Source organism: Urtica dioica, chromosome 10 (genome assembly GCF_054948205.1).
Source record: "Urtica dioica subsp. dioica isolate 48M chromosome 10, U.dioica_male_clone48M_v1_H2, whole genome shotgun sequence".
NCBI lineage: Eukaryota > Viridiplantae > Streptophyta > Magnoliopsida > Rosales > Urticaceae > Urtica > Urtica dioica.
The window spans coordinates 6,992,751-7,063,590 of record NC_142765.1 but is presented as its reverse complement, the minus strand read 5'-3'; the positions used below and the strand labels follow the sequence as shown (position 1 = coordinate 7,063,590).

At 40.4% G+C, this 70,840-nt stretch overlaps 6 protein-coding genes across 11 annotated transcripts in view; 2 read left to right on the top strand and 4 right to left on the bottom strand.

Annotated features, from left to right (window-relative positions):
• The first annotated feature begins 19,283 nt into the window (after positions 1-19,283).
• On the top strand, positions 19,284-20,598 carry LOC149383328 (uncharacterized). Its single transcript, XM_089628963.1, has one exon. It carries the CDS (start codon positions 19,409-19,411, stop codon positions 20,237-20,239), a length of 831 nt encoding a protein of 276 aa, XP_089485089.1. The 5' UTR covers positions 19,284-19,408; the 3' UTR covers positions 20,240-20,598.
• Positions 20,599-26,870: 6,272 nt separating this feature from the next.
• Positions 26,871-28,769, bottom strand: LOC149383327 (uncharacterized). The gene is made up of 4 exons (XM_089627750.1): positions 28,669-28,769; positions 28,013-28,606; positions 27,410-27,764; positions 26,871-27,269 (listed from the first exon to the last, which is right to left on the bottom strand). The coding sequence occupies exons 1-4, from the start codon at positions 28,767-28,769 to the stop codon at positions 26,871-26,873; spliced, it is 1,449 nt and encodes a 482-aa protein (XP_089483876.1).
• A 6,070-nt stretch (positions 28,770-34,839) lies between these two features.
• On the top strand, positions 34,840-38,633 carry LOC149383326 (cyclin-dependent kinase G-1-like). Of its 6 annotated transcripts, none has more exons than XM_089628444.1 (9): positions 34,840-34,969; positions 35,323-36,610; positions 36,708-36,843; positions 36,952-37,040; positions 37,150-37,261; positions 37,377-37,480; positions 37,574-38,169; positions 38,250-38,312; positions 38,394-38,633. In XM_089628444.1, exons 2-7 carry the CDS (start codon positions 35,631-35,633, stop codon positions 37,668-37,670), a joined length of 1,518 nt encoding a protein of 505 aa, XP_089484570.1. In that variant the 5' UTR covers positions 34,840-34,969; positions 35,323-35,630; the 3' UTR covers positions 37,671-38,169; positions 38,250-38,312; positions 38,394-38,633. The 6 variants fall into 6 exon arrangements, with proteins under 6 accessions (XP_089484570.1, XP_089484571.1, XP_089484567.1 ...); XM_089628445.1 differs by lacking the exon at positions 34,840-34,969 and adding an exon at positions 35,005-35,023; XM_089628441.1 differs by lacking the exon at positions 34,840-34,969 and having other exon boundaries at positions 35,181-36,610; positions 37,574-37,953; positions 38,106-38,169.
• A 2,023-nt stretch (positions 38,634-40,656) lies between these two features.
• On the bottom strand, positions 40,657-43,561 carry LOC149383325 (uncharacterized). Its single transcript, XM_089628252.1, has 4 exons — positions 43,070-43,561; positions 41,696-42,115; positions 40,938-41,220; positions 40,657-40,853 (listed from the first exon to the last, which is right to left on the bottom strand). The coding sequence occupies exons 1-4, from the start codon at positions 43,472-43,474 to the stop codon at positions 40,711-40,713; spliced, it is 1,251 nt and encodes a 416-aa protein (XP_089484378.1). The 5' UTR covers positions 43,475-43,561; the 3' UTR covers positions 40,657-40,710.
• A 3,466-nt stretch (positions 43,562-47,027) lies between these two features.
• LOC149383324 (uncharacterized) lies at positions 47,028-48,047 on the bottom strand. The gene has a single exon (XM_089627749.1). It carries the CDS (start codon positions 48,045-48,047, stop codon positions 47,028-47,030), a length of 1,020 nt encoding a protein of 339 aa, XP_089483875.1.
• An 18,797-nt stretch (positions 48,048-66,844) lies between these two features.
• LOC149383323 (AMP-dependent synthetase and ligase family protein) overlaps positions 66,845-70,840 on the bottom strand; it is a 5,201-nt gene continuing 1,205 nt past the window's right edge. Inside the window, exons 1-6 of the mRNA XM_089629018.1 lie at positions 70,790-70,840; positions 69,127-69,316; positions 67,540-67,685; positions 67,378-67,445; positions 67,161-67,263; positions 66,845-67,091 (exon numbers count right to left, since the gene is read on the bottom strand). The exon at positions 70,790-70,840 is cut by the window's right edge and continues 1,205 nt beyond it. Coding sequence (XP_089485144.1) covers positions 66,966-67,091; positions 67,161-67,263; positions 67,378-67,445; positions 67,540-67,685; positions 69,127-69,316; positions 70,790-70,840 — 684 coding nt within the window. The 3' untranslated portion in view covers positions 66,845-66,965. The remainder of the gene's footprint in view (positions 67,092-67,160; positions 67,264-67,377; positions 67,446-67,539; positions 67,686-69,126; positions 69,317-70,789) is intronic.

Below are 70,840 nucleotides of genomic sequence, written 5' to 3'. Positions count from 1 at the left end.
GCTCCAAGATGAAGAAGGGGACAAGCTCGCAAAGGAGAGAATTCAAGTAAGCCGAGAAACACCAATGAAGAACATTATTTGGGCTGAATTGAATTAGTCGGACTATTCCTATTTTTATATTTTCATTTTATGTTATTTGGGCCAAGACATGTTATTTAAAAGCCCGTATGTGTTTGTATTGGGATGGTCCTTTGTTTTATGTTTATTAGTGCTTAAATAAGGCTAAATGGGCTTATTAGGTTATGGGGCCCATGGAACTGCGAATTTGCCTTTGTAAACTCTATAAATTAAGCCTTTAGGCTGAATGGAAGACACACAATTTGGATTTTTGAGTTAAACACTTTCTGTGAGGATATCATTCTCTCTTTGGTTCGTTTAGAACTATTCGAGTCTCTTACAAAGCGGTGCGTGTAGGAGTTCGAGACCGACTCATCAGACGGCCATTCGCATCCGTCCATGGCGTCATTCGATCCACCTTCGTTCCTAATTTGTAGATGATCCATCGCTGTGCTATTGGGGTGGTCTCGGAGCTTAGTCGGCCGAGGTTCATATCAAGTGGTATCAGAGCTGTGCTCTACGTTTAGGTTTGCTTATCCAATTTTCTATTTTTTTAATTTTATTTGTATTCCTTTTTTTTTGTTGAAGTACATTTTTGAGAAAAAAAAATCGAAAAAAAAGAAAAAAAAAAAGAGACAGATAAAAAAAAGGGGGTCTGAACAAAAAAAAAAAAGAAAAAGAATCCAAAAAAAAAAAGATGGATTTTGATGAGTTTTTGAGTGTGTCAAAGGATATAATTTCGAAAGAAACAAAAAAAATTATGAAGAGATTGGATCAAATTGAAGAAAATCAACAATCCAAAAGTGTTGCTGAACAGAAAAGGGTAGAGGCTCTTGACAAGAAATGGGATGTTTTGACAGAAAAATTTTGTATCTGGTTTGAACACCAGACCTTCCAACAAAAGAAGAAGAAACATGCCCAACATCTCGAAGTTGTTGAAGAAAAGGAAATTCTTGCGGGAGACGAGTTAGTGACTACGCTAATCGAGGAGTCTATTCCCATAAAATTAGAAGTCCCGAATTTGGGAGTTCCTTATTTTGAGGATAACAAGAATATGGAGGACGAAGTAATTTCGTTTCAAACGAAGAAGGTCAAGATTTTCTCTCCCATCTGTGAATTCAACAACGTACAAGATTTGAGGACAAATCTTCTTCAAGAGAGAGAGAATGATGTGATCCCACGTGCAAAGGAACAAAGGCCCTTCATCGAGCCTATTCCTAATTCAAGAGTACGAGACTTCAACAAAGAGTTTCATGGTTTGAACAAAGCTGAATGGAAGAAATATAAAGCTAGAGCCAAAAGCGACACAAGAAGAAAACCCAACCACGAGGCCAAAGGTGGCGCAAATAAAGGAAAGCTTATTCACGTCATTTTAAGCAGTTTGAGTTATTTATTTGTTATTTTCGTAGTTAAAAGTAATAGATGAAGTTAGAGTCTTTTTAAAGTGTTTTTAGGCTTTAGTTATGCTTAATGAATCCCATGTGTGTTAGGTATTAAGTTAGGCTTTTAATTTTAATGTTATCAGGCCTAAATAATGTTTTGTAGGCCGATTTAAACTAGGGCAACAATGTACTCCGAATTTGCGTTGTATTTTCCTATTTAAAGGAGGTTTCAAGCTAAATGAAAGAATCCAGATTTTTATAAAAAAATATGAGAGTCTTCTCTTGAGTTCTTATGAACTTTTATCGAACTTATCAAGACTAGTCTTGTGGCGTTCAAACCCGACTCATCAGACGGTCTTTCGCAACCGTTCGTGGCGTCATTCGATCCACCCTCGTTCCTCATTCGTAGAACGATCCGCCGATGTGCTATTGGGGTATTGGGTCTCGGAGCTTAGTCGGCCGAGGTTCGTATCACATGGGGACCTCCCTCCTTAATGTCATCACCGACATTGAATGTGTAATTAGGATGGGCGTGTTGCTTTCTGGCATGAGGTGTAACGTCGTGGGGATTGATCCTGCGAGGGTTGCCCCCAGCATTTGCAGGCCTTACCCAAGTATTAGAGGGCGGTTTCTTTTCAGCCGCGCGTTGCCTCTCGTAGGAAGCGAATTCCTCTTCGGCTTTTGCATAATTCGCGACTTTGTGAATTGCATCCTCTAATGTGAGGGGACGGTTAACAGTCATCTCTAGTTTCAGCTTTGAGTCGTGCCTTAATCCGTTCCTTAGAGAGGTTATGGCAGATTTGTGTTATACGTTAGAGATTTTCGAGAGTACGTCCTTGTAACGGATCATGAAATCCTTCAAGGATTCGTTCTCCCTCTGTTGGATTCCCCATAAGTCTGGTATGGTCAGATCATCCTCCACGAACATCGAATAGTGTTTCAGGAATGCAGCCGATAGTTTGTCAAAACTATCGATGGAGTTCGGCTCGACTTTGGAGAACCACTCTAAAGCGGACCCAGACAAGCTTTCAGCGAATAGTTGGCAGTATCCTGCCTCCAATTCTCTCTCTGCGAGCATAACCCGTCCCATTGTGACTCTGAAGGACAAGATAAAAGCTTTCGGACTTGAAGTGCCACTATACCGCGGAAGGCGAACCTTTCCGGTATCTCCCAGTTGCACTTCAGTGATATTTCTGGCGAAAGGAGTCCTCATTGTTTCTTCAACGAGATGATCTATCTCGGGGGCCGAGCTGGTTGCAGAGTGAAATTCTGAGCGAACAACTCTCAGTTCGGCCGTTATTGATTCCCGCTCGGTCATGCTTGGTTCGCCCCCGTGAAAGAGGCGAGGTCCCGTATGTGCAAGAGTGACCGCGGTCGCACCTACCAGGCTATGATGGGTCTGATTCATCCCGCCAAAACGATGTGGGATGAACGTTTGATAGGTCGCCTAAGGGCGAGGTCTCGCATTAGTCGGGAAGGACCCGGAGGGGTCGATCGTGACTTCTGCCGCGACTTCGCTAGCAGCCCCCCCAAGCTGAAAGCTTGTGCCGGGAGACTGGTCTGTTCCTTGGGCGACCTGTATCCCAGAGAAATCCAGACGGACTCCGGGAGGGAGAGCCCAGCTCGTTTGCGCAACCGAGGCTACTTGACGAGCAGATTCTGAAGTGGTCATATCTCCGGATCCCACCTGAGGGTCCGGGGTGTTTTGAGGAGTCGAGAGAGTATTCAACCGGTCATTAAGAGCACGGTTGGTCTCAGCTTGCTCGTCTATTTTTTTGGTCAGCATATCCAGGATTGCCCTGATCCCCGGAGGGATCTCCTCTCCGGATTCGTAATGAGTCGGAGTGGAAGACATGATAATTTTTTTTATACGAACTGCTTCTTTCGAGATTGGTCTTCCTGAGTCTTCCCACAGACGGCGCCAAATTGTTGATGTCAATTTTTAGATCGATCAACAATAAAAAAAATAAAAGAATGCTAAGATATTATATTTTAGATGAGTTTCGAAAGACGCCGTATAAGAACCAGTATAAAAATAAAAACTATAATAATAGAAGAATATTAATTAATTATATTGATCGTGAAATGAATTACAAATGGGACGAGGTGACGAACTCAATAAGACGAGCTCAAGACAACGATTACACGAATAAGAAATATAGGGATTGAGAGCTGTGTTCCTAAGTTTGTCTATGCGAAAATCGTCGTCTCATCTTATATTTATAGGCGAGATGGAACTTCCTTGCTAAAGACACGCGTCCATCAATCCATACTCCTCGTCAGGGAAGTCGTCTCAGATCCGGTTTTCACGGCGTGGTCTACTCTTTGACTGACCGATTCTTCTGATCAGGAAGATGTGGTCGAACTGGAAAACGTGATTGGACTTGGGCCGATCTGACGAGATCGTAATAGGCCCATAATTGATTCCGTGGGCCGGTCTTCAAGTGGATATTGGGCTTTGGTCGGGCCAAAGCCCATCCGAGATAATTATTTAAATAACTGAATTTTAATACCCCCACAAAAACCAAGTCTCCATTTCAATCTCTCATCCCGAGCTCATTTTAATTTCGTTTCCAAAATAAAAACGAGATCCAATTTTCGCTTGTGGATCAGCCTCTGCAAGCGGCCTATCGCCTGAGGACTACATAACCATCGGACGTTCCAGCATATGGTTTTCATGAATTTTGGTCGGCCCGCCTTTGTCTGGCCTCTGATATCTCAGAGTCTGACAAAAAGACCTTATCTTCACGTGGGTCATTTCTCGGAATTTCCATGATTGTTCCCGCAGCCTCCCAATCGAAACCGAAGATGAAGGGTAATACTCAGTGAGCTATGGTGATGGGTTGCTCCGAGACATCGTCAGGATGGTGTACACAGTCCTCCCGACGGCAGTTTGCTCTGTTCGTCAGAGTGGGGGGCTCGCACTGGCTAGGTCGATTTCCATTGTCGTGAGGTTCTCCAGTAGGAATCGCCAATTTAGCTTCTATCGCACAAAGAAGGTTCGTTGCATAGCCAATTCGGCATGAAAACCTTTCTCCAGACTTTGGAGGCCCTTTAACATTGGGTCCCAAAGAGGAGAGAGAAGCCTTATCCATAGTATTGGGCTTTAAACAATTCCAACGCCTAACTAGATTAGGGTAATTCGGTGGGACCAAGGCCACATCATCATGCCCAGGGATAAGCATAGCAGCGACCCCGTTGCTCAAAGAGGAAGTCAAAGAGGAAGGGTCAGAGAAGTCTTTCTTGTTTCTCCTCTTGTCATGGATGGAAGAAGGCACTGCGCCTCTTCTCGATGCCAAAACCTCTTTTTCCGGGATTGCAGACCTCGAATGGCTCGGTTCTTTTTGTAGGCTCTCTGACACGTTGACCCCGTCACGCTCCTTTTCCTTGGAGGTTTCCACCGGAGCGTGGTCTACACCTCCCTCTTCTGGTGACACTCTCGTACACAAGATCACGTCCAGATCACCATCCGAAAAACAGCTCTCCACCTTTGAATTCGCGCTGATCCATTCCCCGAACATTGGGACCGAGTCGAAGCCCACTTTGAAATAAGGGCATCCTTATCTCTAGTGTACTCAGCCACACCATGGCCAAGGAGACCACACCGAAAGCACATCGATCCTATGTTTTCGTATTTTTCTTGAATGCAGGTTGATCGAAGATTCTCTCTATCAAGGAATAAACCATAAGAGAAAGCTCATGGACCTAGTGAAAATATTTCAGCAAATAGCTAGCTTTTAAAGAATACTCTAAAAATACCACATTTTAATATTATGATTATAACGAATGGAAAATACCACATACACACTCTGTGTTTTAGTGAAATGTCGAGTTTAACATATGGTTTTCAAAAATGTCGAGTTCATACCTTCTATTTAACTAAAATGACGAAATTATACCATGAAATGGATAACAGTGTCAGACATCTCCCTTTCATTGATATTAACTCTTATATAAGAAAAATCGACTCAAATCCAAACAAGTACCATGACTTCGGATTTCCAATTTTGAAATAAAAATAGCCTTAAATTGAAATTAAATAATAAAATTTATATCTCTCAAGAGATTACTTCATTCATGTTCGAATTGCAACTCTGAATCCTAGGTTCTTTGTTCGAATTTGTGATTTGAATGACTATCAACTGTCAATTATTTTTACCCCTTTGTCTCTTTCTGTGTTCTTCATAATTAATAGACTGTTGTTTATTTTTTAATTTTTAAATAAATTACATATATGAATAAAGATAATTGGTGTTTATATATAAATATTATAGTCAACATCAATGAAAATGCAATAAAAATTCAATAAAAGCAAGATTCTTGGCACTGTTTTCTATTTCAGGGTATAATTTTGTCATTTTAGTTAAACAGAGAGTATGAACTCGACATTTTTGAAAATGAAAAGTTAAACTCGATATTTTACTAAAATACAAAGTATATATATGTCATTTTCCCTATAACTAATCACTCATTAATAATGACTGATGCCATAAAAGAAAAACTCATTCATATTTTGTTCTTACTGTGCTCCAAAGTCACAGACTGAGAGAGAGACGAGAACACAATGCACGAGTTTTTCCAAACCTATAAGAACCCATTATTACAATCCACTCTCTCCATTTCTCTCTCATCGTTCTTCCTCAAAAACCCCATCTTCTTCCTCTACGTGTTGTTGTAATAAAAAAAAAAAAGAAGAAAAACAGATAAAATTGTGCGGACTTGTAATTTTTATAATTTCATACTCATTTTTACTTGTGGAATCACTTTTCAAGCAAGACGTAGAACATATTTTGTCCGAACTTGGGTAAAACTCATCATCTCATTCTGTTTACATTCTTGTCAATTGAACTGTCTGGATTATGACCACACACACATACACACATACACACACACACACACACATATATATATATATATATATATATATATATATATATATGTTAGCCACGTATAAATACATAGCTCAAAAAAAGAACATATATACACGCTATACGTATATATAGCAATCACACACCCATGACCCATCCGTTATTAGTTCACATATTTAATGAGATATTTATAGTTATTCACTACTACAAATATAGGCATCGGGTGTGACGAAAGTCGCAGCCGATGCCCAAAATGTCGCACCTGAAAGTTCTTCGGGTGCGACTGTAGGTGCGACATTGTCGCACCCAAAAGTCCGCCGCTAAAGGCTTCGGGTGCGACATGTCGCACCTAAAAGTGTCACATATGAGGTGCGACACTTTTTGATGCGACATGTCGCACCTATTTAACTTCAGAAAATCTAAAAAAATGAGTATTAGGTGCGACATGTCGCACCTAATACATTATTTTAATTAAAAAAATAAACGGCCGGCGAAGGAAGAGGGGGAGGAGGGGCGGCGAGGGTTGAGGCTCGGCGAGGGAGAAGGCGTTGTGACGGGGCAGACACGGCCGTTGCGGTCTTGGGCGGCGGAGGTGCTCGACGGAGGTGCTCGGCGGAGGTGCTGAGGTCGTCGACCGACAGATCGGAGAAAGAGAGTGAGTTAGCTAAAGAGAAATAGAGTGAGAAAGAGAGTGAGAGAACTTACTTAGGCTCGGCGGCGAGGAGGATGGGCGGCGGGGAGAAGGATGGGCGGGGAGGAGGATGGGCGGCGGGGAGAAGGATGGGCGGCGAGGAGGAAGGGAGCACAAATGCGAGGAGGAGGGGATCCGGCGCGGAGGAGAGGCGACGAGAGAGAGAGAGAGAGAGAGAGAGAGAGAGAGAGAATGAGATAAGCATGACGAAGAAGAAGAATGAGCGGTATTTTATAATTTTAACCTAATACTTTTAGGTGCGACATGTCGCACCTAATGCTCATATTGGGTGCGACATGTCGCACCTAAAGCTCATATTGGATGCGACATGTCGCACCCGATACAACTTAAAATGAGCGAAATTTTTTGTTTTTTGGAAAGGTATCCGGTGCGACATGTCGCACCCGATGCTCATTTAGGTGCGACATGTCGCACCGGATAACATTCCGCATCAGAAAATGAAATTTGTAGTAGTGATTGGTCTTATCATTTATGATCTAACGACGCGTATATAGAGTACAAAACAGACAACCAATGAGTTAAGTGATATATCTAAAATTCTTCACACACACATATATATATATATATATATATATATATATATATATATATATATATTATTGGCATGAAAATTAATATGTATAAAATATTGAAAAAATATATTTGGCCACCAAACTGAAACAAGACTTTCCCGCCAAAAGGGTTGTGGAAATGACATAATTCCATATATCATGCAATCTTTTTTATTCTTTTATTTAACATGATTTCATGCAACTTTAAAGCAGACCCTACGCGCACACACACGAAACCTTGAAATTTATGTCTTCAAATCGAATCGTACCATAGAAACGAACGACCACGATCGTCCCAAATGTATGATTATGCTAAGAAGCTTGTAAAGGGACACTAATAATGGTCAACATTAATCCGGGAATGTGTTCTTTAACCGAAATTATTGGACAGCTTGTCTCTTCATTAGGGCTTCGAATATATATTCCTCAAATTGTATGCATGTATGTACCAATAGGTTTAATTAGTAGTTCAACTTTTTCAGTTCTCCCTTAGATATCACACAAGTACTAGCCCATGTGCAAGTAACACTACGTGGCCTTGAGTTGAGTTATAAATGAAGTTTGTTTATTTATTTTTTTAATTTTTTTTTTACCAAAAGAGTGGTGCAATATATATAATATGAATATGATGTGACACTTGGAATATATATATATATATATATATATATTTATATATACTGTTGGAATATATATTATTGCACTAGCCGTACGTAAATATATAGTTGTACAATATGTGCATATATAGAAATGAAAGCTTTAATTAGGTCTAAGGTATCATCACGCAAACCATGATGAAGTTGAGTGGATATGAACACACTAACGAGTAGCAAATCATCGTGAAGATTTGTGGGATTTTTATACGAATATATTTGTATTTTATTTAATATATTTAGACGGACAAAATATATATAATGAACTCATTTCATGAGCTTGGAAAAGAAATAAACATTGATGAATAGTGTCTGTATATCAATCGTTGAGAATCAATTAATAGCACATCCAAAGAGAATAGAACCGATATGCTTTTTAAATAATTTGCGTCACGTAGTCTAAGAGTTTCTACTTTCTAGAGATATTTATTCAATTATTAAATTACAATTTTCTGCTATATATATATATATATATATATATATATATATATATATTAGTATAGTACGTAGCTCACTGCTGTTTTGAACTTTTTATTTGCATACACTATTGTACGTATATATCTATATATATACGAAGCATTTACATAATATATAATGGATCCTATATAAATATCTACGAGTAAATTAATAAATCTAAACGCTTAATTATGCACAAAACGACAATTGGATATGATATATATCTTTTATATATTTTTATTGATATATACTGGTTTTCTAGAAGCAAATATATTACGCCTAAATATCTACAATGTTATTGTCGTGTGACTCATATATTCTCTCGCAAATTAATGAACCTAACTCCTAGGAAGTATTAAACTATAATATATTTTTTTACAAAGTCATCATGATCTATTTTGTACTGATCCTTTTGTCTTTGTGTTCATTCAACCTATTTCATTACGCAAGACTTTCTTGTATTGCATTTTGGCAAAAATATAGAACCACCTTAATTAAGGTCCTCAATTTTATTTGCTGTCAAATGATTTTGTGATCAAATTATATGAATATGAAATGATATATTTAAACAAATAGCTATTTCCAATTTAAAGGTTCAGTTAAGATATTAGTTACTTGGATAAACTGTTATTTGGAGCAAGCATGTTAAAATTTTCATGTAGAAAATACTCTTAAAAGTATCGATATTACATTCAGATAAAATCTTATATTATAATATAAATACCATTGATTTGGGTTTGACACAGATGATGGCAACAACTACATCTACACCTAAACCTATATAATATATATATATATATATATATATATATATATATATATATATATACCAGCAAATATTATCTAAATATCTAAGTTCAAAGTAAATAATAATATTATCTAAGTGATTCATTATTATTAAAAAGTATAACGCAATCTAGCAAGTGCCAACAATGATGAGTTCTTGCTATAACAGGTAAAACCACCTTATAAGTAAAAAAAGAAGAAGGTAAAACCACCTTATAAAGAAATTCTGGAACCATAAAATAATGCAATGGAATACCTATGAGACTCTATGAGGCAACTGGGTTTTTTCTCTAAATATTTTAATCATTCCACATTCCTATACAAAAAATAATTGGGACGCGAAAAATCCAATTCTCCACTTGACTCGCCAGAATTCAACAAAAAGCAGCTCGTGTATTGATTTTATTGGGCAGCATATCAGTGAAAGCTGACTGAAACTGACCTCCATCTCAACGGACCTAACTTTTTAAATAAGTGAACAAAAAAAATTAACATTTTTTAAAGATTACCGATCATTATTCTTTTGGAATATTAAATGTGTCTTGAGTCCCTTTAGTTTCAATTCAAAGCCTCACAATTCTTGTGAATTTACTAGGCACCGCGTTCCACGGTCAGAGAGTCCTACTTTAACCATGAAAAAAATATTACTTTATACATAAGGGTGTGTTTGTTAAATTGTTAGTCGTCTTAATAAATTTATAAAAATTAAAAAAATATTAGATAGTAATAATTTTTTGTCCATGTATCTACATTTATTACATGAGAAAATAATTTTAGCAATATATCTAAATTATTACTTATAACTATATATCAATGTCAATGTATGATGATTCAAACATCCCCGCGATTATTTATTAATTCATGATCTATAAACAATCTTAAAAATCAATTTAATGGTGATCACATACTATAGAGCATTAAACATAGTTGGTCGCCATCAACAGTCGAACAAAGCTAGGAAAAATGATATTTTATTACTGGACTATTGACTAGGGGTGGCAATTTCGTGTTCGTATCGTAATCGTGTCGTGTTAATCGTGTTTTTAAAAAAAATCGTTAGAACCAAATCCGACCATTTATTAATCGTGTTTGAAATCTAGATCCAAATCCGACCATTTATTTTATCACAGATCCATATCCATTTAAATTAAACCATTTAATAATCGTGTTAAATGGGTTATTTAATCGTGTTTTAATCGTTTTTAAACATTTAACCTTAATTATCCAATACACAAAAATAAAATAAAAATATGTGATTAATTTTAGCCAATGCAAAAACTTGAAATACATAATGTAGTTATCTAAATCTACTGATCTCAATCTAACAGAAGAAAATATATTACACCCTCAGTTTTGAAAAGAGGAGCGAAATTTTATAAAGTCTCAATTGCAAACATTTACAGCAAACTAACACACGTGAACATTTCATCATGCAGGTGGATATTAACTTCATATGCGTACGACTTTTCCTTTTTAGTCTTTCTAATCAACTTGGACTCATAACTAACAAAATGGACACTCTGTAGCAGAGCATGAAGTTGTTTTACTGGTTGGATGACTGGATCTAACACAATAGGAAAATATCGAAGAAGTAAAAAAATACCTAACTCATTATAATAACATTAATATACTAGACATTGATATTGCAACTCAATTTCTCTATTTGGCTTAATTTGATACTGGACGCCGTCAACAACGTCTTTGAAGGACGGGGCGGAAGAGACCGCGTCGCAGGTGTAGTATTGTAGTGGCTCAAATACTCAGATCGACACCCTATATTTTCCCTCAAAAATACATAAGCAAAAATTCTACAACTTACCACAGCTCTGCTCTGCTTTGGCCTACCACTTCCATCTCCTTCAAGACCTGTTCAAAGGGGAAAAAAAAATTAAGACTAAAAGAATTGTTCGAAACACTGATCAGCTAAGCTAAGCTCATTTTGAACATTTTGTGAGCTTGCTGTATGAAACTATGTCATAAACAAAACATTGTATGTTCTACTTCTACATATTCAAATTATTGTTTATCTGAAGATTTTGTATCTAACTTGCATAATATTAAAATCTATAATCTACATATTCACGAGTGGGGCTTCTTCTGAGAAGATGGATCGTCGAACTGAATCCTTGGCCCTTTTATGTTCCCAAATTTAACGAACAAAAAGGATTAAGACTCTCACCACTCTTGGTGCTGTCTTCGCAGAAAGTTTGCCCTTTTATGTTCGATGGCTTCGGTTCAAGCTTTGTTCTTATTGTGCAGAAAAATCACAGAATATATGGCATGAACAAAGCAGTCATTCATGACTCAAATCTCATCATCAAATTCAAATAGTCATCCATGAATAGAATACGCTAAAAAAAAACAAATAGAGCAGAACAATTTCGAAAAAAAAACCCAAATAACAAACCCTAACCTCTCGAAATCTTTTAACCCACAAAGAGAGGCCGCAGCGAATTTGCATCACAAAATGGCATGGAAGGCGTATTAAAGAATGGCAGAGAGAACGGCGGTCGTCGAGCACTGAGAAGGTGTCCATGATCAGGCATTCCATGTCGCCTCCGATGAACGTCGTTCGATTGATCGTGCTTCATTTCGTGAAGACCAAGCCCGGGACGTGCCTCGCCGCGAGTTTCCTGTCCCGATGGATAGAGCCGATAAGACCCGACGCGAAGATCTTCAACCTCGTGCTCGGCGGCTACGTGAGGTTCGGGCTCGGGTTCAGAGGCGAGAGGGTCGCGGAGTCGATGGTCCGGGCCGGCGTTGTAGCTCATGCGAACTCGGTCGCCGTCGTCGCGGGGATCCACGAGATAGTGGAGACAGACTGAGAGAAAGAGAGAGAAAGGGTCGGTGAGAGTTAGAGAGATAAAGTGCGAGAGAGGTGGAGAGGTATGAGTTAGAGATAGATAAGAGATCTGACTTTTATTTTTCTTTAAGAAGAGCTATAAAATTTAGTCAGAGTAAAATTTGAGTTCTTCAAAACTTCAAACGAAATTTTTAGAGGTAAAATTTCCCTCTTTCTAGAATTAGTGAAAATTTGACCCAATTTGACCCAAAAATTTGATGAGTCTATTTAAAAGTTGAAAATTACATGGACAATTTTTGTTACAAATGAATAGTCTTTTATTATCAAATGATTAACGTATTCAAAATTAAAAAATAAACGTAAGTTGCCTTTCTTGTTACTAATTTTTTTAAATATAATTAATCCTTAATTATGATATTTAATATCATCAATAAAAGCCAGTTGTTAATTTCTTTTCAATTAACTATAAAACATTAAATTGTTATTAAGAATGAGAAACGTGGGTTATGAAAAGTATTAATCAACATTGGGCTACACAATAATTGAGTACCTTTATATATATAAATGCCAAAACTAATTGAGTAGATTGATATATATGTGATTCTTATTAATTATGAAGGCAATTGGTTATGGCTCCTTGAATTAGATTAAATTGAATATCGTTCTTTAAAATTGAATAAAATTAATTATCTTTCTAAAGTTATATAACATTTGATGCAATATGGATTGAATTGAAATCCAATAAAATTGAATATGATACGTTATTATGAGATGATAGCTATTGTGATTGTGAATTGAATAGTTCGATATTAATTGGATTGAATTGAAATAAAACAAATTTGAATATGATACGTTATTATGAGAATATAGTTATTGTGATTGTCAATTTTAAATTACGATTTTTCAATATGAATTGAAATTCAATAAAATTGAATATGATACATTATTATGAAACTATAGTTATTGTGATTGTGAATCGTGATTGTTCGATATGAATTGAATTAAAATTGAAAAAAAAATTGAATTTAATACGTTTATAGTTATTAATTTTATGTTTATAATTATAATTTTATGTTTATAGTTATAAATTTACCATTTTACATATATGATATTAATCGTGTTTAAATGGATCGTAATCGTTCTGTTACTCGTAATCGTGTTAATTGGATCATATTCGTGCGGGTCGTAATCGTGTTTCGTGTCGACCATTTAATAATCGTGTTAATCGGCTTTTTATCGTGTTACCGTAATCGTGTCGTTTTTAACCATTATTTAATCGTGTTAGCGTGTTCGATCCAATTAAGAACCGATCCATTTATTGAGATCCAAATCCGCCTTAAATCGTGTCGTAACCGTTTCGTGTTTCGTGTCCGGACCAAATTGCCACCCCTACTATTGACTAACCACTATAAATAATTTTATACGTATGTTTCTTTTGTTCTTATTCGTATTTTTTTTCACTCATTGATATTATCTTTTATAAATTTGTTTTAAATATTAGTGTTATTGATTTTTTTTTTATGTAAGTGTTTTGTTGAAAGACTCGTTGATATTAAATATTATAAACAACTTGTAACAATTATAATATTGTGGTTTGGAATATTTGAAAGCTCTTTGAATTTTCAAGAGATAATATTGAAGTTATTCGATTAAAATAGCTTTGCTAACAGATAATTTTGGAGAAGATGAGTCACACAGAGATATGGGGATCGAGAGAGATAAAGCTCTTCTCGTCTGTTTTCATTGATTGATTCAGTATTACAGAGTTTGGTATATATAAATACATTCTAGAATCTTCAACAGATCTCTAACTATCTAACAGCTCTAACAGAATTCCAGCTCATCAACAGCTCATCAAACGGACTCTCTATAGTGCCAACGTGTCACTTGCTTTTCCTTGCTCATTGGCTGAGAGTTCCCTTAGTGTAACTGATGATGTGGCTGGTGTTGATTGGCTATTACCCCCCCTCAAACTGTACGAAGATTCCTTGACGTGGAGTTTGTCTTTTAGCTTCAAGAAGCGAGTGACGGAGAAGGTCTTCGTGAGTAGATCAGCGGTTTGATCAGCTGTAGGCACATACCGGATTTCAAGCTCATTTCGTAGCACTATGTCACAAAACCATCAGGCTGTGCCATGTAGACTTCATCAGTTAGAATACCATTGAGAAAAGCATTATTCACATCTAATTGCTTTACATCCCAATTCTTAAACACTGCCAGAGTGAGCACAAGGCGAATGGTACATGGCTTGACCACAGGGCTGTATGTTTCTGAAAAATCAACTCATGGGGTTTGAGAAAACCCTTTTGCCACTAATCGCGCCTTGTATCGTTGAACAGCACCTGATGGGAGGTATTTCACCTTGAAAACCCATTTATTTCCAATGACCTTCTGAGATGGTGATGCAGGTACAAGGGACCAAGTTTCATTTTGTGAGAGAGCAAGCAATTCAGCCTTCATAGCTGCTGTCCAATCACTATCAGCAAGAGCACTTTTCACTGAACTTGGTTCAGTCGGTCCTGGTTTAACAGCAATAGGGTGACGCGTCACAGTGAAGACCTTAGGTTTATATATCCCAGATTTTGACCTTGTGTGCATGTAATTTGTACTGACCAGACCTTGCTGAGATTGTACAACCACTGGGGCCAACTCACTATCACCCGGCAGATTTTGGCAGGTATTTGGCATGGCTATAGTACTCGGCTCAGCATGTAATAAGGGTGATGTGGGACCACTCGGTACAGGAGATTGAGATGGCTGATTTATATCTTGGTCTGTCATATCACAACATGTAGGGTTGAGACTAGTTGGTGAGTTGGGACCACATGATGGTGTGTTATTTTGGTGTATGTGTGGTATACTAGCTATATCTGACTGAGGGGTTGGGACATTTGTGGGAACATTGTTGGTGGGACCACATACTGGTGTGGGAATCGAGATTATTTGTGGTTTATTAGCTGTTTCTGACTGAGGGTACACAAAAAATTGGGGTGATGGAAGAACAATTGGTACAGATTCATACACCGGTTGAGTTTCATCAGGGAAAAGGGTAGGATAGGGAAATTCAAACTCATTGAACACAGCATTCCTAGTGATGTACACTCTACCCGAAGGATGAAGACACTTGTAACCTTTGTGTATAGTGCTATAACCTAAAAAGAGGCATTTTGAAGACCTGAACTCTATTTTGTGGTTATTATAAGGTCTGAGGTGTGGATAAACACTACATCCAAATACCCTAAGGAAGGTATAATCTGGCAATCTATTGTACATCTTTTGAAACGGGCTAAGACCATCTAAGACTTGTGTGGGTAAAACATTGATTGTAAACACAACAGAGGTAAAAGAATCCCACCAATAGTGTAGAGGTAATTGTGCTTGAGCCAACATGGCCAGTCCCAACTCGACGATATGGCGATGTTTTCTTTCAGCTCGCCCGTTCTGGCCATGGACATGTGGACATGGATGCCTCATTGCAATGCCTTGGTCAGCAAGAAAGGGAGCTAGCGGTCGATATTCTCCACCCCAGTCGCATTGAACACCACATATATGTGTATTTAGAGACTTCTCAATAAACTTTTTGAAACTCTTGAAGACGCCAAGTGTCTCAGACTTCACCCTCAACGGATAAATCCACGTGAACCTTGTAAAGTCGTCGATGAAGTGGATATAGTACCGATAGCCTTGACTCGAGACTATGGGCGATGGTCCCCATAAGTCTGTATGGATGAGCTGCAAAAAAACACGCGTGGACTTTGTTTGTGACAGGGTGAAAGGTAGTGAATGACTTTTTCCATATTGACAAGCAGAACAAAAATCCTGTACAGTTTTCTTTGGACAAGTCACTTTGCACTTATTCAGAATATTGTGTACAATTTTTTCTGTAGCATGACCAAGTCTATTGTGCCATAATTTCCATTGATCACTACTATTACAAGCTGTGTAACAAGTGTTCAACAGACCACTAGACTTGTGGAGAAGGCCATTTTGACTATTCTCCTCTACAGAGGATGACTGAGAGTTTTGTGCAGCGCCGTGAGCTTGTACTGACTGATCCAATGCTATAGGGAGTGACACATTCAGACTGAGAGGGAAAGACTTCGATCTTGAGCTTGTTGTAGAACTTCCGAGCGAATACAAGCCATTCTCAGTTGTTCCTCGAAGTAGAACCTTCCCTGTTCTCTTATCCTTTACAACACAATAATCAGCATGAAATTCAAGAAAAACCTCATTCTCTGATGTCAATTGAGAAACACTGATTAAGTTTTTCTTTATGTCTGAAACTCTCAAAATATTTCTCAACTTTACTCCTCTATTTTCAGTATTTCTCATATTCTTATCAACAAGATTTGACTGTCCAAGGTGAGTAATAGTTAGGAATTTACCATTTCCCACCATGAGGTTCTCTTTTCCCTTGTAGTTGGTACTCACTTGCAGATTTTCCATTTCCGATGTGACATGATTTGTCGCACCAGAGTCTGCATACCAGGTTGGATCAAAGACAGTCTCAGGTCCTGCAAAGAACGCTGACATGGCGGTTTTTGGATCTTTTTGAGCCCGAGGAGCTGACTGTGGCTGAGCAGTTGTGGGAGGGTTGGCCTGGTAAGATTCATCGAGTCTGTACCAGCACGCTGTCACAATGTGTCCCTGCTTGTTACAGATTTGGCACGTCGATCTTGAGTTGTTCAAACCTCTAGCACCGGAGAACCTTCCTCGTCCACCTCTGCTACGGCCACGTCCTTTTCCTCGAGCCTCAACATAGTTGACCATTGCTGTGTGGATCTGATTATCAATGCTGCTCGCAAGGTGTTCGATCCTCGACTCCTGAGAAATCGCCATAGCTAAGACCTCCTGTACAGAAACCTCAACACCGCTGAGTTCTTGATTCTGCAATTTGCCGTTGATCATAGCCACAAGAACATCATATTCACTTGGCAATCCCATCAGTATAGCTAAGACCAGTTCATCATCAGAGATCTCATATCCAGTAAGAAAAAGAGAATCTGCAATGCCTTCCATTTCTTAAAAATAGCCGGAGATAGAAAGCGAGCCTTTCTTTGTGGTATGTAACTGCAGCTTCAATGGCATCACTCGAGCTCTCGACTTAACAGCAAATCGTTGCTCTAGTGCGATCCACAAAGCTTGAGCTGTTCTGATCCTTGTGACGGACCGTAGGATTGTTGTTGATAGCGAAGACAACATCCAACTAAGGAGAAGTTGATCTTCACGAGTCCATATCTCGAACTCAACATTCGGAACTGAAACTTTCGCTCCTCGCTCGTCGACTGACTCTATGAATTGAGGTGGTTGAGCTCTGGTTCCATAGATCAGACCTTGAAGGTTGTGACCTAGAATCGCCGGAAGAACTTGAGACCTCCAAACAGAGTAGTTCTCGCGATCGAGCTTCACAGTGACGGCGTTGTTGAGCGTTCCTGTGAAATGCGGATTGATCACAGGTCTCAAATCGCTGTTGATCTGAGATGATGACGGAGAAGAAAGACCTTCATTCGCCATTGAAATGCTCTGATACCAAGATAATTTTGGAGAAGATGAGTCACACAGAGATTTGGGGATCGAGAGAGATAAAGCTCTTCTCGTCTGTTTTCATTGATTGATTCAGTATTACAGAGTTTGGTATATATAAATACATTCTAGAATCTTCAACAGATCTCTAACTATCTAACAGCTCTAACAGAATTCCAGCTCATCAACAGCTCATCAAACGGACTCTCTATAGTGCCAACGTGTCACTTGCTTCTCCTTGCTCATTGGCTGAGAGTTCCCTTAGTGTAACTGATGATGTGGCTGGTGTTGATTGACTATTACTAACTGTTTTATACAAATTATTTAGTTTCAAACCCAATGACAATAATAATATTGTGATTTTAAGTGAAATAAATAGAAAACATAGATGTGTTAAGCGACCTCAAATATTAAAATTACTAGTTAGCCAATATTTTATTAAGGTTTCAAATACAGTCATGGATTCTCTCTATCAAGGAACTCCTTGATATATTAACTATTATAAACAACGTGTAACAATTATAATATTGTGGTTTTGGAATATTTGAAAGATCTTTGAATTTTCAAGAGATAATATTGAAGTTATTCTATTAAAATAGCTTTGCTAGCTAACTGTTTTATACAAATTATTTAGTTTCAAACCCAATGACAATAATAATATTGTGATTTTAAGTGAAATAAATAGAAAATATAGATGTGTTAAGTGACTTCAAATATTAAAATTACTAGTTAGCCAATATTTTATGAAGACCTCAAATATTAAAATTACTAGTTTGCCGACATTTTATGAAGGTTTCAAATACAGGCATGGATGCTATGCTGCTAGCAAAATTAATCCTCATAACTTTTATGCAAATAAATTTTTATTTATGTTATTTTACTTTCGTTTATTTTGATTAATGAATAAAATACAACATTAACAAAATCTTGATTATTTTGCAAGAACTTAAATCTGCTCAACCCAATTAAATATTACTGGCTACGGCCTTATCTAGTTTCATTTTTATGTCTCCAATCACGGGGGTTACAAAATCTCGAACACTTGGAACGATCTAATCGTACCAATTATAGTAAGCCCAGATTATAGTTCCCTCTCTTCTCTCTATCCTCTCTCCAATTGGCAATCGTGTCCCACTTCTCGAGCTCCTTTTCATTACCTCACTCTATAATTATTTATTTTTTTCTTTTGAACCTGACTCTACTAAACAAAAACAAAAAACACACTTATCGATGTCCCTCCTTACGTGCCTTCCTCTGGGCTCCCACCGCAGACGCTATTCCTCACCCCATTGGTTCCCACGTGGGGCCCAATCAGACCCCGATTATCGGCCCACGTGGACCCCACGCCCCATGGGCACCACGTGTCGGACGGTGAGGCAACCAGGCCTCTGCGCTGGTGCAAGTGTTCCCTCACACGTGTCTCGTCTCACACGTGTCTGTGCATACTGGCCCGGGTATAAATTCTGGATAATTACTGGCATGGTGGCTCAAACTCTTTCAACATTTCGTGCCTCAACAGAATTAAAAAAAAAAAACGTTTCTTTTGGAGAGAGAGAGAGAGAGAAACAGCCAAAAAGATTACAAAGATTGGTTTTAGAGAGAGAGAGAGTTGAGTTAGGTATGGACGGAAGAGGAGGTTGTTGCATAGCGAGGTACTCCAATGGTGGAGTGTACGGATACGACACGTCCCAGGTGGATCGGATAATGCTTCGATTCCGACCGATCGCTCCGAAGCCGGTCTCCGCAGGAGATCCGATCTGCGGCGGAGCGAAGGTGGATACGACTGAGATCCGATCGAAGTCCGGATCGGGGAGAGGAAAGAAGAGGCAAGGAGTCTCCGGCGCCGGAGTTTTTCCCCGGCGGTGCAACAAGAAGAGGAAGACTTCCCCGGCGCCGGGAAATCGGACGGCGGTGACTCTTCCTCTCTTGCCGGAGAAGCCAGAGCCGAAGGAAACTCCGAAGCCGATGGCGTGGCTGACCTTCGAGTGTGACTGGAAGGCGTCGGATCGGACGGTGGAGATCGCTCCGCCGAGGCCAGTGGGGTCAAGCGTGACGGTCGAGTGCGTGACCGACACGTGGACGGACGGTTTCGGCCTAGGGCATACGGACGAAGAGAGGAGGGCGAATCTGGAGAGGGACACGTGTCCGGGGTTCTTATCCGACGGATTCGGGAGGGTGACGTGGACGAACCAGGCGTACGGAAAAATCTTCTCCGGCAGCGGCGGAGAGGGAATGAAGGCGACGTGGCTGGTGATGAAGGAGAGGCTTCCGGTGTCTGTGACGGCTTACCCGGCGTTTACTTGCCGCGTGAGGCTTCAGCGCCACGTGGACGGTGGAGATGCGATTGGTAGAAGCTCCGTCGCGACGATGCCGTGTGATGTTTGGAGACTTGACGGGGGAGGGTTCGCGTGGCGGTTGGACGTTAAGGCCGCTCTGTGCCTCGGCCGGTGATTTTAGCGTTTTCAAGTTGTAACGGAAAGAGAGAAAAACCCTAAGACTTGGTCGTAATGAACGCGTTATTATCATCAAAACTAACTGTTTTTTTTTTTTTTTTTATCATTTAGCGAACTCGGAAAGAAACTGTAAAAATTTTCTCTTCTTTTTTTTTTTTTTTTTAATTTTATTTGGGCTCTAGTTAGTTGTTTGGTCTCTCATCAGAAGAAGAAGAGCGAGGATGATAATCAAGATTTGGGTTATAACTTATGTTATGTGTTGTTAAATTACATGTGATGTGATGTGAAAATTCAAGAGCTAGTGATCGGCTTGTAAATACTTTTCATTAATCAGTATTATTATCATTATTATTTTCAGTATTATCATCATTAGTATTGCTTTTTTTTGTTTAATATTATTATTTTGAGTACGTGCATGGTTTTGTGGGATCTTATGGGTAATTATCTAGTTTTTTGGATATTCCGATATGCTATGAACTGAAATGGCTTGAAGATTGCAGATCTCACCAGAGGGCAAAAACCGATGGAAAAACTTTATATCAAGGAAGATGAAACGTATTATTTCAATATGTTTTTTTTTTCTTTTTAATATTCAAAAAGGCTTGTAATACGAAGAAGGTCGAAGAAGGGACAGATGGAAGGTTTTGAGAGATCTCTCATGTTGTATGGTCAATATTTTAATTATGAAATGTACTATCTTTTTCTTTTACAGAAAATATCATATCATCCGTTTTACGACTCATTCTATTGCACCACGTAGTACCAATCCCAACAAACTTTGCACATGCGAAAATATCTTTGCATGCAAACCTTTTTATTTATTGCTCTCTCTCTCTCTCTCTCTCTCTCTCTCTCTCTCTCCTTTAAGGAAAACTTTCTATATTTACTATCCATTTGTTGTAAATTACCCTGTGTAAGTTCGTATTTCTGTGAGAGCAGGGAAAGAGTATTCTATGTGGTAAAAAAAAGAAGCTATCGAGGGTCAGTTTTATCAGAGAATAGTTCGGATTAAAAAGGGACAACAACCAACAGTAGTTGAACATATATGTATGTGTTGAAATTATATAGTTTATAATTTGGATAAACTTGTGCATCTATGCGCCAATAAATAAATACACGCTAATACGTGTAACGTGTAATCAATTATGCTATGTCTCGGTCATTCATTTTATCCGTTGATGATTTGTGATTTGTGATAAATATGGAGTTTGTCTAAAATTCAATAAAATGCTAGCTATAATTGTTAAGCCGTTTTTTAGATTTAACATTTGAGGGCACGTGGTGTGCCTGGAATGGTCACGTCTCGGGTTGGGTCAAATTACTTTTCGAGAGTCCAATGGGCTCGAGGAAATTCGGGACAAAGCCCAAAGCGTCCAAGAGCTTCAGAGGATCTTAGAATCGCAGAGGGAAATAATGCTTTGCCTTCTTCTTCGTCGGGAATGCGTTCTTCGCCTTTGATTCCTGGTCTGGAGGTCGAGCCCTAGCCGGAGGTCGACCCTCCCTGGAGGTTGGGCTCGCCTGGAGGTCGAGCTTGGCCCGGAGGTCGAGCTTGGCCTGCGGGTCGTCCCTGGCTGGAGGTCGAGCTCGCCTAGGGGGTCGAGCTCGCCTGAGGGGTCGAGCTCGCGCTGGAGGTCGAGCTCGTCTGGAGTTTGGCCCTGGCGGGAGGTCGAGCTCGCCTAGGGGGGTCGAGCTCGCCTGGGTGGTCGAGCTCACGCTGGAGGTCGAGCTCGCCTGGGGGGTCGAGCTCGCGCTGGAGGTCGAGCTCGCCTGGGGGGTCGAGCTCGCGCTGGAGGTCGAGCTCGCGCTGGAGGGTCGAGGTCGCGCTGGAGGTCGAGCTCGCCTGGGGGTCGAGCTCGCACTGGAGGGTCGAGGTCGCGCTGGAGGTCGGCCCTGGCTGGAGGTCGAGCTCGCCTGGGTGGTCGAGCTCACGCTGGAGGTCGAGCTCGCCTGGGGGGGTCGAGCTCGCGCTGGAGGTCGAGCTCGTCTGGAGTTTGGCCTTGGCGGGAGGTCGAGCTCGCCTGGGGGGTCGAGCTCACGCTGGAGGTCGAGCTCGCCTGGGGGGCCGAGCTCGCCTGGAGGTCGAGCTCGCCTGGGGGGTCGAGCTCGCGCTGGAGGTCGGCCCTGGCTGGAGGTCGAGCTCGCCTAGGGGAGTCGAGCTCGCCTAGGTGGTCGAGCTCACGCTGGAAGTCGAGCTCGCCTGGGGGGGTCGAGCTCGCGCTGGAGATCGAGCTCGCCTGGGGGGTCGAGCTCGCGCTGGAGGTCGAGCTCGCCTGGAGGTCGCCCCTGGCTGGAGGTCGGCCCTCCCTAGAGGTTGAGCTCGCCTGGGGGGCGTGACCGTGCTCCTCGTGAGCTGCCTACGTACCCGCTTCGCGGGATCAGGTCATGGCGTAGTTCAGGGCGGGCGTGTTTGCTATGTGCGCGGGTTCCAGGATTTTTGTGTTTTGGATCTCAAATATTGTTTGTGAGAAAATTCTAGGGAGAAAAGTGGTAGAGAAATATTTGATATGGATTTGGCTAGTTTTTTTTTCTCTTTTTCCTTCTTTCTTTTTTTCTTTTCTTTTTTCTTCCGTCCCCTCTTTGCTTGAAAAAATGTGGTATTTATAGGCCACATGAGACTTCATTTCCTTTCTTTCCGATAGGCTCTGAGACATTTATATTTTTTTTTTATCTTTCAAACAATCATCATGGAAGGAACTTGTGATATTGGATCTTCTTTTATATATGACGTTCAAAGTTTTGTAGGGTGGGCTTTTTTGTGACATGTAGTGTATGAATATCAAGATTATGCGTAGAAAAGAAATATTGATCTCATTGGACCCCAAGTCAATATAAGCACGTGAGGTGTGTAAGGGATTTGGTGGGAGCTAGATCACGTGTGTTATTTTAAACAATTTTTATCAACTTGGCTGACCATATAACAACACCCCCCAAGTCTTATGTACGGATATCCGTTCGTGAGACTTTCTACAATGCAACATTGCCTTTGTTGAATGAGACCCCCCTCTTTTTTTGTTTTACCTACTTTTATCCATCGTCACGTCACTTCACTCCACTAGTGTATTTATCTAGTGTATATTTAGTGTCACATCAATCCATTTCACTCTTCTTTTACGTTTGCCTTTTATGTATCTGCTTGGTTTTTGTTTGCTTTGTATGTCACTTTCTTCTCTTCTCTTCTTGGTTTCGTGGAAACAAAAAAACCAGAGAAAAGTGAGAATAAAATTTCCATCTCCATCAATGGCTTCCAAACATCTAAAGGCCAGCGGTTCTGTTCATCCCGATGACATTGGTCAACGTAGTTCCCTTGAAGCTTTACCATCGTCATCTCAAAAATTCTTCAACCATGAAATCTTTGCTTCGCTTGAAGAGAATATTGACAATTTCTCCCTCTCTCTGAGTGGTGACATCGACTTTCGTGAGCTCCTATTGGAAGGCTTCGACATGAGCAAGGACGAGTCGACGGCCTTTCCTCTGATCGGGGACTCATCCTTCGGTGCCGTTCCTGATCGTGACTTGCGGGCTCGAGGCGAGGTCACCGTCGCCGGAGCCGTATCACACGGGTCAGACTTTGTTAGTCCAAGCGTTCCTAGCTTGAGCGAGGGGAGTCACGGAGTGGCCGGAACCGGTAGAGAATGGTTCTCCGGCGATTTGCAAGGTGGAGGCATTGGAAAATTTCCGGGCAAGATGGGTTGCTCTTCCGCTCCTTGCGACCCTCTGGCTGTTAACAACTCGTCGGATGGTATGTCGTCGAGTGGGACGATGGCTTTGGCGGTCGATTTTCCCGTACGTTTCGGGTTCGGACACGAGCTGCTTGGAGGCGTAGGTGGTTTAATGGCGCCCGGAAATATGCCGTCATTTGTTCATAACGACACTGGATCGACGGGCCCTCGGAATGCAGCGATTACGACATTCGTTGGTGGGGCGACCGACTGGTCGGGATCTTGGAGCGGGTCAAATGTGGCGTTCACTGGGGCAAAGGGCCGGACCGCCCCAACGGTCCTTGCCGACATTTCTCTCTCTCCTGGAGCTGCAAAAGGCGTCGCCGTGATCTCCGAGTCTTCCTCTACGAAGCGGCTGTAGTCTCCGGTGGTGTTCCCGGACCCGCCGTTGAGTTTTCCGGTTCGGCGCCGGCTCCGCTTCTTCCAACGTATCCTGTGGTGAAACACGATGGTATTACCACTGTCATTTTTTTTTATGATGTTAAAAATTGTTGGACAATTTTTAACACGTTGAGAGGGAGAGAATGAGGTAAAAGTACAACTTATTTTGTACTGCTATTTCTTTTCAGTTCAACTCTTTAATTTTTAGTCTGTGTGGGTGTATTGTTTGTCTCTTGCAGGTACAATGATTCTCATGGTCGGGGGCGATCGTGAGCCCGAAGCTCCGATCGGGGGAAGCCGTCCCGAACCGGGTAACTCAAAACTTTGTGTTGCAGGGGGTACTGGGCCTGAGCTGGAGGAGAAGGACGTGGGTTTGAAGAGGAGGCGGGACGACGTTTTGCATGCAGTCGAGCCCCGTAGCGGTTCTTCCTCGAAAAGGCGGAAGGTGGCTCATCGCCGATCGTCCTCTACTTTGATGGTGCCTTCGACTCGGGAGTTGCACCCGATAGCTTCCAAGGTTGTGGAGCAAGTTAGGCTGATTTCCCCGCCGGAGATAGCTAAAGTCGATCGAATGCCCGGAGACTCTCTCATCGACGCACTTGCTCGGGATCTTTGTCGGGTCAGGTTCATGCACGTGGCTCTCATTTTGCGTGCTATTATTATTTTCCTAATATATTTATACATATATTTTCAGTGTTGCATCTCGGTGTTCGCTACTCAGCGTAACTTTGGTGACTGTTGAGGGGGTCGAGGGCGACGGCGGCGGCTGTCCGTGCTGCTAGGGAGGACGGCGACGCCCGTGTGAAGGCTGCAAGAGAGGACGGCGATGCCCGGGAGAGGACCGCAAGACACTCAGGTATCGCCTTGATCAACAAGTTTAGGGCGGAGGCCGAGACATCGTCGTCGAAACTTCATGATCAAAGGATCGAGCTCAGTCGTCTGCGGCCCGCGTTGGAGGCCACTCGAAGGGAACGAGACACTCTTCGGACAGAGCGGGATCACTTAGTTGCCGAGAGGGCGCTTCGTGCTTCAGTTGCCCGCTTCCCTGATGAGGAAGTCCCTCCGGCGGATGCAGAGCGACTGTCGGCGTTAGATGACTGTAGTGACGAGGATGATGACTCGTTCGCTTTTTGTTTGTATAGTGGTCAAAATCTTCCTGAACTTGTATTTTGTGCTTCTGGGCAAACAGTCATTTGTCGATATTTTTCTTTTGACGGCATGGCCTGCCGTACGTTTTTCTTGACTCGCCATCCTTTCGCGGGCCCCAGTTCTGGGTTCATTTTTCGACAAATGAACGCTTTCCCACCTTGCATCGACAGTTGTATGTATTATTAAACTTCCGGATCATTCTGTGACTTTGTTATCTTTATGTCTAGCGTTTACGTTGGTTGTTTGCATATTTGTCTCCGCGTAAGGTTTCAATGTTCGTACAAGATTTTGATGCCACTCGATTTTCTCTCTTTTTTTTTTTACGAGAAGACCTCGACTCTCCGAGCTTTTTTTTTATGAGAAAGATATCGGCTCCGCGGGCTCTCTTATTTTTTGTGAGAAGGACTCGGCTCCCCGGCCTCTACTTTTTTTTATGAGAGAGATATCGACTCCGCGAGCTCTCTTATTTTTTTTTACAAGAACTCGGCTCCCCGAGCTCTACTTTTTTTTATGAGATAGATATCGACTCCGCGAGCTCTCTTATTTTTTTTTTTTTACAAGAACTCGGCTCCCCGAGCTCTACTTTTTTTTTATGAGAGAGATATCGACTCCGCGAGCAGTCCTTTTTTTTTTTTAGAAGGACTCGGCTCCCCGAGCTCCACTTTATTTTTTGTGAGAGAGATATCGACTCCGCGAGCTCTCTTATTTATTTTTTTTTTACAAGAACTCGGCTCCCCGAGCTCTACTTTTTTTTATGAGAGAAATATCGACTCCGCGAGCTCTCCTTTTTTTATGAGAAGGACTCGGCTCCCCCGAGCTCTACTTTTTTTTATGAGAGAGATATCGACTCCGCGAGCTCTCCTTTTTTTTTATGAGAAGGACTCGGCTCCCCGGTCTCTACTTTTTTATGAGAGAGATATCGACTCCACGAGCTCTTTTTTTTTTTTTTTTTTTTACAAGAACTCAGCTCCCCGAGCTCTACTTTTTTTTTTATGAGAGAGATATCGACTCCGCGAGCTCTCTTATTTATTTTATTTTTTTTTACAAGAACTCGGCTCCCCGAGCTCTAGTTTTTTTTAGAGAGATATCGACTCCGCGAACTCTTTTGTTTTTTAGAGAGATATCGACTCCGCGAGCTCTCTTATTTTTTTTCTTTGAGAGAGATATCGACTCCGCGAGCTCTCTTATTTTATATAATTTAATGTGGCTATGTAAATTCAAAAATTTGTTTTTAGAAAATAATCACGATGTTCGATTTCATTTTTAATACATTCTTGGGCTCTACGGCCACTTTTGGAAAGTAAATACAACGAGATAAATCGAAAGCTTCGGCGGCGGTGCTTGCCATCTTGAGAAGGATGGATATTTTGGCACCATTGTCTATTGGAAATATTGGCGGAGGTGCTCCGCATTCCATGGGTGTTTAATCTCTGTTCCGTTCATTTCTTCTAGGCGATATGTTCCGTCGCGTACCACTTGCCGGACTCGATATGGCCCCTCCCAGTTTGGCCCAAGCACTCCAGCTCCGTACACCTGCGTATTCTGGAATACCCTCCTTAAGACAAGGCTTCCTTCAACAAAGCGTCTGGCCTTGACTTTCGAGTTGTAGTGCTTCTCAATGATTCTCTTTTGGGCGGCCATGCGGGTGAACTCTTCGACCCTCTTTTCTTCAATTACATCCAACTCCATTCTGAGCGCCTCATTGTTGTTTTCCTCATCAAAGGGTCCCATTCGAAAAGTTGGAGTCCCGATCTCGACAGGGATGACAGCTTCAACTCGCTGAGTGAGAATGGGGTTTCACCTGTCGCAGTTCGAGCTGTTGTTCGATAGGCCCAAAGGACGAGGGGAAGCTCGTCGGCCCATGAACCCTTTTTTTCCTCTAGCTTCTTTTTTAATGTCTCCTTGATAGTCTTGTTTACCGCTTCAACTTGGCCATTCGCCTGTGGGTGGCGTGGTGATGAGAACGTCTTGTTGATCTTTAGTTGTTTGCATATCTCTCTGACCTTTTTGTTATCAAACTGACTGCCGTTGTCGGTGATTATGGAGGCAGGGATACCATGGCGACAGATGATCGATCGCCACATGAAGTTGGTTGTGTTGGCTTCTGTGATTTTTGCCAAAGGCTCTGCTTCTACCCATTTGGTAAAGTAATCTATTGCCACGATCGCGTAGACTCGTTGTCCTGACGCCATGGGTAGTTTTCCGATTATGTCCACACCCCACTTGCCAAACGGTCGAGCAACAAGGATCGGGCACAACGGTGTTGGGGGTCGTCTTGGGATGTGCGAGAACCACTGACATTTGTCACATTTTCTAGCAAGATCGAATGCATCTTTCTTTAGTGTGGGCCAGAAGTAACCTTGTTTTAGGGTTTTTAGCGTTAGAGATTGTCCTGCGGAATGGTTTCCGCAAATTCCTTCGTGGATTTCCCTTAAGACGTAATTGGCCTCGTCCTCGTCTAAGCACGAAGGAGTGGCTGTGAAAATCCTCTTTTGTATAGTGTGGTTCCTTGTAGAACGTACCTTTGTGCTTGGCATTTAATTCTCTTAGCTTCTGCTCGATCGGCTGGAAGGATTTCATTGCGAAGATAGTCTGCGACGTGCGTCATCCAGTTTGGCTTTGGATCGCCGTTAATTGTGTTAACTTCCCCCTTCTTGATTGATGGGTGCATCAAGGTTTCTACAGGTATTTTCCCAAGATTTTCGTTGTCAGCCCCAGATGCCATCCGAGCCAGAGCATCTGCTTCAGCATTTGAGTCACGGGGGACTTGGGTGATCTCGTACCATGAGACACTCTTTAATCGAAGTCTGGCTTCTTCGAGATACGCGACCATGTTTTCCTCTTTTGCTTGGTACTCGCCTTTGATCTGGTAAACGATAAGCAGAGAATTGCAGTAAATCTTAAGGTTAACTACCCCGAGCTTTCGAGCTATCTCGAGCCCAGCCAATAAGGCCTCGTATTCGGCCTCGTTGTTTGAGGCTTTGAATTGAAATTGGATTGCGTATTTCAATTTTTCTCCTTCTGGGTTGACAAATACGATTACGGCTCCGGATCCGCGGATGTTAGATGCTCCGTCCACGTGGAGGCACCATATAGGCCCGTCCGGGGTAGTTTTCCTTTTTTTTATGCTTCTGGATTTTCAGCGTCTCTTTCGCATTGGTGGAGGTTCACGTCATACGTGAATTCGGCTATAAAGTCGGCGACAGCTTGTCCCTTGATTGCAACCCTTGGCTGGAACTCTTCCCCGTATTCTCCCAATTCTTGAGACCATATTGCCATCCTTGTTGAGGTCCCTCTTTGCAAGGCTTTCTTGATTGGGTATTTCGTCCTTACCATGATCTGGTGTGCTTGAAAATATGGTCGAAGTTTTCTTGCCGCCACTATCAAAGCAAAGGCTAACTTCTCTATCTCTGGATATCGAGTTTCTGCATCTAGGAGAGCCTTGCTTATGTAGTAGATAGGCCATTGCATTCTTTCTTCTTCTCGGACGAGGACCCGCTTACTGCTCTAGCAGACACCGAGAGATATAGGAACAGGGTCTCGCCGTCCCTTGGCTTTGCTAGGAGTGGCGGCGTGGCAAAATAAGTCTTCAGGTCTTGAAACGCTGTCTCGCATTCGTTGCTCCAGATGAAGTTATTTCCTCCTTTGATGGCCTGGAAAAAGGGTTGGCAACGGTCTGTTGCCTTGGAAACAAAACGACTTAGTGCGGCTATACGTCCAGTGAGGCTTTGGACTTCTTTTGCCTTCGTGGGGGATCTCATATCCAATAGGGCCTGGATCTTATCAGGATTAGCCTCTATTCCTCGCTGGTTGACTATGAATCCCAAGAATTTTCCAGATTCAACCCCAAACGCGCATTTGTTTGGATTTAGCTTCATCTTGTATCTTCGGAGGAGTGCGAATGTTTCCTTTAGATCGTTGACATGGTCTTGCGCCTTAAGACTCTTGACGAGCATGTCGTCGACATAGACTTCCATAGTCTTCCCGATTTGTTTTGTGAACATTTGGTTTACTAAGCGTTGATATGTGGCTCCGGCATTTTTTAACCCAAATGGCATCACCTTGTAGCAAAAAAGTCCTCGGTCAGTGGTGAATGTGGTCTTGAGTTCATCAGGTTTATGCATTCTTATTTGGTTGTATCCGGAATATGCGTCCATGAAACTCATGAGTTCGTGCCCAGCAGTAGAATCGACCAACTGATCGATTTTTGGCAGGGGAAAACAGTCTTTTGGGCACGCCTTGTTGAGGTCGGTATAGTCAATGCATATTCGCCACTTCCCATTAGGCTTCTTCACCATGACCACATTTGAGACCCATTTGGGAAACTTGGCTTCGTGGATGAAATTGGCATCGATCAGTTTTTCTACTTCTTCGTTGATCGCGAGGTATCTTTCGGGGTTGAAAGATCTTCGTTTTTGGATTTTTCCCGCTTCTCCAGGAAGCACATTGAGATGGTGTGCAATGATCTCTGGGTCGATTCCGGGCATGTTTGTGTGTGTCCATGCGAATACATCTTTGTGCTCTCTAAGGAATGCCCCCAGCTGATCTCGTAATTTGGTAGATAGGTGTGCTCCGATCTTGACAACTTGTTCGAGCTTGTCGTCATCGAGTATTACAAAGGAGAGGTCGCTTGATGCTTCCACCTTCTTAGTGTCAACTTCTTCCCTTAGGTCAAGGTCTTCAAACGTCTGGGCCTTGTGGATCTCGTTCGGAAGATCTTTTTTGATCTGGTACACAGTCTTTATCATTTCCTCACATTCCTCAGTGATACCGGATTTTCTGTTGCGTGATCCCTGGACGTAGCACATTCTTGAATCAGCCCGATTTCCTTTCATTACCCCTATTCCCGATGGTGTCGGAAACTTCATGAGAAGATGGTATGTCGAGGTGATCGCGCGAAGTTTGTTAAGTGTAGATCGGCCGATGATGATGTTGTGGGCGGAAGGACGATCCACAATTAGGAAGTCAACCAGTCGCGTGGTTTGAGCTTCTCCATCCGTTCCAAAAGTAACTGGGAGAGTGATGGACCCTTCCGTATAGACTCGCTCCCCGGCGAACCCGAAGAGTGGAGTTTTGACTGGGCTCGAGCGGACCTCACCGAGGTTCATCCGTTCGAGAGCTGTTTTGAAGAGGATGTCGGCCGAGCTTCCATTGTCAACGAGGATCCTCTTTACCATGTTGTTAGCCACTTGCGCTTTCACGAAAATCGCATCATTGTGCGGGTGCATTACTCTGAGAGCTTCTTCTTCAGTGAAGTGGACTGTCTCGTACGGGGTGGTTGGCCATTTACTTTCGGTAAGGTTGATGTGATGGGCGTGGGCTTCTCCGGTTGCTGCCCGTGCATAACTCTTCCGCTCATTTGCGGTGTCCCCTGTTTCGGGTCCCCCAAATATGGTCGTCACAATGTTAAGCGGGGCATTTTCCGTGATCCCTTGGGCGCCGCGATTATTGTCGTTATCGGTGGCGGGCCTTTTTCCGCGATCATGTTGTTCTGTTTGAGCGGCGTGTCTTCCTTCAATGGCGCTTGGATTAGCGACCATCATTAGGACGAAGTCTTTTAATTTCCCGTCTTGAATGAGGTCTTCAATTTGCCTCTTAAGTTGTATGCAGTCGGCGGTGAGATGACCATGATCCTTGTGGAACTCGCAATACTTCCTTTAGTCTCTCAGGGATGGGTCCTTATACATGGGCTGCGGGTTTGTGAACATGTTCTTGTGTAACGAAAAAATTCTATCTGGTGTGGTCGTAAGTGGAGTAAAGTCCGCGTTTCTTTGGAACTTTTCGACAAGCAGGGGTCATGTGTTTGACGTAGGGCGAGCGTTTGAGACTGCGACGGTTGTAGCGCGGTTCTTTTTCCTACGCGAGTCGCTTTCGAATTCATCGTCTTCTCTCCGTCGGCTCCCCCTCTCACCAATCTTTCGACTGTCGAGATATTCGTCAACAAAGATGTGTTGACTCTCACCAATCTTTCGACTGTCGAGATATACGTCAACAAAGATGTGTTGAGTGACGCGAGTGATAAGTTCTGACATGGTCGTCGGTCGTTGCTTTACTAGCGATATAAGGAAGTTTCCAGTCCTAAGTCCGTCGATGAATGCGAAAATAGAATCGTTGTCATCGTAATCGTCTACCTTGTTCGATTCTTCGATGAACCTGTTCAAGTAGTGTTAAAGGGTTTCGTGGTTTCCTTGCTTGATGGTTAAGAGATATGACTTTTCTTTCCTTCGAATGCGTGATGCGGCGAAACGTGTGAGAAATTTTTCTTGGAGGTCTTCGAAGGATTGGATCGATCCCCGCTTAAGTCTTTGAAACCACTCGAATGCGGTTCCAGTGAGCGTGAGACAGAATGCTTGGCACATTGTTGAGGGTGACTGTCCTGCCATCTTCATGTTTATTTGATATTGGTGGATATGGGAGAGCGGATCGATGCTTCCATCGTAAAGTGCCATGTTAGGTGGTCGAAAATTTCCTACGACGTCTTCGGCAAGCACATTAGCAACAAATGGCGAGGCTATGCCTTCAATCATGTTTCTCACGATCGGGGTCCTGGTCTGTGCCGCCTGCAACTCCCGGATTTCCTCTCTTAACATGTTGAACATGTTGGTTACTTCATTACTTCCAGCATGTGTAGTGGCAGGCGCAAATCTGGTAGTACGTTCTCTCTCGTTCGATACTTGATCGATTAGAGTGATATGTGCTGCAGGTGGAGTCGCCGTAATTGGTGGGGTGACCTCTTGTGCTCCGCTTATTTCGAGGGCAGCTTGGCGCCTCAGGATCTCCCACCGAGCGTTGAGGTGGCGTCGTAGATCGACGTTAGGCTCTAGACGTCCTGGCGACCTTGTACGCCGTGGTGGAGAAAATCTCTTGACGTCTCCGCTATCCGCTACCTCTTCTCCTTGGCCCAATCTATCGAGAGCAGACCTTCGTGATTCGGCTCTGGTTCCTGCGACAGAGCGGGCGGCCTGAGGGATACTGACGCGTTGTGGGTCGGTGCCTATGTTCTGCAGTTCATGTTGATCTAGCCCTCGAGCGGTTCTTCGTTCTACCTGGGGGTGGCGGCCGATGTCTCGAATACTTGGGTCAGGGTCGTCGTCTTGTCTGCCTTCGATGTTCGCATTTAGTGTTTGCCCTTGTCCGGGCCTTTGACCCCCGGAGTTAGCATTTTGCGGGCGTTCTTCTCTTGCATGGGCGTGTAAAGTCATGACCCTCTCCTCTCGATCTCTAGCGAACTCACTTGCTAGCAGGAATAGACTGTTCTCGAGGCGCTCCATGCGACTGTCTCGTTCGACGAAGACAGTGTCGAGGGCGGGATTTCTAACGCCGGTGGTATTTGGGTGCGGCAGAGGAGGCTTGAAAATCTACCAGGGAGGCTTGTGATGGTTCCGTAGAGGGAGGTGGATTTTCCGGTGGAGAACTCGTGGTTGTTTTCGAGTCCCCCTCCTTCTAGCGCCACAATGTTAAGCTGTTTTTTAGATTTAACATTTGAGGGCACGTGGTGTGCCTGGAATGGTCACGTGCCTGGTCTCGGGTTGGGTCAAATTACTTTTCGAGAGTCCAATGGGCTCAAGGAAATTCGGGACAAAGCCCAAAGCGTCCAAGAGCTTCAGAGGATCTTAGAATCGCAGAGAGAAATAATGCTTTGCATTCTTCTTCGTCGGAAATGCGTTCTTCGCCTTTGATTCCTGGCCTGGAGGTCGAGCCCTGGCCGGAGGTCGACCTTCCCTGGAGGTTGGGCTCGCCTGGAGGTCGAGCTTGGCCCGGAGGTCGAGCTTGGCCTACGGGTCGTCCCTGGCTGGAGGTCGAGCTCGCCTAGGGGGTCGAGCTCGCCTGGGTGGTCGAGCTCACGCTGGAGGTCAAGCTCGCGCTGGAGGTCGAGCTCGTCTGGAGTTTGGCCCTGGCGGGAGGTCGAGCTCGCCTAGGGGGGTCGAGCTCGCCTGGGTGGTCGAGCTCACGCTGGAGGTCGAGCTCGCCTGGGGGGTCGAGCTCGCGCTGGAGGTCGAGCTCGCGCTGGAGGGTCGAGGTCGCGCTGGAGGTCGAGCTCGCCTGGGGGTCGAGCTCGCACTGGAGGGTCGAGGTCGCGCTGGAGGTCGGTCCTGGCTGGAGGTCGAGCTCGCCTGGGTGGTCGAGCTCACGCTGGAGGTCGAGCTCGCTTGGGGGGGTCGAGCTCGCGCTGGAGGTCGAGCTCGTCTGGAGTTTGGCCCTGGCGGGAGGTCGAGCTCGCCTAGGGGGGTCGAGCTCGCCTGGGTGGTCGAGCTCACGCTGGAGGTCGAGCTCGCCTGGGGGGTCGAGCTCGCGCTGGTGGTCGGCCCTGGCTGGAGGTCGAGCTCGCCTAGGGGGGTCGAGCTCGCCTAGGTGGTCGAGCTCACGCTGGAAGTCGAGCTCGCCTGGGGGGGTCGAGCTCGCGCTGGAGATCGAGCTCGCCTGGGGGGTCGAGCTCGCGCTGCTCGCGCTGGAGGTCGAGCTCGCCTGGAGGTCGCCCCTGGCTGGAGGTCGGCCCTCCCTGGAGGTTGAGCTCGCTTGGGGGGCGTGACCGTGCTCCTCGTGAGCTGCCTACGTACCCGCTTCGCGGGATCAGGTCATGGCGTAGTTCAGGGCGGGCGTGTTTGCTATGTGCGTGGGTTCCAGGATTTTTGTGTTTTGGATCTCAAATATTGTTTGTGAGAAAATTCTAGGGAGAAAAGTGGTAGAGAAATATTTGGTATGGATTTGGCTAGTTTTTTTTTCTCTTTTTCCTTCTTTATTTTTTTCTTTTCTTTTTTCTTCCGTCCCCTCTTTGCTTGAAAAAATGTGGTATTTATAGGCCACATGAGACTTCATTTCCTTTCTTTCCGATAGGCTCTGAGACATTTATATTTTTTTTTTTTTATCTTTTAAACAATCATCATGGAAGAAACTTGTGATATTGGATCTTCTTTGATATATGACGTTCAAAGTTTTGTAGGGTAGGTTTTTTTGTGACATGTAGTGTATGAATATCAAGATTATGCGTAGAAAAGAAATATTGATCTCATTGGACCCCAAGTCAATATAAGCACGTGAGGTGTGTAAGGGATTTGGTGGGAGCTAGAACACGTATTAGATGAGTAGTTACATATTTTAATCGGTGAATTTATATTTGAATGACGTCATCGATTGGTGAGTGTGTATTTTATTTCTTGATAATATTACGTGCTTTATATGTTGGGCTTGGTCCAATTGGATTTAATTTTTATTGGGCTTATTCATTCGGCTTAAGCCCGTATTTTGTTTGGTGCGAAAATCGAATATATTAAAAGAATCAGGACCTATATGTACATATTAAACGTTTTCGGTCCACAAAACGCGTTTTAAGTTAAAGTTTAAAGTCAAACGCCGATAAATTGAGAGAAAAAAACCCTTTCGCTAATCGTAGCCGTCTTAAACGAAAGAAAGAAAGAACGTTCGAAGTTTATCTCTCTCTCTCTCTCTCTCTTTTTGATCGAAGTCACTCTTTGTCTCTGGTAAGATCTTCTGATTTCCTCTGAATACAAGCGAGGGATTTTTCGGAGATCGAGGTATAGGGTTTGTCACCGGTTCGGTGCTGAATTCCGTGTTTTTCGTTTTCTTTCCGATTGATTTTCTAATCGATATCAATTGTTGCGCGTTTCTTTCTTTTTCGATTGTATTGATTCTGTTTTTTCTGGTTTTGGAATTCTAATTGTAATCCGAAAAAAAAAGAAGTACCTTGCTTGATTTTGAAGGTTAGGGTTTTTAGAAAATAATTGAGCGTTTTTTTTTTTTTTTGGGGATTTCGATACTTTGCATATTCTTGTTGATTGAAAAAAAACTGTGGTTTATAATCATATGGCGGCAGGAGGAGTTGATGTTTTGAGGAGAAAGGATTCTCGATTCCCTAAAAAAGATTTTGGGCATAGAGAGAACGATTTAAGGGCTAATTATGGTCTTAATCGTAATGATGACGTGGATTCTAGGCCGGTCAGGAGTTATGGCAGAATCGAAGACCGGGAATTGGGACATTCCCAAACTTCCAAGGATCTTGAAGCAAGGAGGAGCAAGGAGAATCAGAGACAATCTCCATCTGAGAAGAAGAGGAAGTTCTCTCCAATTGTATGGGAAGAGAAGGATGTGAGAGTGTCTAACAAAAAGAGGGTCGCTGCGATTATGCCTCCGCTTCTTCCTCCAACAGATGCTCTTTTGGAAGCAAAGAACTCTACTGACTTGATTCCTCATAGTAGCGAGGATGTTAAAGAAAGTGGAGATAAGGTTCTCGGGGAAGGAGCTCAGGAACGGTCGATATCGATGTCAAGGTGGGCATCGAGAGATGACTCTCCTCAGATTATGTCTGATGATGAATGTACTCCGTTCCAGGGAAGAGTGTCGAGCCCCGAAAGTGGGGAGTTTCACAGAGCAAGAACCTCTTCTGACGAGGAAGATCGCTACTTGGGTTCCGGAAGTGGAGGTGCTAAAGGTTCCGAAAGAGAGTTATCCGATGCCTATATGGATAACGACAAAGAAAATGACAATGAAAACGCTGGAGCTAACTCAGATCGTTTCGATTCTGAGGATGACAGCGAAGGTTGTCAGATGGAAAAGCCTACCGAGTCTGTGAGCATGACTCCAAGCTGCAGAAACGTGTTTGAGTACGAAAGACTCAACAAGATTAACGAAGGGACTTACGGTGTTGTGTATAAAGCGAGGGATAAGAAAACTGGCGAAATCGTGGCCTTGAAGAAGGTGAAGATGGACGTTCGCAGAGACGATGGCTTTCCGTTGACCTCTCTGAGGGAAATAAACATTCTCTCGTCACTTAGCCACCCTTCGGTCGTAGACGTGAAGGAAGTCGTTATGGATGACTTTGATGGAGTCTATATGGTAATGGAGTACCTAGAGAATGATCTCAAGGGGCTGATGGATAAAATGAAACAGCCATTCAGCATCGGTGAGGCGAAATGGTTGATGCTTCAATTATTGGAGGGTGTCAAGTACCTCCATGATAATTGGGTCCTTCATAGAGATCTCAAGACGTCAAATATTCTCGTGAGTAAGGAGGGTAATTTGAAGATATGCGACTTCGGGTTATCGCGTCAGTATGGCAGTCCGCGGAAGCCATATACACCTTTAGTGGTTACCTTGTGGTACAGGTGAGCACATACATAATTTATTTGCTTTCGTTAAAATGTACATGTGCAAATTGGTTGAACTTTGAATACTTATGTGTTTTTTGTGGTATCTTGTCAGGGCACCCGAACTTCTCCTGGGTTCGAAGGAATACTCAACAGCTATTGATATGTGGTCAGTTGGTTGCATAATGGCAGAACTTGTAGCCAAGTCTCCACTATTTAACGGGAAAACAGAAGTTGAGCAAATTGATAAGGTTTGCTATAGTTTCTTTCACTCCAATTAGCTTTTTTTTTTTTTGGGCTGTGTTAGTTTTGTAGTAATAGTTCTATCCTCATGTACATATCTCTGAAAACCTTTGCAGATTTTTAGGATCCTTGGCACACCAAATGACACGATTTGGCCTGGGTTTTCCAAGTTACCAGGCTCAAAAGCTAATTTTGTCAAGAAGCAGTAAGTTATTTTTTTTAAATTATGATTTTATTAAACTTAAATCAGGCTTTTAAGTTTTCCATCTTGGTAACTGTAAGTTTAGTGTTTGATTTCACTGTTCCTGTATCAGGTTTAATTCATTGCGCAAGAAGTTTCCTCCCACATCTTTCATAGGTTCTCCGGTACTCTCAGACCTGGGATTTGACTTGTTGAGCAGGCTCTTAACCTACGACCCCGAAGAGGTAATTTCACAAATTCACATTGATAAATTTAGTGTGTGCAGTATATTTATGTTTAATGTACATTTTGTTAGATTTATCTGTTTTGTTCTAATAAACTAAATTTACCTCTTTACAGCGAATCTCAGCCGAGGAAGCACTCAATCACAAGTGGTTTGTTGAAGCTCCTCTCCCCAGGGAGGATTTCAGGCCTTCACTGCCTTCGGTTCAGGGTCAAAACAGGTACCTCAACAGCTGGCAGTGAAGACATTTTACCCGCCGTAATATCTGCTTGACCGAAACCCCATAATATTTTATTTTACAACTAATTTTTAGAAACTGTATGAAGAACAAAACTGCAAGGAAATTTAGATCCCTCCGTGGTAGTTACAGCATTGGGAGAGAAGTGACTGCCACAAAAGCTGGGTCTTGACCATTTTCGAAGGTGTGCGTGAATATCATTGACATAGACTGAGAGGTTCCTAATTCCCATATTTCTTTCTAGTTGCTTTGTATAAATCTCTCTTTTGTAATGTCAATGTGCGACATTGGCGAATATAGGAGCTCTCTGTTTGAAATCAATGAATATCATTCACCCCATCTATTATTCATGCTTCTTCTTTTCTGTGTCTTTTCTCTTTGCATATTTATACTTTGTTTGCGAGTGACTACCGACCTTAGTCGAGCCTCCACGGGAAGAGATTTCCGCTGTGAAGGTATTCAGATACACATTCGTTGATATTAATATCTGGAGACAGTAAAGAGCCCTTCATTCCTTTTTCTATTTTTATCATTATTTTTAGTATTTATCATATCATTAATTTATTTTCTTCTCTTTTTTTTTTTTAACTCGGCCAATAAACCCGAGTTTTTGAGTTGCATCCGCTTTCAATGTTTCTCCGCTTCTGGAGGGCGAGTTTAACAATAATCAGGTGCCAGTTGATGAAGATTCGTTTCTCCGTTTCTTGAAATTTATTTTATTCCTTAGTGTTGTGCTTTTCCTTTATCGTAGTTCATTGGGACCTAAATTGGACAATAAACGTGTATAGCTTTTACTCGGCACGTACTTGGGCGGGTAAGATACTTTCTTGGTTTTTGATCTTTCGAAACATATCGACGTTTTCTTTGCTGCATCGGTTATAAGATTGTTTTGCAGGAGAGAGCATCACTTTCCAGTGATGTTGTTTTCATTTTGAATTTAGGTTCGAGATCCCTTCCTTACTGAACAAGGCAAGTAATCAACCTTCAATGAAAGTGAGTCCTTGACAATGCAATAACTGGGCTTTTCAGTTTATCCTGGTCATTTACCATTTTTTTTTAACAATTATTATTTATTTTTTGAGAAACTATGATGACTTAATCCAATGAGAACTTCCAATCAATTTTTTCTGGGGTCTTCTAAGTTTTATTTTATTTTATTTATGTTCTGATCTATTCTGACTGGACTTCTATATGGACTGGATTGAGAAATTGACACTCGACTGCCGTTGCCTTCAAAATACATGACCTTAATAAATGTTGATTTTTTTTAGTTAGATTTAGATGAACTATAGATTTGATACAGTTACCGCGTAAACAGTAATTTTATAATAATAATAATAATTATTTTAAAGAACTCAGTCGGTATAAAGATCTAACAAAAGGATTGTCGGAGTTGAAGGTGCAGGAGCTCTATGAGAGATCTTTGGGGGCCAAGTGTCACCAAATTCTTCAAGAGGGATTTAACTTTAATTTCTATACATAATTTGTATTTACGATTCCCTTATGAGATTTCGTTTGTGGGGGCTCCAATTTCAAATTCCTAATTGGAGGTTTTTGTACTTTGGTGGGATCTCCGGCCCTTGTCTAGGATGTTATTGCGACTGAGATGTCGAGTTAAATGTAATTTTGAAATTAAAAAAAGAAAAAGAAAAAGAAAAAGATTAGCTTATAAAATGGGATGATAAAGACATAGCTATGACCGTGTGCGAACTACTAGCCCAAATAGTACTTTGAGAACTATCAAAGGTTATGTGGCACCTCTTAATCTCTTGGTGTCAAGCAAAAAACAACCCTAAGCTGACAAAAGGTTTAAAATATCGATACCGATATTCATACCAAGGTTTTGATTTTATGGATATATCGACGGATATTTTATAACAGTTTTAATACCGACTATCGATTCTATCGGTGTTATATCAATTACCGACGGATATATCGACAAAAAGTGTATAACAACATATAATAAAATATGTACCACTATTTATATTTTTAAATTTCTGATAAAACAATCAAATTTAAAATACACCTATAACTTTTTTCTTATAGATATACATTATTAATATTTACATTAGTTTCTCAATATTAAAAAATGTAATAAAATATTTTTTTTCAAAGAAATTGTAATATTTTTCAACTACATTACAAATATTCTTTAAAATAATAAAAAGGAATAGTATTATATATTCAATTATTTAGTCTATTAGTATAGATATTATATATATATATATATATGTAATACGTTATTTGTCATATGTATATATATATATATATATATATATATATATATATATTTATATGTATTATAAAATATAAATAAGGAAATATTGATGATATCACTATACTAAGTATAATTAATAAGTAAAAGATATAAATAATAAAAAATAAAGAAAAATAAAATAAAAGACATATTAAATTGTGTTATTTTCTTTTATTAAAAAAAAATTCAAATTTGGACAATATTTTGGATTTGTTAACTACTAAAAAATATCGGTATTTTGTCGATATATCATCGATATTGTAACTATATTTATAAAACGATAACGATTATAGCTGATATTTTACCGAGACTCTTCAAAAAACGATATATCGGCGATATATCACCGATATATCTCGATATTTTGAACATTGAGCTGACACTACTACCTCTTGCACTCTTGTGTGAAGACATGAGTTCAATCTTCCGAGACAACAATATACGAATTGTATGAATGAAAATATTGTAAAAAAAAAAAATGGAAAAACAAAACAATTGAGTAGAGTTTACAGGCAAATAAGCACCATTGACGAAGATGAAGGTTTATTTGGTGAAGAATTAGAGGAAGATGATTATCCTTTTAACAATGCCTGATTTTGGAGAGTTCAAATCTCTTTGTAGAAGCTTCCCGTAGTTCTCAATATGTATGACTTGCAAGTTAAAAATCAGATTGAAAAGAGTGCTTGCCGTGAGGTAAATTTTGGCTGATGACGGCCACAAAGAATATATGCACTGTTTTTCTCTTGGAAAGAAAAAGAGAAAAATAAATTACTTTCTTAAATTATTAATTTATTGCAAGCATATAAACACTTGAACAATCCTATTTAACTATCGTGTATATATATCATCACCAATGAAATTTTCGGAAAATAAATAATTTAAAAAATGGAAAATGTTGACGCTGTTCCAAAACATTGTACAATTAGATATATCAGAGCATTATTAGTGAAGTTGATCTTCATTGGGTACTAAAGGTTATGGTCTTCCCTAGAACAAACAGAATCAAAGACATCTCAACAAAGAAAATCGTATTCACGAGCACACGATCTATCGTCCATCCGAATATCGTAGCTCCTCCCAGATTAGACTGCACATAAGTTACTGCAACAAAACAAAAGTGTCAACTACAAATTAACAAGAGAAGAATAACAAATAAAAAATTATAAAGCTTGTATTCATTCCTACCAAAAGCCTGTCTTTTGTGATACAAGGACGTAGAAGAAGCAGAAGCCGTTTGGGTGCTCGTGGTCACCGGCTCGAAATCGGCGGACTCCAAATCACTTTCCTGCGAAATCGTGGGTCCCGCGGCTCCGTTCGGAACATCCGCTCGAAACGGATTGTCGGAGTTGCATGTGACCAAGGCATGCCATCTTGTAGTGACCGAGGCGAGGGCTTGAGCTCTATGCGATATCTTTGCGGCCGAATGAAGGCATATAATTATACCGGCTACCTCGACGATAGAGTTGATCTTTACGGTCGTGATCATGACCGAGCCATAACAAATAGTACAAAATCATAAATCAATTAGGATACTGCAAAAAGGCTAAGTGGGTTAAAGTCTATTTGACTGTACTAATGCTGTATTTTTTTTATCAACCAATAACATAATATAGAAAGAAGAAAAAAAAGAGGAATTTAATTTAATATATATATATATATATATATATATATATATTTTATTTATTTTTATTATAACTTTGATATTAGTATATAATATGTGTAATTTTATTCGATAAATGAATGATTTGAGAGACTGTTATGAACTTCGGTATCGTGATCGAATCTCCGGGTAATTATAGACCCCCGGGGCTCTAATAATATCTAAATGTCCCAAGTATCGGTATCCTAATAGTAGCTTATGAATTGGGATGATAAATATATAACTAGTAATCATTTGCACATAAGGATACCAAATTCTGTAAAAAAAAAAACAAAAAACTTACAACAAAATCGCCACCGTTGAAAAAGTTGACGACTCCGCGGCTCCCGGTGGTGTGCAACAAGGCCACGAACTGGTCGGCGGTGACGACCAAGAACTCGAGGAGCAGAAATATCCGGAAGCGGTGGCTGATCTTCGAGAGGTGGTGAGTGAGCCGGGCGTGCTCCTTGATATAGGCCGACACATCCATGTCTCTTTCTAGAAGCTTCCCGTAATTCTCAAAGTGTATGACTTGCAAATTGCACACCAAGTTGAAGAGAGCACCGCCCGAAAGGTAGATCACGGTCGTGTATGTCCACGAGAACACGAGACCCACGATCCCCGACACGGCTTGCAACGTGAAATGTCTCGTCCGAAAGACTTCCCAGGCGATCTTCACGACGAAGCAAGGGAATACACAGACCGCCAATAATCGAAAGAAGGCCTGAAATAATATGTATAGAGGTGTTTGAATCGCCTAGATAGTGCATCATTTAAATTTATCTGGGTTCTTTCTAATGAAGATACAATCTTTAATCCAAATTTATAATACCCATCTCCTCCGTTCAATAGTTATAGTATGTACCATGTCTAAAGATACAATCTTTATGTGAGACTGTTTGAACAAAAACACCTAAGATAAATATGCATGAGTTAGTGAATAAACTTAAATCATCGAGCCATTAGAATTTTAAAATTTTCATAGCTGAAATATTTAAATTCATCTAGGTTCTTCTACTCAAGATACAATCTTTAACCCGGATTTCTAATACCGATCTCCTCTGTTCAATATTATATCATGTACCCAATGTCCAAAGATTCAATCTTAAAGTGAGAGTGCTTGCAACTTTGTACAAAAACACCTAGATAATACACATCATTTAATGAATGAACATAAATATCAAGCCAATTAAATGTAAACCAAAATATTATAATCATCTTTCTAATCAATGTACAGTCCTTAACCCAAAACAAAATTCATTGAGAGTATTTGAACAAAGATACCTTGATAGTTCCCTTACAAAAATCATACAGGACACCTAAGTAATAGATACATCATTTAATGAATGAAGTAAAATCATCAAGCCAATCAAATTTACATTCTCATTATAATAAGTATTAAATTTCATATTATTGTATACTTATTAATCCTATGAAAACCTAAATCCCAATACTCATCTGAGTATGTGAACATGCAAAAGATGCATTCTTTAAGAGTCACATCATTTTTTCATTTTCTGTTTTCCATTGTCACAAAAATTGTATCAATCATGTAACTTTAATCCGTACGAAACATCTAGAACAAAATCAACCCCTTTCAGCTTTAACTAAAACAAAAAAACACCAAATTTAACCCTATTAAAATAGACATGCAAAAAAAAAAAAAAAAAACACTTACTCTGATCTTGCATATATACTCTTGACGAAACTGAGTAATATGACCGTGAGACTTGTCCACAAACAAGAACCTTCTCACTCCATACTTGCGAAGATTGTGAGACACGCAGAGCAGAGAAATGGCAGCGACGAGAGAGCGAGCCACCAGAATCTCAAGCTCGAAGCTTTTGATCTGAAAATCCTCGCAGTTTGAGCAGTAAGACTTTCGGATGATGAGAAGTGGGAGTCCAAAGCCCAGAAGGAGGAAAGAGACCCACGAGAGAGCGAAGCTGAGGATCGAGCTCTGACAGAAACCGAAGACTGTGAGGAAGGTCTTTAAGCTGTGGAGAGACTCGCTGAGATCTGATTCTCTGTCCTCGATTAGTGGGGTTCGTTGTTGTTGTTGGGATTGAGTCTCAGCTTCCATTTTTTGGGTTCGAGAGTAGATTATGAATTGAATTGATGAGCTTCTAATAAGAAGTGGGTTTGGCTTTTAAGTTGAAATGCATTTAAAGAGCGTTCAAAACTGTTGAGTATTATCATTATTATTATTATTATTTTTTAATGAAGAAGAGCAAAAGGCCAAAAGGGCAATGAAAGAAAAAGTAGATAAAGTGAAAAAGAGAGAGCTTGATAGTTATGAGGAAATAAATATTGATTGACACTGATTGCTGAATAGAAATGAATACGCGATTATTAAAGTGTTTTCATGTGTTTGTTTCTTTTTTCTTTTTGGAATAAAAGGGGGAAGAAATGGACGTTTGGGAATAAGTTCTCGTGATTTCGTTGCGTAAAGTGACAACTTGGAATATGATTTCAAACGACAACGGTTCAATGAAAATAAAAAGGATTTTATTTTTTATTTTTTTTATATGATATAATTTTTTTTTTCTATGTAATAAAAAGGTTTGATTAGTGACTTTAATATGTTAGTTTGGAGTCCAAGGTTTCAAATAAAGTCGGGTTTGAGCTATAATTTACCTCTCGGTAAAACATCAACGGTAACGAAATCCAAGTGGTACATAGATAGTTTTATTTATTTATTTTTATTTTTATATATTTATTTATTTACGCAAGTCATAAGCATTTCTCAAATTAATGTATAGTTTTCTATTTATAAAAAAAAACAATTGATAAGATCTTCATTATTTCTATTTGGATCTTGTTTAAAATTAAGAATCACTCAAATATTATTTGAGATCAATCTTATTTTTAATTATTTTATCTTATATAATACCATTATTATATGTGTTGCTAAGCAGTCTCTTATTAAATTCTTACTGGTAAAATCCGTGTCAATAATTTTCAAATGACCATTAAATACTCATCGGTAGCAGAAGTATCAATATCGGTAATTAATTCTTGATTTGGACTAACAATTATATCAGTTTACAAATATCTTTGTACTTTGTTCGTAGCTTGTTTTATTTTGATTGTTGTGATTTGAATCCATCTTATTTGGGAAGTAGCGGTGCTTACTAGTGAGGTAGCTCATTGTGTCAATATTTGTTGGTTCGTAGTTTATTAGATGTATATAAATAGTTTATTATAGAAAATTAGGATAAATACTATTATTGTATATTCGAACTAACATCTCCAATAATTTATTTACTTACTTAATTTTTTTTTTCATATTTTTCTCCCTTTCAAAGTTCTTTTGAAATGTCATTTTTTTTTGCTCAAGGTTTGTGATGTCAATTGATTTAGTATATTAAAATTTAATTCGAGGAGATGGATACACTCGAATAAAAAGAGCACATTAAAACACATTTTCAATAGAGAAGATTTTTCATCGATGCCAATGAAGTATACAAGAACAAGAGATGAATTAAAACATTCAAAATACTCAAGTGAAAACCATTTTAGCCTTTTGTCATCTTCAATACTTTAAAATCTGCACGTGAAAAAGTTTTTTAAAACACAAATTAATCTTATAATTTTCGTTGTGTCCAGTAACCCTATATCTCACACTTATTTTAAATAATTGCTCAAGTTTTTATTTTATCAAGAAAATAATCCAATAGACCAAAATTAATTACATTAACTGTTCAGTTAATTAAATTAACTGTGAAATTAATAAAATTAACAGAACCGTTAATTTAATTAACTTTTGAGTTAATTTTATTAATTGAACAATTAATTTAATTAACTTCGGTCTGATCGGCTATTCTTATAATAAAATGAAACTTGAGCTAGATCCTTGAAAATGAGGTAAAAGATTGACTAGTTGCAACAAATACTTGTAATTTTAATATAATATATTTAATAAAGAGAAATAAAAGGAAGACAGAGAGAGAATGAAAGAAAGAAACCCAAATTTTAAAAGTTCATAGCTCTTGATTTCGACCTTCGTTTCGACAATTTTGGTATCAAAGTGAAGATATCGGAGGCTAAATTTCTTTTAAGACCGGGCTTGACTATGTTATCTTTTAAGCTTAAATTTCATGACTATATTGTCACGAAACTAAACTGCAACCTGTGAACAACAACATCACAAAAACTTGCAAATTCATGACAACAGTGTCACAAAATATGAAATCTTTAATACCATTTCATCCAAAATTAGTAGAGCATTTGACGTTACAAAAAAAAATGAGACTGCAAACTATACAATGTATTTGCATCTATAGTTTCCAATCCCTACTCGACATCAAGTTGGAAACCAATATTTGTCAAAGAATCAAGTGATTCTAAGCGAATTTGCCAAATAAATAATAATTTCTATAACCGTGTTGTCACGAAATCAAGAAATTTTGTGATCTTTTGTCACGAAATCTCAAAGTTTATTGACAACAAAGTCACGAAGCATAACATTTTCTTGACGACATTGTCATGAAAATTTGAATTTCTTGAGAAATTCGGCCATAATCAGTTGGTTTCATTGTAAAATAGTGGTTTCTAAACTGGTGTCAGTGTTGGATACCTAAAAAAATCACAAAATAAAAATTTTAGACTACATAAGCCATTGACACATTTGGATCATGAGACGATGACATGTTTTATTATGTAAATTTAAAAATTAACATAGATTATTTTATGTCCCTTAGAATTTATCATTTTCTTGAATTTTTAAAGAATAACATTAGTAAGGAAGTATATTTGTAAGAATCGAGTTTTACTCGGCGTACATAAACAAAAATTTTGTACGTTTTACAATCTTGGAAGCTTCGAGTTTATCTCAAATTAATTTAATTTTCCCGAACGAGAATTTCAGTGGTCTCAAAAATATTGAAGAGTCTCGAACGTCTGAATAATTTCCGACATGCCTTAAAAAAAGCATTTGGAATAAATTAAATGGAGTATGAAAATTTTGTGATTAATTTTCGGTGTCATCCTCCATTTATTTGGATATGAAATATTGAGTTTTGGAAAGAAATGACTTATTTGCAACAAAGGAAAAATAGTTGTGGAGGAAATTAGAAAAGGCAAGGGAAATGAGGGACTATATAAATATGTTCAAGCTTATCCATAGGGTATGATAAGCCTTCCTCATCTCCTTCATTCGGTTATATTACCGATTGAAAGAGAAAAAAGAGAAAACTGTGGAGAGAGAGAGAAATGACGAGAGGGAGAGACATGAGGAAGAGAAAATTCGAGAGAGCTTCTATACCTTGCCGGAATTCGTATAAGTTGTTGGCTCGGCGTGATTCCGTGCAGAAGGGGATGGAGCACGTCGGAGTTTTTTTTTCATGAGGTGGACTCAGTGCCTACCTTAAGTTCATTATCTAAATGAAAGAATTTGACTTTGGCTGAAATTAAACGATCTCTCAAGGCCGAGCTCATGGATGAAATTTTCTTAAGTGTGAGCCCAAATGTAGTGGAATATTTGAGATTCTCCAAAAAGGTAAGTAGATATTTATTTGCAATACAATTTAACTTTGTTTGCTATGGCGTGTTATGCACATGCCACAACGTAAGATTTATTATTGTTACATGTCACTTGTAGATTGCATGTTATTTTTTTTTTGAAAATGAGCCGCCTAAAACCTCTCCGGCCCCCTCAGGTGCGACGAAGAGGAAAGCGCACCCCTTGCCTCTGAAATTACTGAAGACCCGGAGGTCAAAAATTGATTCCGAACAAGAGTCGGAATCTCCCTGAGATTACAAAAATCAGATGCGTGATCTACGACCGCCCATTTACACAAAGCATGAGCAATACGATTCACATTCTGAGGGACCCAACTAAAGGAAATACTATCAAAACACGTAACTTGGTTTACAATTGCCAAAAAAACCGGGAGGCACCTACCCTCCGGACACTCTGACCCGTCCCGAAGCGCGAACATGACACCTTGGTTGTCGCCTTCGATTATGACTTGCTTGAGGTTCCGAAATTTCGCCAAAAGCACAGCCTGCAAAACGCCTATGAGCTCGGACTCCAACGCCGAGGTAGCAGCCACCGAGCTGCGCCAAAACCACATAAAACGACCCTCCGAATCTCTAGCCACAATCCCAACTGCCGCGCCCTCGGGAGAGAAAGCCGCGTCCGAGTTGAGTTTGACCGAGCCTTCCTCCGGCGGCCGCCACCTATCTTCCCGACCGACGCCCGGGATACCTCTATTTCTCTTATCCTTGGCGCTGATGGAGTGAGCCAAAATTGACATCCTCTCAGCGATTCCCGTCCGGATCGAGGCCTCGGTCTGCCCTCTATTCAAAGTCTGAGGAGCATAAATACACGAGTTGCGCCACTGCCAAATCGCCTCTAAGATCATGCAAGCCTTGATCAGCTCCCCTAATCTGGATGTCTCCGACGACCTACCCCTCCCGCTACGATCCAAGATAGCTCGGACCAGCTCCAATCCTGTGACGTTATCTTCAAAAACCAACCCCCAGTTAGTCCCCTCGCAGCGCCAGAGACTTCTAGCGTTCTCACAGCGAAAGAGGACGCGCGCGAGTGTTTCCTCTTGCTGGCCGCAGACTCGACACGCCGTGGAGACCGCGAGACCGTGACGAGCCAGTTTCACAGCCGTGGGTAGGCACTCCGACGTGACTCTCCACATGAATAGCCTGGACCGCTCTTGAATTTTTTCCTTCCAAATAAACCTCCACACTTCCTCGGGCTGAACTGCAGGGCCACGAGGAGCCCTAGCCGTCCTCGCCGCCGCAGAGCTCACGGTGAACTTCCCCGACGAGTTGCCCAACCAGATCAGGCGATCTTCACGCTTCCCAGCAGCCTGGTTTCCTCAATCTTGCGCGCCACCTCGACCGGGAAAATCCTATAGATCAGCTCCAAGTTCCACTCGCCGTCTCCCGGGTTGATCAGCTCTGACACCCACATATCCTGATTCACGCCGTCCCACGTCTCGATGAGCCTATCCGGGTGGAGCCAAAAATCTCGGAAGACTTTTGTTTGGCTTCCCAAATCGACCAAGTGGCACGAGTTTCGGCGGATGATTGCTTGAGTTTCCAAAATATCCTTCCAAGCCGGGGAATTCCCGTCCATATACACCACATCGAGAAACCTTGAGGCATGACAATACTTAGCTCTAAGAATCCGAGCCCACATAAGATTGGGGTTCGTGGCCAAATTCCACCCAATCTTGGTCATAAGAGCCATATTCGTGTCTTCGAATCGTCTAAAGCCGAGGCCTCCACTAGTTTTAGGTTGACAAAGTAACTCCCATTGCCGGAGCGCTAAGAATCTTCCCTCTCCACTCCGTCCATGCCACCAAAACTTCCTCGCCATTTTGTCTAAGGATCGACAAAAAGTGTTTGGGAGCTTGTAGGTAGACATAGTATACGTAGGAATGCTTTGAATCACGGACTTCACAAGTGTGGTACGACCCGCCCGCGAAATCGTCTTAGCCATCCACCCCTCAAGTCTATCATGAACCTTCTTCTTCAACGAAGCAAAAGCTTTCGACTTATTGCGGCCAATTATCAAGGGGTTGCCCAAATACACCACCTCTTCCGAGCATTCTTCAATCCCAAGACGGATCCCTACAACTCTTTTCAAAGCCAAAGAACAATTTTTAGAGAAAATAAGCCCGGATTTAGAAACGTTTACCTCTTGGCCGGACCACCGTTGATATTTCTCCACACAATTCCACACCGCTTCGACTTCCCCAACCTTTGCCCGACAAAAGAGGATTGTGTCGTCGGCAAACATGAGGTGAGAAATGCTTGGGGCCCGTCGGCCAATTTTGATTCCATGGAAATGGCCCAAACTTTTCTCCTTGGCAAGGAGGCGGCTAAGCACCTCGGCAACCATGATGAACAAGTATGGTGACAAAGGGTCTCCTTGCCGGAGCCCCCGCTCAAGGTGAAGTGTCTGTTGTCAATGGTGCCCACAAGAAGAGTTGTAATCTTTATATTGTACATTTGATGTAATAAAGTCTCATGAAGACTCTTGCTTGTAATTACTTATTCATTAATAAAAAGTTGAAACGTTCATTCATTCTTTCGTGTCTGTTTGAAGCTTTATGATAAAACATTAGTCTTTAGTCCATAAACAAACTAAACAACTTACGAAGAGACAAATGTAGATTTGCATGAACAAACTCTTCGTAGTTTGCTTAAAACGATATATTCGCAATCTAAGGGTCAACGAACTATTGACCCTAGTATGATTGTTAGAAGAATCTATGATGTCTGGTTATGAGGCATTGAGAGTTGGAGACTCTATAGTTCTTCTAGGTATCTTCCAAAGGTACTGAATTGACCAGTGCACTTCTAGAGACAAGATAAGAACAAACCATTTAATCTCTTATGTCTCGAAGTCACTACGTATGAATTGCATCGTGCTTACCTTAATCCTGAAATGAGACATGTCATTTCACACCTTAGTATTCTCATTTGAGAAAGTCAGAGTTCGGACTCACTATGTGATTCCGAACAAGGCCTATTGGTGAAATACTAAGTTGTGAGAATGTCATGAGTAACTTTGTGAAGTTCTCATAGATATGGAATTCATGTACAAGATTGCTGAAATGCAATGTATATCACCTCATGCTTTGTTCCTTGGAGTGTGAATAAATGAACTGGCCAGTGTCCAAATTGAGTCTTGACTCTTTTGGATGAAACAATGTGACTTGTTAGCTCCTCGTCAATACATTGTTTCTAACTTATTCACAAGCGACAGAGGAGTTGAGGAAATAACAGCTAGAAGGGTAAAATGGTAATTTTGTAAATCCCGACTAGCTGATGATATTCATGAAGGGTAAACACTGATAACATTCTGTGGATCCACTCATTACAATTAGGTTGAATTTTTTAGTAGAAAATAAATTCATTTGAACCGAGAGATTTTCAGTGTCAACTCTTTAGTGGAGTCAGTTGACATTAAGCTAAACTTGGAAAAGGTTTGTGAACTTTTGAGTCCAAGTATTTAGCTCAAGCTTTGTTCATTTGGATCCATGAGGTCACTGTCACGAATCACATCGAGTAGGAATAGTTAAACTGGAAGCTAAGTCGAAACAAGAACGAAAATTGTTAAAAGGGTATTTTTGTCTTTTGAGACATAGGATGAAATGAATGTCAATAAATTTTTTGACATGGTCATTTGATGACAAGTAACACTCGGCCAAAATTAGATTTTTTGGGCCTTGTGGATTAATTTCATTTCATAGAATTTTACTTGAAAATTCTCAATAGGCTTTTCTTGTGTTGTCATGAACAAGTAAAGAAAAATCTAGAAAGGCTTTCTAGAAGCCCTTTGGCCGTCCAACCCAAGAGAATGGGAGACTAATTTCGTGCAACCCAATAGAGAAAAAGAGAGTTTATTTTGTGCATTAATGTATGAAGATACTTGCCAAAAGAAAAAAGAGGAAACAAATTTCCTCTAGAAGGAAAGTGCAATTTCGGCCAACTAAGAGAGAAAGCAAATGAGGAAACAAATCCAAAGGCTTCTAGAAGCTCATTTGGACGTGCAAGAGGTATGAGGAAACTACATTTTGAAGGTAATCCTCCTCCTATAAATACTCCACCTCATTTCTCTCATTTCATTCATCCAACATAAGTTAGAGATTGAGAGACTCTCTCTCTAGACCTTGTGGCCGACCTCTCTCTCTCTCTAGTTATTTTCGGTTTTTGTTTTGGCACCTAGGTCCAAATTTGACCTAGTGTTTTAGCTCTTCGACTTAAGACTTGTTCTTGAGTTGTCGTGTTTAAAAGTGCCCACACACTAATTCCTTTCTTTCTCGAGTGATTCTTGTGATAGAAACTTTCGTGGTTGCTCGAGTTGGCGAGGAAGAAAGAGAGACGTGCTGCGAGGGAGACGAACGTTTTCAACCTTCTGAAGGCTCATCAACGTTCAAGCTTCTAAAGAGGTTAGTAAATTTATTATGCTCATATTAGTGTTATTTACATGTGCTTGCACTTTGCCTAGGTTAGTAAAAACTGTTTTACTTGAAAAAGAAATTTTTTAAAATTCCGCCGCTTAAAGAAGCGTTAAACTTTTTCTTAAACCCTAGATCAATTCCAACAGTGTCTTGAGCGGATTCCCATTGAGAAGTAAAGCACTCGTCGCCTTGCACACACATTGTTCTATGATCGCGATGACTTTCTCCGAGAACCCATAACATCAAAGGACCTCAAGAAGGAATCCCCAATCAACACGGTCATAGGCCTTGCTCATGTCGATCTTGATCCCCACGAGCCCTCCTTTCCCATTACTCGTTTTCATTTTATGCATAACCTCCCTCGCAAGAATTGTGTTTTCCGCGATCCACCGGCCCGGAATAAAGGCCGATTGAAACGGGGAAATCATCTTCTCAAGGAGGCTCCGCAACCGGGAAGTGATGATGCGAGTAATCACCTTGAAGCTAAAATTACATAAACTTATGGGCCGGAATTTGTTGAAAGAATCCGCTCCCCCGGACTTCGGGATGAGAACAATGTAAGCAAAATTCATCTTATCCTCAAGCTTATTCGACTCGAAAAAGAGCCGGATGCACTCCACTAGAGATCCTCCAACAAATCCCAATACTTTTTGTAGAAAACGCCTTGTAGTCCATCCGGGCCGGGGGCCTTAAGCTCATGCATTTCCCACACCGTTCTTTTGATCTCGTCCTCGGTTGGAATCGCCTCAATTCTACTATTATCGCTCTCCTCAACGCATTTGTCGATCAAACCTTCAAGACCCGCCGGAAATGAGGTCCTCGAGGCTTTGAAGAGGTCCCCGAACTTCTCCTCTAAAAAGCTTCATATTTCCGAGCGATTCCGACACACGGACCCATCATCACGCTTAATGGTCCCGGTAAAGTTTCTCTTTCGTCTAATGGTGGTGGCCGTGTGAAAAAACTTTGTATTCGCGTCTCCCTCTTTGAGCCATGTTTCTCTCGATTTTTGCCTTCACACCTTCTCGACACTCTGATTCAACTCAAAGATCTCTTGTTGTAGCCGACCCTCTCTATCCGCGTCGACTCTTGTTTTGCTGTTTTGAACACGAAGGAGCTCTTCTTACTTATCTTTGATACTATTTTGAGTGGCCCGCCAATGTTTAGCTTGCCAATGATGTAGCATTTTCCCCACCTTAACGGTTTTTGTCGTGAGCGGGCCTCCGCCCGACCCGGTCCCGGTGGGAAGCCAAACCGATCTCACGATGTCTCGACACTCCGGAAGATGCGCCCACGCCTCAAAAAATCGGAAAGGTTTTTTACCTTTATCTTCATGAAGAAAGCAATCGAGCAAGAGCGGAGCATGATCCGAGCCAATGATGGGGACGACATTGACCCCTGCCTTCTCAAATTTGCAAAGCCAATCCGGGTTGGCGATGGCCCGGTCCAATCTTTCCCTAACCCAAACCGACGGGTCACGACCGTCCGACCACGTGAAATGCCCTCCGCTCACCCCGAGATCAATGCCGCCGGTCTTCTCCATGAAGTTCCGAAGAATGCCGCAAGTTCTCCAAGTGACCGCTCTGCCCCCATCTTTGTCTCCCGTCGAAGAGATTTGGTTAAGATCCCCTATGAGGACCCAAGGCAAGCCCCCTCTGTTCATCGGTTCAATCAAGGCATCCCAAAAAGCTTGGTGCTCTCTCGCGTACGGGGGCCCATAAATGCCAAAAAGCTTAGAAACGCTGCTGACCTCAAGATTGAGACCTTTCCTCCACCAAAAGCATAAACCTCCAGCCAAACCATTAGCCGGATAAGCCACCCCTTTCCAAAACCCAAATCTCTTCCGTAACAAATCCATACGATCAATACTCATCTTAGTTTCCATAAGAAAAACAACATCCGGATTCCGATTCCTCACGAGGCTCCGAAGAGCCTCCCCCGTCGGGTCTCCATTGAGACCACGACAATTCCACGAGAGGACTAACATTGGGGGGCGGGGGTTTGGGATGACCCACCTCCTCGATCTCGAAGCTTGTAGCAAAAGATTCCAACGATTCACCTTCCTCGTCCCTCTTGTTAGCTTTGGGGATAAAAATGGTGCCTGTAGTGCCTCCTTGATCAGTCTTATATTTTCCACTGCCTATACGCTTCCGTCTCCTAAACGCTTTGGCTATTTTCTGGGATTCCCCCACCACCATATTCTTTTGGCCCTCAGCAAAAACGCCTTCAAAAATGTTAGCCAAATTGTTTACCTCGCAAGTTTTTTGATCCGCCAAAATCTCATGCCGTAAATCTCTGGCAACTTGTTTCTTGTAACTCCCTGATCCGTCTGGGCCTGCCACATCGCGCGAGCCCACTTGGCCCAACTCCAGCTTTCTTTTGGGAGTGGGGTTATGTGTAGAGAGGGCTTCACAAAGATTCCCTGGATCTATTGTCACGAGGCCCACCCCCTCAGCATCTAAACCCGCTGAAGACCTTTTCATGGGAGTCTTATAGCCTTCCTCATGGGTTTTTAAAGTAGGCCCATTGTCTCGTATGTTGTACCTATCCTCACTTTGGGGAACTTTAAGTATAGGGTTATGGCTACTCAGAGTCAACTCCCTATTTTCGTGCAAAAAACAGAGCGCATGGGTTTCTCCCTCACCAACCCCTTTTCCTCGATTTTCCCCCATCACTCTTTTGGCTCTGAAATCTTCCTGCTTCTCCGCTTGTTTTCCAGAAGATCTCCCCAAAAGACCGTCTCCACTTGCCCACGCGCCACGTAGGAGCTCGTTTCCAACAGTCATCTTCTTGTCAGATCCACTGCTCTGTTCCATCACCAGGCTGGATCCCACTTGTTTCACTGAGGTACTAACGATCTGACCTCCATACCCCTCCCTGTCTACGCGCCTTTCCCGGAGCGTGGTCGAAATGGTCCCGGTCAGCTCACATCCGCCGTCTCCTTTCTTCTTGTTTTCCAGCAAAGCTAAGGCCATTTTCGCCGGGAAACTGCCACCATTGCCGGGCGTAGAAAACCATTCCCCTACCTCCATAGGACATTAGTATTAGTTTTACAGAAGTGTTACGTACTATCACTAACTTGTGCTTAACGTAATTATGACATAAGATAGTTACCAATTCTCTTAATATCGAGTTAGACTATAATAACGTGATTGAGACCGTGAGAGTGTAAATTCAGTTGTGCATGTTGTGACCGTGAGACTGTGAATTCTGTTGAGTAGATCGAGACTATAAGAGTGTGGATTCATCTATGCATATCGAGACCGTAGGAATTTAGATTCAGTAGCACCATTTGAGATTCTTCAGTGGTTTTGGGATTATTCGATTGTTTAGGAGGCAGAACTGCGGACCTCACTCTCCTTGGTTGATTATTTCTTGTGAGACTATGGATCTCACTTGGTTTTCGGAGGTGGGACTGCAGATCTCACTCTCTTTAATTAATGGTACTGTGTGGGACTGTGGATCCCACCCTCGAATGATGTGAAGAGATTGAGGATCCCAAAGTTGTTGATATAAGTGAAGGAAATGTGGATCCCACTTTGGTCGATGGACATGATGAGACTGCAAACTTCACTTTAGAACTCGATACGATACGCTTATTATGGACCATAGGATGAGAGTGCGGATCTCATTCCTATAAAGTTTTAAGTAAGCAGGCCTAAGTCTATGAGGACAATAGACGTTGAGTGATGGTTCATTGATCAGAGTTCAGAAGATGGCATTAATTTTATTGCGAGTGAGGGTGCGAAGTCATATGGATTGAGAAAATGAAGATGAAGTATGGTCCTAAGTCTGTGAGAATACTAGACAGTGACTAGAATAACATAACATGGTTCATAAATTAAGAGCTATATCGTGAGTAGAAGCATAATATTTTACTCATCGGATCAAAGTTGATTGCTTGTCAATATTTCATAAGTGCATGCATTGCATTGTGATTGCTTTCTTATCTACTTACTGAGCCATTGCTCATAAGTTTAATTGTATTGTAGGTAAACGCCTAATGAATAGTTAATGGGAGCGCTGACTGCGTGGGAGTGACGATTGTACATATGAGCCTGACCTATGCGAGACTTTACTCGACCGGAGATTGACATCGGAAGCAAGGTTGTTTATTTTGAAAAGTTCAAAATTTTCCGCATTTTTAGTTAATGGTATTTTGGAGTTGGTAATATGTTGCAACTCGTCGTGGCGGGTAGTGACAATATCTCAACAAAATAATACAAGTCATTATCTTATGATCTCATGTAAGGTTGACATTCATGGTTCTTACGTGGTTTTTATTTTTTTAAATTCCAGTCCCCACTCGACACCGGGTTGAAAATCACAATTGTCAAAGAATCAAGTTATTCTAAGTGAATTTGCCAAAAAAAAAAATCGTGACCATATTGTCATAAAATTGTTATATTTCGTAACGACATGATCTCTATTTTGCGACAACATAGTCACAAAATATCTGGATTTCGTGATCATGTTGTCGCAAAATCAAGAAATTTCGTGACCTTGTTGTCACGAAATCCCAAAGTTTATTGACAACAAAGTACGAAACATAATATTTTATGTTATCAGTCGTTTTCGGAAAACCGAAAAAACAAAAACACTTGATGCCGGCCGGACCGCATGCCGGGCCCCGGCCCATGCACGTGACAGGCCCGCGCACGCGCGATCTTTCCGAGCCCACCAGCCCGCGCGCGCCCATGCGTCCTTGCCCACCGGCTCGCGCGCGCCCTGCGCGCGCCTCGCCTTCGCCCTCGACCCGTCGGCCCGTGCGCGCCCCTGCGCCCCCTGCCCACCGGTCCGCACGTGCCCAGTGCCCCCGGCCCTCCGGCCCGCGCGCGCCCAGTGCCCCCGGCCCTCCGGCCCGCGCGCGCCCAGCTCCCCCGGTCGCGCGCCTTGCTTCCCCAGCATCCTGCCCGGTCACGCCTCGCGCGCGCCAGGCACCGGCCAGGCCTCCCCGTGTGCGCCGGCGTGTCCCGGCCATGGCGCTGGCCCGATCGCCACGTCCCGCGCCCGGGCGGGCCTCATGCCCGTGGGTGCCCCGCGCCTGGCCGGGCATCTCACCCATGCACGCCCCGCGCCCTTGCCGAGGCTGTCGCATGCGCCCGGCCATCCAAAGGGCCCCAAGGGGCCGACTTATGGCATCCTCCAACTTCTATAAATACCACCCCCCTCTTCACTTGAGGGGGACTTTGAGACCTTTGGGAAAAATCTCTTTTTTGGAGAATTCTCTCTTCTCTCACCGTTCTCTTGTGATATTCCAAGAGTTCTCTTCTCCTCTCCCAGCTCGGCTCAGAAATCCAAGAACCCCCCTTGACGACAAGGAGCGCGTTCCAATTCTGAGACTCGAGTCTTCACAACGCACAAGCTGCGCCCAATCTTCTTGACCCTTGAGTTAGAACTCTGAGCTACGAGTCAAGCGACCTCTCTAAAGTCTTCACTAGAACCTACGAGCCAGGTCCTTCTCTAAAGCCTTAACCTCCGAGTCCAAGATAGCCATAACCCCTACATTGAACTACGTTCTGACCTGATCCCGGACCACAGGTACGTAGGCAGCCAACATTTGGCACGGTCACAACCTCCAATACACACCTCAGGGCCTGGGGGGTGCAACTCGGCCTTCGAGTTCACATTTTGGCTCGGACGCGATCAATTGGTCAGGCCTTGGATCGAACCGCCCGTAGTTTTAAATCGTTGTTCATTTTTGTGCGACAACAATTTGTTGATGACATTGTAATGAAAATTTGAATGTCTTGAGACAATTCACCCATAATTAGTTGGTTCATTGAAAAATAGTGGTTTCCAAACTAGTGTCGAGTGTTGGATACCTAAAAGAACAAAAAAAAAACCACATAAACCGTGGACGCATTTGGATCATGAGACGATGACATGTTTTATTATGTAAATGTGAAAATTACAATAGATTACTTCCATGTCTCTTAGAATATATCATTTTCTTGATTTTTTATTTAAAGAATAACATTAGTGAGGAAGTATATCTCAACAAAATAAAAAGTCATTATGATCTCATGTAAGGTTGACATTCATGGTTCTTACGTGTTTTTTATTTTTATTTTTTCCCTTCCAAATAACCAACAAAGAAACATAAGTTTGTTTTTTGTTCAAGTTTACTCGCCTTCTTTTTCAAGACGTGAGTGGGAAAACCCCATATGTGAAAGTGACGCAAGCTAGGATTAGCTCCGTTCCATAGTTCCAATGGGGTTTTGGATATCGATTTAGAAGGAACATGATTTAAGACAAATACAGCAGTTTGCAAAGAATATCCCCATAAAGATGTTGAGAGTGAAGAATATCTAATCATGGATCTAACCATGTCTAATGGATTTCAATTTCTCCTTTCAGCAACACCATTTTGTAGTGGGTTACCAGGAGCCAATAATTGCGATACAATCTCATGTTCAAGCAAATAATCGGTGAACTCATTATCCAAGAACTCGCCTCCCCGATCAGATCAAAAGGTCTTAATAGGTTTGTTTAATTGGTTTTCAACACAAGTACGAAATTCTTTGAACTTGTCAAAAGTTTCAGATTTTCAGTGCATTAGGTAAATGAAACCATATCTAGAATAATCGTTAGTGAAAGCGATGAAGTATTCATAACCGCCTCTCGCAGCTTCACTCATCGTTCCGCAGATGTCAGAGTGAACTAGTTGCAGAAGTTCGGTGGCTCTTAGTCAAGGCCAGAGAAAGATCTCTTGGCCATCTTTCCTTCAATACAGGATTCACAAACAGGTAGAGTTCCCACTTTAAGGTGTTTCAACGGTAAGCCTTGAAAGCCTCTCTAGCCAGTTTATATTAATGTGACTAAGTCTTAAGTGCCATAAATATGTTTCATCATCATTGGATACCTATAATCTTTTGTTAGATGTGGGTTTAGCTACCTTAAACATCTCAACATTAAAAGAAAATTTATTTTCAGGGGATATCACATATAAACCATTGTACAATTGAGCATCACATTTAATTCTTCCATCTTAAGAAATATTAATAGCATTTTCATTCATTGACAAAGAATACTTATGTTTTAGTAACTCAGAAACTGAAATAAGGTTTCTACAAAAACCAGGAATAAAATAAACTGAATCAAGTATCAAATATTTATTTCCAAATTGAAGCCGAACTACTCCCACAGCTTTAGCCTCTAATACATGTATGTTTGTGGATGGGATAATACCTCCACAAGACTCTGGGTACAAGTCTACTACTTCGTCATCATCATCGGAGATGTAGATAACCGAAGGCTCTCCCATTGCGAGAAACTCTCCACGGGTTGTCTTATCGAAGAGTAATAATGAGATGGGATTGCAATCTATAAAGGCTCGTCCTTTACTAAACCATCACGCCAGGCTAGAAGTTCAACTTGGAACTTCTTCATGACATACTTTGGGCCGAAACCATGAAAGTACTGTATAAAGCCGGCGTATGCCTCGGTGAGGGATTCAAGAATGATCTCGACCCGAGTTGCTTCATTAATCTCAATGCCCAAGAAGCCGATCAGATTCAATCTATCGGTCATTGACTTTATGTGTTCGAGGGCACACTCTCCGCTCTTCATCTTAGTATCAATTATGTCTTTCAACAAGGAATAGTTTGAAGTCATGCTGAAATTTAATAAAATACAAGTATATAAATAATTATTCGAAAAGAAAAAACATTCATCACAAAGGTTTAGGAAATAAAAACATAACGCAACAAGCATGGGGAAAAATACTAATCTCTAAAAAGACCAGTTTTTATATTCCATGGTAATTCACCAATAGTCACAGTCCGTTTGACTAAAGTGACGTAACGGAGTGCACCTAGCGAAAATGAGGACCATCTCAGATTATAAAGTAATCGTGGTTCATGGACATTCATAACTATGATTTACTAACTACCAGTTTCATAGGAATCTTTGGCCATATGAGACAACCACCGGTCATCTCACACTTGAGTCGACCCAACATTTCAGCAGACAAAGCTTAGCCCGTGTGTGCTAGCGAAACCTAGGTCAGACATGAGATCCACTTCTCTACCTATCGTTAGAAACACAACCTTGGTATTGGAATGCGCTTACACCTTCCGAAGGGAATCGACCACCATGTCTAAAAGACCGCCAGTCATGAGGCGAGCAAGACCACCCTCACAGTGTTGTGTTAATGTTGGAGGCCTTAACAGACTCAATATACTTTCAGTATTTTAATTTTCCTAGATTAACATTAATCTAGGTGATCCACTTGAGTTAACTAAATCATATTAAAAACTCGAGTCTTTCTAAGCTACCCTTAAAAACGGAAGTTTCGATATAGCTTGGTTATTAGGAAATTCGTGACATCTAGTCTTGATTATCCTAATAGTTTTCCTTCCGGAAAAGCTTCCAGTTGGGAGGGAAGACATCGTCTTTTATTAACCCCCCAGCTTAGCCTCTTATCGGCTTGGTGACAAAGCTTTCTGATACATTCAACTCATTCATTAATTAACTATCCTAATCTAATTAGATAATTTTAATAAATGAAAGCCTATGATAACCCACGACACAAGTTCCAAGTTATATCAAGCATGGCAAAGCAATTAAATAAACAAGCAAAGCAAGTATGGTTTGATTCTGTTTGATCGTATCCTATTTGACTCTTAATAAATAAAACGAGATGAACCCAATATCATATTGGTTCATGGATAAGTTATTGGTCCATATCAATGTCCCATTGGAAAATAAATCAATATCAAATTATTTATTTTTCCAATTTTTTTTATATTAAGTGGGCCCACGCATCCGGGCTCAAGCCCGGACTATCCTCGAATCCACCCGCCACGGTGGGACTCGACCCGAGTGGTTGGGCCGCGTGCCAGGTGGGCCACACAGCCACAGAGGTGTGGGAATAGGGGGGGGGAAGTGGAGGCTATCCTTTGGTCCTTCACTTCTCCTCGTTGTGGGTACGTCTCGCGCCGATCGTTTTGATCAAGAACGTCGCTCATCGGATTACAACAATAATAATAAACTTTACAAAAAATCTATACCATTTGAATTTCGGGTTTAACATAAAATCTAGAAAAGCGAAAATCAAATATTCTACGATCAACCCCGAATGACAATTCACATAATCATATATTGAATTGCATGAAAAACATAATCTAAATATTTTATCATTCAAACTATTTAAATTAACCACATGAACAAATCAATTAATAACGTAAATCGATTAGCTCTGATACCACTTGCTGGTGATTATTGCACGTTGATAACCATATTAAGTGCGAAAAAGATTAATTACACTAACAAGAGCTAATTAATATTATGGTTATCTAACAAGATCTAGATTTACTTATTAATTATTCACGAAAGCAATATCAAGCAACTAATAAGAGCTAGGTTCAGAGATTCAGTAATACTTACATATTTTGGATCAGCTACTAAATCTTCAAGCTTTGACTCCTCCGTCTTCAGTCTTAAAAGACTATCTTCAAGCTTTTAGCTCCTTTTTCAAGCTTTAGCTCCTCGATACTCTAAACTCGTCTGTGATGACACCGTAATCTTACGAAACGTAATCTCTGAGACGAATAAGAAAGATGAGTGGGCATAATCTTTATCTCACTATGATATGCAACGAGATGTTTAGATCGCACCGTGTTTATGGGATTAGAATCACAGACTTCCAAGAGGGGAGAGGGAGAGTCGGCCGAGAGAGAGAGACTCTCTTGGTCGAATTTTCTAATGCACAGAAGTGTGTTTCTCTCTTCTCATGAACCCCCTATTTATAGTAGTGGAAATGATATATTCTTGGTAGTTTCCAAAATATATTATTTCCTTTTATTATGTTCACACTAGTGAATCTAAGCTTGGCCATTGGATCTTATCTTATAAATCATACTTTCTCTCTTAGCCATCAGATCAATATCTATGAGATTTTATTTCCTGTTTAAATAGAGAATATTTATTAATGAGATGATAAGGGAAATATCTTATTTCCTTTTAAATATTATTCTCTCATGAAAGAGAATAAAGGACTATATCTTATTTCCTTTTAAATATTATTCTCATTAATATTCATGAGAGAGAATAAATGACAATATCTTATTTCCTTTTAAATATTATTCTCTCAATAATATTCATGAGAGAGAAAAAGGACAATATCTTGTTTCATTTTAAATATTTTTCTCTCTTCTTTATTTAAACAACTAAAGAGAAAATGTTTGTAAGTATAAATATATGGCATGGACGAATTTGGAACATGGCCAAGGGAGAAATTTGCGCAAATTCTGTGCCGGGATACTCCAAAAAATCGTCCACCTCAATATATGTGCAAGACCCAATTGCTTAAAAACTCAATTAATTATTTATTTACTTGGTCCAACAATAAACAAATAAGTAATTGATTAATTATTTACTTGATCAAACAATAAATAATTAATACTACCATAAATAATTATTTAATTATGCAAATACCCATATTCCATAATTGATGTTGTCAATCACAATTATAGCTAGTGAGATTATAATAATGAAAACATTATTATTCGAAAGTTCTTATCCGCCTTTATCAGAGCTGAATCGGGGACTATGGACCTAGTATTAGAAGCTTAACAAATCCGATGAAAAGACGAAAAAGTCCTTTCTCTTTTCTGCATCGATTTGTCTAATCTAGGTCAGACTCCACCTTGCAAGCCAAGATTGAATCCTCCTTGGTACTAGAATTATATTTACTCATCTTGACGAGTGTCCACTGATATAGTTAGTTCGTGATCAAGATCCTCTAAGTTCAACTCATGCCGAGAAAAGTCAATTATTCCTGTATATTTTTCTTGACAGTTAGTTCGTGATCAAGATCCTCTAAGTTCAACTCTTGTCGAGAAAAGTAATTATTCTGTTATATTTTTCTTGAAACCTATAAGCCCTAAGCATTGTTGCTTCCCCAGTGAAAGATTCTTCCGAACGTACAAACTTCGGAAGTGCAAACAATCTATCGGTTCTGGAATCAACCTTTAGGTGAGAGAACATTTATCTTCTTTCAGGAAGGCTGGATTCCATATCTATAAATCACTTCCCACTCGAACCATGTTTCGCAATGCTCCCAAGACATAAGCTGTGATTAGCATGATAGTAGCCTTTTAGCGAATGAGTCAAAGAGTGCGGTAACATAATCCAGTGTCCATGATCACTTCAGGATTTAGATCAAGTCTCACTGTGACCATCATTTGTGATCTCGGTTAGTGTGTCGTAACGGTCCTTGAACGACACATCTACAAGCAAGATTTGTCCGGGTCGTACACTTACCACAAGTGTAGAATGCTCCCACTAAGTGATCAACTTTCACTTGTGTTCCACATATATGATTTCAGATTCAGGTACCCATGCATGAACCAATCATCGACCAGTTTTAGTTCACCGTCCGAGCTCAGATGTCGTGCATGTGACTCAGTTCGATACGGAGGCTATGGGTTGATGAATGTTTCATAAATCTTAATATATATAAGAAATAACGCTTTCAATTCGAATAACTTATAAATGTCAAAACTTTATTTTATTAATATTTCAGCGAGAATCTACAAAAGTATAATCTCGTTGGCAAGAATTCCTAACAGTTTTTACCTCGCATAAATGATGACATAACAACTACCAAAGTCTCCGCAATGATGTCCACTCCATCGGCAAAGGACACAATGCGGTCGACGGTTTCCTCAATTCCTCTTTGGCCAACGCCAAGTACAACACGCCAAATTTCACCGCAATGTTTACAACACGTGGAAGGCCCGCCAAGAAAACATACCACCGCCCGACGCACCCACCAACCCCTTCCCCGACATGCCAATGTACTCAGCGTATCCACCAGAGCTCATGACACCGTACACTCAAATCCCGCCGTGGTACCCATATAATTACCCACCTCCGCCACCGGAAGATGGCGGCAACGAGTAAGGGAGTTCGACCACCCCCACAAGGTAATTACTCTTCAATGTTTTTCTCCTTCTACGTTGAGGACAACGTAGATTCTAAGTTTGGGGGGGTGGGGGGGTAATCACCTTTGTGAGGGTTCACTTGTATATATTTTGTGTTTATTTCTCTTAATTTTTATTGATGATCACATGTTAGTATGATGTCTAGAGTGTTTTTGTCTGTGGTGTGACAATGATACCATAGGATGCTAGTATTTTTCCGGATTTGAGTCAATTTTGAAACCAAAACATGTTCTTTATTGTGATTTTACTATGGTTTGATGACACAATCCTAGTAGTTGTCTTCCTATGTGCACACACGCCGTCCCGGGGTTTGAGTAGTCCTTAGAGGTTCGATCAAGTTTTTAAATGACTTAAGCTCACAAACACTAAGAACTGCTCTAGCCCTCTTTGAGACGAAATGACTTGATACAAATCGAAGAAAAGTGATTTAGGCCCTTATTTTGTTAGTCACTCCAAGCCAAAAAGTCATCCCATAACATCCTTTTGAGCACCCTTTTTAGAAAAAGTCAAACGTTAACCCTTCTCGTTACTTAGTCAGAAAGAGCCAAGCCGATATTTGTTGAAATCCCACAAACAACCCCGTTAACTTAGCGACTCTTGAAAGACTTTGAGTGAAGTTTTATTTTGGACTTTGTGCATTATAGAACAACTAGTCTCTACGTGTTTTTATGTTTACACCACACCGGTGATTGTTATCTTTCGTTTATTTATATAGGTCTTATGCAAAAAAAAAAAATTAAAAAAAAAAAGAAAAACAAAGTGTTTATTTATCGCAATTATTCATGCTTTTCTTGTTTAGCGTGGTATTGAGTTTTTCTAGAGGCTATTTTGTTAGAAACAAACCTGAGCTGAGTTGAAGTTGGGGGGGGGGGGGGGGGGGGGGGGGGGGGGGGGGAGGGGTGGTTCGGGTTCGAACACGACTAGAGATAGGAAACATTCTCGAAAAGGCAAAAATTTATGCCAAGAATGTGGATTGGGATGAGTGAATGATAACATTTGAGAGAGTGAAAGTCTTTCGCGAGATAGGAGTCGCAAAGGTTAACGTTTAAGACAATTTTCTTCTTTATCCTACCATTGACCCTAGCCTAACGTTACAGACCGACAAAGCCCTATTGATTTCTTCGGTAAGTATTTGGCATTAGTAGAGAGTGAGTGGCGAAAAATATTATGGTGTTCGATTCATAATTTCCATTCTACTTGAGCATTTGACATTAGAGAGCATGAACAAACTTTTTGAGTTGACCGCGATCTCTTCGGGACAAAAATTTCACACACAAAGACATCAATTGGGAGAGTGTAGCATAAAGACCATCTATTCACTCTATTTTTGTTTGGTTTTATTAATGAATTGACTTGTTTCCGGAAATTGTTGATAGGTTGAGGCACATAACATACGCTCGAGACTTTTACTAAATGTTGTGATCATTAGTCATTTTTAGTATATAGCTTCTTTGGGTGAGTTTATTTTTATTGTTAGGTTTTGTGTTGCTTGAGGAGAAGCAAAGTTCAAGTTTAGGGGGTTTGATGAGCGCGTATTTTACGTGCAAATCCGCCCTCATTTGACTTGAATCGAGCTAGTCCTTAAGTGTTTTTAATGGTTATGTGAGCTTTTGCAACAAATTTCAGGAAAATGATGTTATTTGAGAGCCGCGGAGTATTTGATGACAAACGGAAGCTTTTATGACGAAAAACAAGTCAAAATGAAGCAAAGAAAAAGTAGAAGAGAAATTCTGGAGCTTCTTGGGCTGAGACCATCATTCTTTGCACCGCGACCTTCTTTCGGATTTTGGCGGAACTTCTCCAGCAGACCCTCACGCCGCGGTCCTCATTCATCGCGCTGCGACCTCCTCCACCAAACTTCCTCGCGCCGCGAGCTTCGTTCCGCATGGCGCGAGCATCTTCGATTTTGACGTAACTACTTTCCATTTTTGAAGATTTTGGATCGAATCAACTAAACTAAAAGCCTATTTGAGCTCTGAAAATCAACATGTTCCTATATAAACCATTCTTGTAACTAGAACCACACTTTTGCTTTTATTTTTAATTTCCTTATTGCTTTTAGGTTGTTTTTGAGAGCTTTGCTGAGAGAGAGAGAGAGAGAGAGAGAGAGAGAGAGAGAGAGAGAGAGAGAGAGAGCGTTCTTTGTTGGAATCGACAACTTCGGCGAATCACTTGAACTCACAACCATTGTTTCTCCTTCTTCCTTTACTTTTATTTTATGGTTATCTCTTAAATCTTGTTAAACATCGTTTAAATTTCAATATGAATTTCTTTTTTCTTTCCATGCCCATCCTGTTGATTTTAATTATTTTGCTTTGCGTTTTGATTATCATGGGTTCCATTAGCGGTTAGATTCTTATGGGGTTACGATGTAGCTAGGGTTAACAATGGAAAAGGGGTTTTTGTTAGGTTAGATTATGCTTGTTTGCTCCACTTATTAAATTGCTTGTCATGAATCATGCTTAATGCTTTCTAGTGCTTGATCAATATTAGAACTGTTATCTAGGATTGTTTATTACTCGAGAGAGAATCGATAATCGTGCTTTTATTCATGACTTCATAGTTGATCCTAGGTTAGAAAATATAGGCAATTTATGTAATCGTTTGAACTCTTGTTTTATTGCGTGTGAATGTTTTAATAGGATTAGAAGCCAAGAGGATAATAATCCGTCACTTGCATAGGTTAGCTAGATCACTCGAGACAGGTTAGTAAATATTTTCGACAGAGTGAGATTAGCGTTTATAGGAGTAGATATTTTGTTCGAACCTGAAACCCCCCGACCTAGTTAGCTCCGGTAAAATCGTGACCCCTACTTTCTCTTATTCGCACTCGTGTTTAATTCTCTGCTTTAATTTTGTTACTACTCTTGTTACAAACATCTTCTCAATTTTACTTGGATTTAATTAGCATCAAGTCTTAGGAAATCGCTGTTTCTCTAGTCTCTGTGGGTACGATACTCGAATTTAAATTATATACTACTTGAGCGACACACGTACGCTTGCGTGTGCGGATTATTTCACAACATTTGTTTGTAACCTAACTAAGGCGTGGCTATAAAATGAACGCCAACCTTCTCATTCGAACACACTTTGAAAACGAATCTCATGTCCCTACTTACTCTCCAGAAATTGCTTGTGTGTTTTTTTCTTTTTGTAGTCCGGTGGTAGTTTTTGTCACGGGTACGGTTCGCCGGAGAAGTACCGTTGGTGTAAAGTTTTTCTCAACATTGTTGTATCCAAGGAGGCTTATCATTCATCAAATCGAACACCCGTGGGAAAGCGATATGAGCTTTAAAGAAACCGTCGAACGGCCGTGCTCCGATTTCATTTCTTTCTTGTTTCCGGTTTGAGGTTTATTTGTCAGTTCTTTTATTTTGTTCGTTGGTTCCTCTCTTTCTAGTTTCCGAAGTAAAATAATAATTTTTTTTGTTTAACTATTTTCATTGCAAACTTTCTTTATTTCCCATATTATAAATATTATTTGGTTAAATATTTCTAACGACGTTTACTTGAGAAAAATTAGGACAAGCACGTTGTTCTTCAATATTCCAATTAACATCTCCAAGACAATTTTCAAACTTGACCAATTTTGGCTCATTTTAAGATGAAAATGAGAAATAAGTAAAGCTGTGCATTTGAGATCATCAAGGATGTAAGAACAAATAAATAAATAAACTTATTTCGCCTTCGCTCACAACTTGGATTTTATCGGAGATAAAGCATGATTAACCAACTCTCTCCTCAAGATCTTTCCTGCCGGAGACTTTGGAATGGCATCAATGAATGCCACGCGGCGTACTTTCTTATACGGCGCGACCTGGAAGAAGAAAATCAGCCCGAGTGTACTCTTTTGACAAATAATACATAAATAAATAATACACGGTACCTTTTTTGAAACAAAATCGATAACTTGAGCCTCGCTAAGATTGCTTGCGGGTTTTCTCACAACATAAGCCATTGGAATTTGTCCCGCATCTTCATCTGGATACCTATTCGTGTAGGAAAAAAACAATTTTACATAAATTCACAAAACTAGAAAAAACATAAAATAAAATAAAATAAAAAGATGAAGCGCTGGTGCGTAGTATACAAATAATACTCACGGAATGACAGCAACATCGGCAATTTCGGGATGAGATTGAAGAAGTTGTTCCAATTCTGCCGGTGGAACCTGAAATGTCATTTCAAGGCATTAAGAAGAGGAAGAAAGAAAGAAAAAAAAATTAGCGAAAGGTTTTGAATTCGGTATCTGAATTAATGATCACCTGATATGCCTTGTATTTGATCAGTTCCTTTAGCCTGTCCACAATGTAAACAAAGCCTTTGGAGTCGAACATACAAAGATCTCCGGTCTTAAGCCATCCCCCGGAATCCAACGTCTCTGCCGTCGCTTTTTCGTCTCCTGCATAACCTGATTGCCAATTTACAATAGTTAAATACAATCTACGAGTTTTAATATTTTTTTGGGTTATTACACTAGCCATAGCGCTATAGTGTTTTCTCTAAAATAGTCCACCTTTCGTTGATATACTGTAAATAGTCAGGGTCCCTTATTTACAGAATATGAAAAGACACTTGTATCCCATCCGATTCCCGCCCAATATTATTAGCCTATTAATTAAAAAAGGAAATCAAAATTCGGCCATAAGTGCTCACCTTTTGAATATCGCTGGTTATTCAAATTGAAATTTCCTAATCGGTTTCAATATTTGATTCAATTTTTTTTAAAAAACTGCCTAATTAGAAACAGTTGGCCGAAATTAATAAGGGCAAAGATGTAAAAAAAATAAGCAATGAATAAGCTGTCACGTATGAAACGTGGCTATTAACTGAGAATTTACAAAAGATTGACTAATTTACAATTCTTACAGTTTAGGTGCCTTACGTAGCTAATTTTTTGTATTTTTTTTAGTTACTAGTCGAGAAGGAAAAAAAATCATAATGTAAGCTTTTTATAGGAACTAATAATTACTATTTATGAACTTTTATCTTGCCTTACACAACAAGATACAACTTTTTCTCATAAATTTTAATTTTGAGGGACTAGAGAGATTTTCAAAAGGCGAACTATGAAGGGAATTATCATATGAATAAAGAAGAATTAGACAAAAGTATCACCAAATTTTGTTGGACATTTCTATCCCACCATTCTATTATGAAAATATCAAACAAATTATTAGTGATGAAAATGTCAAACAAATCATTGGTTAATTATTGTGTTGTTGGTGATATTCAGGCCAAATAAAATTGATTTCCATATTTTAAAAAAAAAAAACAAATTTGATTTCCATTTAACTAATAATTACAGTAATAATAAAATCGCATTAAATATGGAATATACTATTTTGTTTTACAAATAATTAAGTAACTAGTCATATTCACATTTTCACATTCTTATATAGTCACTCTTTCATAAATATTAATCAAATGATCAAAAATATGACGTGACATTCTTGGTTTGTGTTTTTATTGAAATAAAAAAATGAAATATTTACGTCAATTTACACGTGTAAATACATGAACATTGTTATTTATTTAGTATTTACGAAAAATTAACTATATAACAATGTGAAAATATAAATATGATATATATTTTTTTGTCAGGAGGAATATACTATATATTGGGATAGCGTTGTTTACTTGTTTTTTTAGGCACTATTGGGATAGTATTGATTCCCAACGCTATTGAAAATCACAAAATTGTACTTCCCAAAAAAATATTATACGAACCAAGGAAAATGGTTTATTCGAAGATGATTTGTAACGTATTACCGCCGCAGAATTAATTATATACTTGTATGCTCATTAGTTCAGGCAATAAGAGCAATGACAAATGAGCAAAGCATATATACCTTTCATGACAAAAGGACCTCTAAGCCAAAGCTCTCCTCTTTGACCAGGAGGCAATGGTTGACCAGAGACAGGGTCAACGATCTTGGCTTCCATGTTCTCCGCCAACTTTCCGACTGAGGCCACGTTGTTCATCTCCTCCGCCTCTATCGCCCTCGTCACCGACCCCGCCGTCTCAGTCAACCCATACCCCTATACCAACCAACCACCCATATATAAATCATTCAAATAATTAATAAAATTAATTACTACTACATATGATAATTTTATCAATCATCTTATTTCCTCCTACTTGTATGACATAAATGAACGTAAACAGAAAAGAAAAACACATTGTCTAGTCCTTTTAGGCTCTTTTTTTTTTCTTCCCTTTATTATGATGTAATTAATCATTTGACTTGATCGTATAGCCTATTGGGGTCCATGCAAGTTATTTAAATATTTGTTAAACTAGGCAAATTTTTTTACTTGGCAACTTTGCATTAGGCTATTTGTAGATTCCACGAGTTCTTAATAATACGATAATATATTTCAACGTTGTCATTACTAGCGTGGCTGTACATTCGATAATTAAAAGTTGATACCTTCCCAAGTCCAAACCTATTGTTAGTTTTTTCTCAAACCTGTTATTAGTTGATATGCTCATTAGACGCAGAAAAAGAAAAAGAAGGCATTTTTTTTATTATTCTTTTTTATTTAACTATACTAAATTACTTATAGTGACTATTGTTACGTTTTTTTTAATACAGTAACTATTGTTACGTATCTTTTTTTTTTCAATTTAAAAAAAAAATGAAAAAAAAAAAATCTTGACTGATTTCTTAAACACCATGTTTTAAATTTACAACTTAAAAAACACCACCATATTTTAAATTTAATCAACACTAATTAAAAAAAAAAAAAAAAGGTCCAAAATAATACGACGTTGTAGGAAAAAAAAACTTATACTTCTTGACTGTTTTCTTCAAGAAAATATATATAATATATATAGTTCTCCTCTTACGTATGAAATATTGTTAACTCTTTCTTAACAAAATACAAATTATTTTTCTTCTTTTTGTTTTGAAACAATATCATAATTGTTAACAGTTAACAAAACCATAAAGAGAAGGAAAAAAAAAAAAAAAAAGTCCAAAATTCCAAATTTTTTGTGAACGTCATAAAAAAATAAAATAAAACTTAACTTCTCGACTGTTTTCGTCAAGAAAAATATTATATAGATATAGATATAGTCCTCTTCTCTTACGTACAACCACCAATGACGGAGCCAGAAAAGCCCATCAGGGGGCTAATTTGAAAAAAAAAATTCAAGGAGGGCTTGATTGTAAAAAATTTATAAAAATTGGATCAAAAGTATAAATTTTCAAGGGAAAAAAATGTAATTTTTTTTAAAATAGACAAAAAATGCAAAAAACAAAATTTTGAGGGGGGCTTAAGCCCTGCTGAGCCTATACCGGCTCCGTCACTGCGTACAACCATGGTAAATTGTCAACTCTTCCTTAACAAAATACTAATATATTTTTCTTTTTTGTTTTGTTAATAACAAAACAATAAAGAGATAAAAATAAAAAATTAAAACACACCTACGTGTTCAATAATGCACTATAGGATATGAAAATTTTGTGTGATGCAAAATGGAAGAATAGAGAGAGAGAGAGTTATCACCTGAGAAATCTCAATGTTTGGGAACTTAGCCCTAAACCTCTCAACAACCTC

Excerpts from the sequence above, each read along its gene's own strand:
- LOC149383328 (XM_089628963.1), top strand. The coding sequence starts at position 19,409 with ATGGACGGAAGAGGAGGTTGTTGCATAGCGAGGTACTCCAATGGTGGA.
- LOC149383327 (XM_089627750.1), bottom strand. The coding sequence starts at position 28,769 with ATGGCAATATGGTCTCAAGAATTGGGAGAATACGGGGAAGAGTTCCAG. Across the intron at positions 27,765-28,012 it reads ATTAAATGCCAAGCACAAAG|ACGACCCCCAACACCGTTGT; the intron begins GTACGTTCTACA and ends GCACATCCCAAG. Across the intron at positions 27,270-27,409 it reads CGAATGGCCAAGTTGAAGCG|CGAGTTGAAGCTGTCATCCC; the intron begins GTAAACAAGACT and ends ATTCTCACTCAG.
- LOC149383326 (XM_089628441.1), top strand. The coding sequence starts at position 35,313 with ATGGCGGCAGGAGGAGTTGATGTTTTGAGGAGAAAGGATTCTCGATTC. Across the intron at positions 36,611-36,707 it reads GTGGTTACCTTGTGGTACAG|GGCACCCGAACTTCTCCTGG; the intron begins GTGAGCACATAC and ends GTATCTTGTCAG. Across the intron at positions 37,262-37,376 it reads TAACCTACGACCCCGAAGAG|CGAATCTCAGCCGAGGAAGC; the intron begins GTAATTTCACAA and ends ACCTCTTTACAG.
- LOC149383325 (XM_089628252.1), bottom strand. The coding sequence starts at position 43,474 with ATGGAAGCTGAGACTCAATCCCAACAACAACAACGAACCCCACTAATC. Across the intron at positions 41,221-41,695 it reads TCAACGGTGGCGATTTTGTT|ATCAACTCTATCGTCGAGGT; the intron begins GTAAGTTTTTTG and ends ACGACCGTAAAG. Across the intron at positions 40,854-40,937 it reads TCACAAAAGACAGGCTTTTG|TAACTTATGTGCAGTCTAAT; the intron begins GTAGGAATGAAT and ends GTTTTGTTGCAG.
- LOC149383324 (XM_089627749.1), bottom strand. The coding sequence starts at position 48,047 with ATGTGGAGAGTCACGTCGGAGTGCCTACCCACGGCTGTGAAACTGGCT.